This window comes from Pelecanus crispus, chromosome 13 (genome assembly GCF_030463565.1).
Source record: "Pelecanus crispus isolate bPelCri1 chromosome 13, bPelCri1.pri, whole genome shotgun sequence".
NCBI classification, from domain to species: Eukaryota; Metazoa; Chordata; class Aves; order Pelecaniformes; family Pelecanidae; genus Pelecanus; species Pelecanus crispus.
The window spans coordinates 14285469-14357179 of record NC_134655.1 but is presented as its reverse complement, the minus strand read 5'-3'; the positions used below and the strand labels follow the sequence as shown (position 1 = coordinate 14357179).

At 46.6% G+C, this 71711-nt stretch overlaps 1 protein-coding gene across 1 annotated transcript; it reads right to left on the bottom strand.

The window, feature by feature from the left end:
• Positions 1–49480: 49480 nt before the first annotated feature.
• On the bottom strand, positions 49481–66490 carry LOC104034121 (UAP56-interacting factor-like). The gene is made up of 9 exons (XM_075720761.1): positions 66409–66490; positions 62142–62285; positions 58635–58777; positions 52804–52931; positions 51893–51974; positions 51418–51461; positions 51257–51331; positions 50470–50581; positions 49481–49716 (listed from the first exon to the last, which is right to left on the bottom strand). The coding sequence occupies exons 1-9, from the start codon at positions 66488–66490 to the stop codon at positions 49621–49623; spliced, it is 906 nt and encodes a 301-aa protein (XP_075576876.1). The 3' UTR covers positions 49481–49620.
• Positions 66491–71711: the final 5221 nt, after the last annotated feature.

Genomic DNA, 71711 nt, shown 5'->3' with positions numbered 1-71711 from the left:
GCAACATCACCAAATAAACTACTGCCACCTGAAATACCACCCCCAAGACAACCTCAAAGTGCTAAATGAAGCTCACGTAAGTGATTAAGTGCACTTACTACTGATCACTACTGTCTACTTTGATAAGGAAGTGGATTAAAATATCTATATGGAAAGATGATGGGCACACCCTCCCTAAACTCATGGCCTATCATGTAGAAGGAAAAGCATTTCTCTTCTACCGATGCATTACACTATACACATTAGCAAAAACGTAACTCCTGCACTGATGCTCCAAGAAGTGGAGCACTTACAGTTTTACTACACAAAAGACAGAGACAGTACTTCCAACATGAAGTTTACCTATAAAGTTATTCACAATGCACTTGGATCACTCAGATCACTGGCAGCTGCTTAAGCAAAATTACCAAATTACTGTCCCTAACATCCTATTCAATCAATCATTGAGTAGCACTCTCATTTGCTTCCTTCAAATCAGAACTGTTGTATTTCCACTTCTCCAAAGCCAGTTAAATTGCTGCACTAGAGAGCCAAGTGAACACAGGAAAGAGTTACTGGAAGATCCCGCATGAGTGAATTCAGCAGCAAACCCATTTAACAAGGCTGCAATTCCTTCACTCACCATCTTAATCTCACAACAATTGAAACCCGGCGCAGAGAAGTCAGTTAAGGGAGCCCCAGGGGAAGGAGTTCCTCTGCATTTATCCCAAATCCGAGCATCGGTCAGCCGAATACCTAATGCAGTCTGCAGAGCCCTCCCCACTGTTAAGGTAATCTAGCCAAAACCAGTAAATAGGTTTCTGGAGTTTTGGGCATTCTTTAATCTGGGGAGATGTTTGCCTACTTTATAGGAGGGGAAACTTGGTCAGATTAGCTTTGATAAGAGAACAAAGACCCTGGTTAAGCATAATTCTTTATGTCTAGCATGGAATAACTGAGTTTAATAATCACATTATGATCTCTTAACCCAGACAAAGAATGAGTAATTCATCTTTCACAAGCAGAGCATTCCTTCAAATGAGCTTGGTTACAACCAAGCAACATCCTCAAATTGTTAAACTTTTGGCAAGATTAACGGGCTGTGATAACAGCAGTGTTTCAAAAAGATTTCTCTTAGCAAATTATTTTATAACATACTTTTTTTTTTTTTTTTTAAGAGTTATTCAGATGTAAACCAGCAGATCTGGAATTCAAGTTCTCTGCGTGCACACACCCCACAGAAGGCCATCACACACCCCCGTGGCAGAAATCAGCTGCAGAATATTGCACCCAGGGGACTCGCCTTGTGTCCACTAATCCCCCTGAAACACTTTTCTCCACTGACAAACTACCAGCAGCTCCTCTTTCCACAAGATTTCTTTTCAAAATAGATTGAATTTCTATACATCATTATGCACAGCACTAACATATGTTGATCTCTGTAACTGTTCCCTCTTTATATCCAGGTTCCAGCTGTTGCCTTTAAAGTTACTCTGAGCAAGTCTCCCAGCATTAAGGAGTTTTCCTTCTCAGGTTACCAGGCTCACTGGAGAAGTCACAATTGTTACTGGATGATCAATAGCTCCAAGTTCTCATGCAAAAGCAATTTATCTGAGATATCTATTATCTTTTATAGTCTCTTCTACAGACTGACCAAAAACAGGAAGCCCAGCTCTCACGTGCACACGCATTCCACTGGGATTGTGTAACAGCAATAACAACCTCGGAGGCTGATTCAATGGCATTTGCTCAGAGCTATACCAACAGCTCTCCTGAAAAGAAATAAATGAGTTGAAGTGGTGCCTTGCTTGAAGGTATGGATGCTATTACAGAGCAGACACATGCAGCCTGTCCCAAGGAAACATTAACTACAAGTTACAATGTTTCCACATGTCTCACCACTACTTCCACTTAGATAAAAACTTACAACTGCAGAACAGTCATGCCTGCAGAGTTTGTTACCTCTGTGAGCAGTGGGACTTGATGCAATCCATTAGAATACTTACAGCCAGTGCCAGGCTGCCCCAGCCTTTCTTATGCAAAGGAAAGTCTAAAGCTTCACCTCCAGAAAAATTCCCTGCTCTTCCCTTTCCCTTCACGGGCTCCCAACAAGAAGCCATTGTTCAGGCAGGGTGACGCTTCCTCTATCACTATCCTGCACAAAAGATAAAAGTTAAATGCAAACCAAATCCCCTTTTCGGTACTGCTCTGCGGGAACCCACAGCGGGAAGCAGCACCTCCTCTTCCCTGCAGCCGGGTTCTGCTTCTACCAACTCGCACAAAGCCCGAACTTTTGCACAAGTCGGGGCTTTCGCTGCGCGCCCCTCTCCGTCCCAGCGGCGGAGCTCACGGCCCGGCCCGGCCGCACCAAACCCGCTAACAGCGGCCACGGGGCAGCGCATCTCCCGCGCCGGGCCCGCTCCGGCTCAGCCCGGGGGCGAAGCCTTCCAGGGGAACGAACCAGACAAGCGCCTTTTCGTCGCCGCGGGCCGGCTGGAGGGGGCGGCCGGAGTGCGCCCAGCGGAGGCGAACCCCGCGTCCTGGCGGGCACCGCTCCGCGCCCGCCCCGGCTCCGCGCAGCGCTCCGCGCTCGCTCCCCCGCTCCGCGCGCGTCCCGCCGCCACGTCGTCCCGGGACCCCGCCGGGGCGGCGGCGGCGCGGGGACACGCGGGGGTCGGGAGCGGAGCCGGGCGGCGGTGGCGAGGGCCGGGCCGGGCCGGGCCGGGCCCCGTGGAGCCGCTGCGGCCGGTCGGCGCCGCCCGCCCCGCCGCCGCCGGGATGCTCCGCCCGGGCCGGCGCACCTCCAGGCGGCGAGGCGAGCGCCGGCAACTTCCCCCAAGTTGGAGCCGCGCTGGAAGAGCTCCCGGGAGCACTCACCGCCCCTGAGCTGAGCTGAGCCGAGCCGTCGTGCCGTGCCGTGCCGTGCCGTGCCGTGCCCGTGCCCCGCTGCCCGCGCTCGGCGCGCCCCAGCCCCGCCGCCCCGGCCGGATTGGGCCGTGCGCCTGCACATCACGGCGGCCGGGCGCGGCGATTAGGCGGATGCGGAGTCACTCAGGGCGGGGAGGGGCTGCGGCCCCAGCCAGGGCGCGTCCCCGTCCCCGTCCCCGTCCCCGTCCCCGTCCCCGCCGTCGCCGGGCTGCTCTGCTCTGCTCTGCCCGGCTCGCATCCCTTGTGTCCTGCCAGTACCCCACCTCCCGTACAAGACTGCATTCCTCCTGTCCTGCAAGCATCCCTCATTCTTCCCCTGAACGCAACTCTTCTCCAAGCAGGCATCCCTTCTTCCCTGCAAGCATCCCTCCTCCCGTGCAAGACCGCATCCTTTCTCCCATGCACGGGCAGCTCCGTCTCCCTCAGCCCTGCCACACAGACAGAGGACCTCTGGGCTCCCTTTGCAATCTCCCCTTGTCTCCCCAGGAGCAACCCCGCTGGGTGGTGCTGGGGACGCCCAGGGAAAGCTGGTGCTGGTGAGCACACTAGGCGAGGGGCTCCCCACACAGAGGAGCCAGGGGGTAGCCCAGAGCCTGGCTCCCACGAGGAGCATGTGGGGTGCAGGTGCCTGGGCCCTTGCACCCTGTACTCCGTGCTTCTGGGCAGGGAGCGTTGCCATGGCCTTTCCCCACCTGGCCTCAAGCTGTCTGATTTGGGATAGGTGGCCTCATAACTGTCCTAATTTCTACATTTGCCATGCAGACATTCACACCAAAAATTGCTAGAAGGGCTCAGGAAACCAACAGCCTTAGGGACGCTTTTGCATAGAAGTGGTGGAGAACAGAAGACAATTCAAAAGAGGCCTTGAACTGAGAAAGAAAAAGCAAAAACCTGCTCTGGGAAGAAGGAGGTGAATGGACAGAAGGAGCCAGGGGGCCAGAGCTGCACTGCAGAGCTGGGCCAGAAAAGGCAGAAGCCATTTCCCCAAATGCGGGACCTTACACTCCCCAGCAGCCTGACACAGCCGTCTGCACCGGGCCCAGGAGAAAACATGGGCTCAGGTATAAATACGTTCTTCTGGCTTTAGGAGAAAAGCAGATATATTTTCAGGCACACAAGACCCTTTTCAGGTCAGAAAGATGAGCCATTCCTGTGCCTGGAGGTGAGAACAGCACCAAGTAATAAATTCAGACATAAAGCAGGAATATTAATGCAAGGTGCTAGCTCTTGTATAAAGTAATAACACGTCCCATTTTTTTGTGTTTAACTATTTTCCACCACTGTCAGAAAAATTAAACTTGCAGAAAGGTGACAGTTACCTAACAAACTATTAATAGATAAGGTACATACCGGCATTAGATCATTCTCTCTCTTCTCCTTAAAAATTAAATAAATGTAGGGCATATTTGACTAGAACTGCCCAGTAAAATCCATTGTAATGAGTATTTATTTCTCTATGTTGCCGATGTTACAGGTGCACATTTCTGGATCTGAATTGCATAGTCACACATTATTAGTCTTTGTATGAATTATTTACAGAAAGACTGTCAGTCTGATCATTACAGAATAAACCAAAACATATTTCATTGTCAAAACTGTCAGGAAAAATCATTTTGCAGCTAATTTTCCAAAGCTACAAAATGACAAGGTCTCACAGAGTGGTCACACATGATGGAAGCGACATGGTTCACAGTGGGAGTTTCCTCATCACATTAGCAGGAGCAGCTTCCTGAGACGAATTAGACTTTCTTCCCTTCTTCCTTTTATTCTTTTTATACAGTTGGATTTCTCATTGGATGTCAGAAACTCTTACATATTCATCAGTTTATTAGACTAGCTCTCAGGAGATAGGAGTAGTAATTTTATACTGATTTAAAGGATTACTTCAATTTTACACTCTGTGGTGGTAGTCCTGTGTTCAGATTAGGCCAGTGCTTCGCATTGCATTACAAACACAACAAAACTGTAATGTTCCTGATTCTGATTGCAAATTTTAGCAAAAAATATACTTTAGATTATTTTTTGTTAGATTTTGCTACCATGCCAACATAAAAGAGCTAGAGACATGAAATCATCTTTGTAGATCTTGACTATTCAGAAAATGCAGATTACATGTTTCCGTGCCCTGCTTTTGTCCAAACCAGTAGTGTGAAACAGGCAACTCTTTGTTCTCCAAATGAGGGAGCAAAGTATTGAGCATATTGAACATTTACCAGTTGCCTCTTTATTAGGATTTCCCTATGTCTTCATGCACAAAGAAAGTTAAGCTATAGTAGACAAATCCATTAATTCAGCTACAACCACCACTTAGTACCGTGATATAGTCATCAAGCTCAGTTTAAGATTTTTATTGAGTACTCAATATAATTACTATATTCTGAGATGTCAAAATGCAGACATTCATTAATACACAAGTAGCAAATGCCTTCTTTGCAAAAACACACAACTGCATGTTTTTAGGTGATAATTTATGGTTAAAAACACTCAACACAGATACTAGCTTCCCTTTCTCATTAAAAATAAACACAAGGTTCAGTAATCACTGCTTTGTGAAAGAGTGAACAAACTTTTTCAAGACCACCTGACAGCCCTTAGATGAATTCTTATTTCACTCTATCCACAGGTGATGTAGCTGGGGGAAGAAAGGTGAAATTTTGGCAAAGGTCACAGGGGAAAACCAGTGCCCTTATAAAAAGTCCCATGGAGATTTTAAACAGAGACTGAAGCACAGGGTGGATCTGGAATATCAGTGTTGGCTGGTGTTTGAAATGTTGTTTGGGACATTTTTAAAGCCCTTTCAAAATGATTGCTATTAAGAAAATGACAAAAAGCACTGTTTATGCAAAGGGACTTTCCGCATAATGGCATGCATAAACAGAGAGGCCAGACAGGCAACAGGTATTTCCAACCTGATTTACTCAATGAGTAGTTTTATTTAATGTGACTTTTAAATAAAGTTGTAGTTAAATATTTTTGTAGAAAATATGCACTTATAAGATGCTGACTCACAAACTACTAGAATATAGAAACTTAGGAGGAAGGAAATAGGCCAGATTTTTTGAAGATGAGTTTAAACAGTGTTTCATTAATTCTCCTTTTCAGCAGAGTATGGTGAACTTAACAGGTAGGAGAAAATGCCCTGGCCATAGATCCTCAATGGAAGGACTGCCTGCTGGATTTTTGTGTTGAACTTTTTTAACTGTAAGGATATGAATTTCCATAAATGCAGTTTATTGTAATAATCATCACCAAACAGGTAAAAGGCTGACCTTGCCTGCAGTATGACTTTGCCACTGACTCCAGTGGAAGCTGGACCAGCCTTTAACTGACTTTGCCCCTGCCAGATTAATGCTAGTGACTCTGTGCCTACAGAAGTAAAAAGAATTTTAGTTACATCTGTTTAAATGTAAGCTTCTTATCTGGCAGCTTAGCGATACATCTCATATATTGGTCTTCCGTTGTATAAAAGTTACATCTTTGCTCTTGGCTGGGTTATTGAATAATATGTGCTTTTAGCATATAATTATGGTCACTTACATGTGAGAGTGCCTTACTGAGGCAATGCTCGGATGAAATAGAGAGGGACTATGAGGATAAATAATGCTTGTCTTCTCAGTGGCAAATCTAACTCATTTCTGATTGAGATCTCCTGCCAACATCACTAACAAAAAAAGCCCATTGTCTGTTAAAGAGGAGGCGGTGCCTTTTGGAAAGGGTACTCAGAAACAATATGGTCCTAAGAGATGCTGTGAAACATTGTATGGCATGCACCTTTGCAAGGTATGCCTGATATGCCATGTATAAGCTAGTTGCTTTAAGATTAAATCATCACAGACCATAAGTGAGGAATGGTGACAATCAGGAAGAAGGGGAGGAAGCCTGATGAGGTAATTAAAAACTTGTGTCTCTGATGTGTGGTATGCCAAAGAGACAGAGAAATTGCAAAACATACTGGGGGAGTGGTAAGTATACAGGTTCAGAAGTGGTCTTTAAAGAAATGGGCTTTAAAGGAGTTGGTGTGAAGTTCTTCCATTAGAACTGGGGCATCTGTTCTCAACTAGACTTTTGCTTTGTTTTCTGCAAATACTTACCCACAACATTAACAGAATCTAAGAAACGGGATATTGACATCAAAAACACTTGTCATCAATCAAGGAGAACAACTGAGTGGTGCTATGAATAGATTAATAAGCTGGAACTATTTTTTCCATTGCAAGAAAGCAGATGGAAATCTGCATAATATTTTGAACTACAGCAAATTGAATTTACCTCCTGCTAGAAACATTTAGTCAACTAATTCTGGGCAATTCTTGACTTAAAAACAACTTTTGTGAAGTAAATACCAGTAAGTTTATTCAGCAAGGTTGGCACATGCAAGGAATCCATATTCAAAGTCTAAAGAAGTCTGTGAGACTCCCTACATGAATGTAGATTACCCACAAAAGTTATCAGCCTGCCAGGCTGTAGGCAAGCTGCCTGCCAGCTGCCTGCCGTCTCACTGCCCTGACTGCCAGAGAACAGATCACGTTGTGGGACTCTGGACTGTGTTGTGAAACCACCAGTTGCCTCCTGTTTATTCTGTAAGGCAAGCTCATGCTTTGGCAAAGGGGTTGCCCGGGGTTTTATGCTGCCTCTAGTCCGCAGTATAGGTTTTATTTGTTTGAAATTGTGCTTTTTCCTGTCAAGGAGAGTTTTTCAGTGATTGTCCATGCAGCATAAGGAGAGCTCTGCACTTCCAACCCAGCAGTGGCAAGCCAGAATTATTCAGGTTATGTCTTTGTACAACCCCTAACTACAGTTTTTTTTATGGGCCAAGCTTCCAGAGGACTCATTGACCTTTGAAGCATGCAGGAGAGTGGGTGACTTGAGACTTTATTTGCAGTTTATATCAACTGGGTGAACTTCTCTCCTTCATCGTTGTGGACCAAAAATAAAAGCAGAATGGCAATGAGAAGGTGTTTTGTCTCTTCTCTTTACTTAATTTATTAACCCATCAAGACCAGACTCTCCAAAGCTACAGAATCCACAATCCCTTTCTCCTAGCTGAGGTACAAACAACTGTCTCCAAAGCAAATCAGAGAGTATGAGATGCGGAAGGTCAGACGTAGGTAGTTTCAGGCAGAAGAACCAAGCAGAGTTAGCTGCAAACTGTGGAAAATACAGTCACTGCCCATGCAGCTGAAGGTCAGTCATTTTGGTCATTTATCTAGGTTGACAATTTGGCGTGCAGTAACCTGGTTATTACTGCAGCTTGAAGTTTTGTGTGCAGCTTCTTATTATTAAATCCTGGCAATCCACTCAGAGCTGGACAACGTCTCCCTGGAATGAGTTTTTAGGAAGGGCTTGAAGGGGGAAAAGCCTGGTGGTTTGGCAGGCTAGGACTGGGTCGATATTTCATGCAGTTGGTTCTGCACTGGGATAAGACTGCAGCCAGAGAACAAAAAAGCTGCTGATGCAGGCAATTCTATATGGTATAGAGAGCTTGGGATGGGATGAACTGGAAAGTGTAAAGGACCTCCAAGGAGGACTCTTATCTGCACAGTGCTGGCCTTCATGCTGGTCAGGCTTGCAAGTGATGGCCTTGCTTTCCTCTCTCTCTCCATTCTGCCTTTCTTTGGCCCAACTCAAGTTGAAATGAGGTACACAGAGACTGTATGGCAGCTAATGAATAATATTCATCTGCTACAGGATGACAATGGGAGGCTGTGCTTGATAACTGAGGTGGTGTTCTTGCTGCTCAAGGACACTGTTTCTAGTGTTCCTCATAGTTCCCCATTGCTAGTAACTAATTTGGACTTTTTTGTCTTTCTAGTCCATAATACATTTGTGAATATTTTGTTCTCATTTTCTCTGAACTTTCTTCTTACTTTTCTTATTTTTTTGCCCCTCTACCTTTTGCCTCCTCCTCCATTTTACTCATGCTGGCACAAAGTTCCCCCAGCTCCTACAAAACTCAGCCATCCCACAGCTTCCAAAATCCACGGTGAGCGGAAGCAGAGCAGGGCTGTCTACATTCCTGCAAGCCCAGGGCTTGGGAGATGGCATGGATATGTGCCAGTGCTAATAAATAGGGAACTATTAGTGACTGTGTAAAGCAGGAAAATTGCAGAACAAGATAAGACTCACTGAATTCCCGTAAGCTGATTTTGGATAAGGATATTTACCAAGGGGAAAACACAGGTTATCCTTAAACGCATATCTCTCTATCCAGCCATATGCGTGTTTGCGCAAGTGCTACGCCATGTATAAAAGGCAGCAGGATCATGTGTTGAAGTGTATCTGTGACACACGCTCAGCTCCTTTGCACCCTGCCCAGTACTGAAGTTGCTTTGCAGTTTTACAGCCAGGCTATGGTTGTGGGTGACTGTTCACAGCTCTGAGGCCAGGCTACACCACACCTGCCAAACTAAACACTGCGTGTAGCTCCAGTTGGGCCCAGCATGCATGAAATCCAGTGCAGTGGCTGGGACAAACTGAGCGAAGCAGTTTCTCGTATCAGTCTAGTAACCGCAAGGCTTTGTTGCCTCCTCCTGTGTCCTGCAGAGCAGAGATCAGGCCAGGCACCCTGATCTTACAGGTTTGCATCACACCAAGGCAGATCTGCAGGTGTGAGGAAGCTGCTTCACCCTCCAGGTCTGAATTGTGTCTCCAGGTAGCTGAGTGCTGCTGGGGCAGGGCTGATCCCGCTACATTAAAACAGGGAGGCTCTGGTGGCTGCGAACCCCCCCCAGTGCAGGTGGGGTGAATCAACTGGTGCTGGCACATCAGCCAACATTTACATATCAGTGCTTTGCATTCCCTAAACTTAATTGCTACGGTCACAGCAGGAAAGAGAGAACTGGCTGTAAATAATGTGGCTTTTGTGGTAATTGATGTGCGGGATGGGGCAGACAGCAGAGGAACTGCTTGTGATGGAGGAGGAGAACATAAAGGACTGCAGAGACAGGGCAAACAAAAATCAGTCTAGGGTGGTTCAGGTTCAGGTCATCCTGCTGTGGGGCATGGGACAGACTAGCTACCATCTCCAAGGCTGTTCCAGCCTTATCTCCTGCATTTGCAGTTCCTGTTTGTTGCAGGGAAGCACCTCTTAGTGCCAGTCACACTAGGATTTCTCTCCTTTCCCATCTGTGCAGGACCCCAAGCAGCACACAGGGTGCGGCTACAGTGCATGGAGCAGCTGCAGGATGTATGTGCAATGGGGTTAGCCTCACCCCCAGCCCCATAAGCAGTGCTCAGCTCCATACCCCCTGGCACAGGAGTGTGGATCAGTCCTCAGGGCAGCAGTGTGAGGAGTGCTGGATCCACCTGGCAGCAATGCTTTCTTCTTCCTTACCCCACCACTGTACTCCCTGTGCTTAGCTGTCACTGTTCTAGTTTTTGTTGATCTAGACATGTTAAAATTAATTTTTCTCTTGGTGCCTGACTCTAGGCAAGGATATTAGGTAGCTGGGTCACTGCAGTATGTGACTGTCAGCTGCTGAAATCATTTCCACTGGGCTGTGGATTGGTAACCTTGTTTGGAATGATGACTGATCTGCATCAAAACTCCTGCAAGCTTCATTTAAAAAAAAAAGGAATATTTTCTTCAAAGAGAACAAGAAAACTGCATTTCCGTGTTGTAAAATGATTGGCCTTCACATGGCAAGAGCCCAGCTCATTTCCCCTCCGGTCTGCATTCTGCAATCATTACCACACTTATTTCCACTAGTGCAGAAAGTCTTTTCCATATGTGTCCTCTTGAGCCAGTAGTCTGTAGCTAATGTTTAATGTTTCCTAGGCAGGAGGAGATGAGGACAAACCAACAGCTCTACTGTGATGACAACCACCTTAGAAAATGTAAAACCTTTCTCTAAAAGCAGTCACCAGGTCTGAGAGCAAGCCCAGTCCTGCAGACAGTATTTCAACACCACCTCCGAGGAGTGTGCAGCCTTGGGACAGTCTGTGCAAAGAGTTTGCAGAAAGCTTCTGTGTCCCAAAAAAACCTCTTCAGCTAGAGCAAGACTGTACATTGTCCTGGCTGAGGGGAGAGTGCTCAGCAGTGAAGAAGCTGAATAAAATTAAAAATTCATTTGGACAGGCAATTCTTTATGAATCCATAAAAAAAGTGTTTTGCATGGATATTTGCTTTCACTGACATTGAAGACCATTAGTGCCAGTTAAGATGGGTGAGCAGAAACCTCATCTTCTGCACTCACATAACTTCCATCACAGCAGCTTTTAACTGGATGCTGTCCTGGCATTTCACATTCCAGCCTGACAAGAGTCTGCAGGTTTTGACCAACGTGCTCTATAAAAAAAGTCATTTACTGGAAAAGGACAGTAAACAGCTCATAAAAAGCGTTTCTCAGCATCAGCTCCAGAAAGGAATTCCTCCCAGAAGCCCATCTAACTCTCTTTGTTAAAGCTGATAGGGACATGCGGGATAGAGGGGTATTCATAGCTGCGATGTGGCTTAAAAGCAGAAGAAAATAATACTCTTATGGAAAAAAAAGGTTCTCTAGTGGGCTGGGCACAGGCAGAATTAGAAAACAGGCTGTGTTGTCCTCAAACAAGGGCACTCCACATCCTCCTGCTTCTGCAGCAGGCACTGAAGGTCTTTTAAGTCTTTTAAGGATGGCAGATCATTCCAGTGAGAGGTCCTCAGCTCTCGCATGTGGAGGATACCTGAGATAACCAAGCCCTGGCCATACTGACCTATACAGAAATGGCAGACTGGTTCTCAGAAGGGCTCTGTGGGCCCCTGCTCCCAGCCTCACCAAGCCAAGGATATTCCCCAAAGCATCTGTCACATTTCATCACTCCGAGGTTTAAGGGCTGGGTCTCTGCACCTCTTTTGTGTCCCTGCCCCAGCAGCCACTCCAATGGAAGAGCCCAAAACTGCATTTCTTTAGACATCTAGCTTTTTTGACAAGGGGTGGATGGTCTAAGACATTTCCAAGGGCCACACTTGCAAGAGAGGTGGCCATGTGCTCACCAGTGTGCAGAGCAGCTGCCTGCCTCCAGGCACTGGAACTGGCTTGGGCGGGTGGTGTCTGCAATTACAGCTCTCCCGACTTCAGCACCTCCTGTGCTCCAGATGGAGACAAAACACAGTGTTAGTACCTACCAGCACCAAATGCCCCAGATGGAGTAAGCTCTGATGGACACAGTAACACAAATCTGGCCCACAGAGATCTCATCTCATGTTTCAACTTGGCAGTGTGAAGAGTTTTGAGCTCTTCCTACACTTTTTGTTGCTGTTTTAGCATTATCTGTCCTCACTTTTCATATTTTTGGTGTTCCTATCCAGGCTAACTTCAACTGGTGTGAAAGCCGTGAATAAAAGGCACTTCTTCTAGAAGTAGGGCAAGCAACATTTGGCCTTAGGTTTGATTTTGCCCCATATATTTTTACAATTGACTTAGTTTTGTGTTCACACATGTATCTCATAAGAAATTTGAGAAGAAGCACTGCCAAAGGCATTAACACACAAAAACATTTTTCAGCCACTAAATATTCCTTCCCGATCTGTGAAAAGAGTCTTTTTCAATCATTATATGCTTATGGTCCATCAAATTGGTACTGGAAGAAAATCTGAGGTAGCTTTCTCTGTCACATAGCTGCTAAGTAGCTAATACTTGCTTTATCTTTTGAAACATACTTTCTGCAGTGGTGATGACTGCAATATTGTCTGATGGATTTGTCAGGCCAGCTAGCCATGTAGGAAAATGGCTAGCCTTGGAAAATCTGGCCTTGTTTACAGATGATTTTAAAGGCCTGTGTTCACTGCAGGTTTCATTTCTTTATTAATGCAATTATTTAACGGTTATATTGAAAGAGCTGTTTTACAAAAAGTTGGAAATCACACAGCATGAAAGGTCCTGATGAGCTCCCTGGTGAGGCTGGCTCCCCACTTTCTGGCTAATCTAGACGTGCTGTGCCAACAGGGATGTGATACCCAACGCTGGCAGATGTATCCCCACTCTCCTTCCCTGGGCTCACAGCTGTACCTTCCTGACTTCTTTTTTCACCACTGATGCCCCACGCTGAGGGTGGCTGCTGTGAGCCCAGAGGTCCTGTTCATACTTAGTGACTTGCTGCAAAAAGGGATGCCGACCCCTCTGAGTTGCGGTGGTTTGAGGTTGGCTGGATGCCAGGTGCCCACCAAAGCCTCTGTATCACTCCCCTCCTCAGCTGGACAGGAGAGACAAAATGTAACAAAAGGCTCATGAGTTGAGATAAGGGCAGGGAGAGATCATTCACCAACTACCATCACGGGCAAACAGACTTGACTTGGGGAAATGAGTTAAATTTATTACCAATCAAATCAGAGTAGGCTAATGAGAAATAAAAACTAAATCTTAAAACACCTTCCCCCACCCCTCCCTTCTTCCCTGGCTCAACTTTACTTCCAAATTCTCTACCTCTTCCCCCGCAGTGGCACAGGGGGATGGGGAATGGGGGTTGTGGTCAGTTCATCATGAGTTGTCTCTGCCGCTCTTTCCTCCTCAGGGGGAGGACTCCTCACACTCTTCCCCTGCTCCAGCGCAGGGTCACTTCCACGGGAGACAGTCCTCCACAAAATTTTTCAACATGAACCCTTCCTACGGGCTGCGGTTCTTCATGAACTGCTCTTGCATGGGTCCCTTCCACAGGGCGCAGTGCTTCAGGAGCAGACTGCTCCAGCGTGGGTCCCCCACAGGGTCACAAGTCCTGCCAGCAAACCTGCTCCAGCGTGGGCTCCTCTCTCTCCATGGGTCCTGCCAGGAGCCTGCTCCAGTGCGGGCTCTCCACGGGGTCACAGCCTCCTTCAGGCACTTCCCCCTGCTCTGGTGTGGGGTCCTCCCTGAGCTGCAGGTGGATATCTGCTGCTCCATGGTGGACCTCCATGGGCTGCAGGGGGACAGCCTGCCTCACCATGGTCTTCACCACAGGCTGCAGGGGAATCTCTGCTCTGGTGCCTGGAGCACCTCATCCCCCTCTTTCTTACTGACCTTGGTGTCTGCAGGGTTGTTCCTCTCATGTATTCTTACTCCTCGCTCTCCACTGCTGTTGTTCCGCAGCAGGCTTTTTTCCCCTTCTTAAATAAGTTATCCCAGAGGTGCTACCACCATGGCTGATGGGCTTGGCCTTGGCCAGTGGTGGGTCTGTCTTGGAGCTGGCTGGCATTGGCTCTATCAGCCACAGGGGAAGTTTCTAGCAGCTTCTCACAGAAGCCACTCCTGTAGTCCCCTCATTGCCAAAACCTTGCCATGGAAACCCAATACAGGTGTAGAGTTGTGGTACTATTTCACAGCCCCGTGGGTCCTGGTTCACACTTCTGCACTGCCCTGCTATTACTTCTGGGCTCCTACTCAACCACAAACAACATCAGACTGGCCTTTCTCTTAAAAGCCGGGTATAAGCTGTACGGTGGATAGTAAACGTCCCCAAAAAGGTCAGCTTTGGTGAGTGACAGAAAGTGTGTGGAGTCAGGTCAAACTCAGCAAATTGCCCCCGAATCCTGGGGAATACAAATTCTAACAACAGATTTAAGTGCAACATTTGAAGTAACATCACTTGACACTTATTTTGAATGTGAGGTTAAACGTTTAAAGGAGGCTGCAAGTGTTGAAAGTGTTTAAGTCAATGCAAAATGAAGAATTTATTTTCGCTCCAGCTATAACTGATCATTTTTCTGTTCTGTTTCACCAGCCAAACCCTTATTTTCCAATCCTGTAACTGGGAAAAGGAATCTAACTTCCCCACTGGGGACCAGCCTCACAGATCTGGGAGCTGAAAGATGCGCTGTGTGTCACACATACCAAATAAACCCTCTGCCCTGCAATGCAAATAAACCTATAATGGTTTTACATCCCCAGCTGGGAGCAAGGTTTTTCTGCATATGTCCATCTTTCTGGTGCATGCACAGCTCCTCAGATTTAAATCTCAGCTTGAGACCCTAACACCTTCTCATCATGATGATAGTCTGCAAGTGAGCAAAACAGGATTCTTAAAGCTTCCCCTATCCAGTCCCACACTAGCTAATGCCACCGAGCTGCTGAATCCTTCAGGCCTGTGAGCTGGATATTCCCCTTGGCACAGCCCAATGTTTTTTGTTAAGGCTTGCAATATTTTGCATGATTTTTAAATTCAACACTCCTCCACAGTGCCGCCTCCGTGAATACACCACTCTCTGTGTCTATCTGCCTCCTTTCACTCTTTATTCAGAGTATTTAGATGCTTTGGGATAAAGATGACGATGTCCAGTGCCCATGTGCCATCTAGCACAGTGAGATGCTGGTCCACACATGGGATTTCTCAGAGCCGTGATTATGGAGGCAGTAGTGATATCACCAAGGGATACAGGAAGGTGACGGGCTGGGAAAGGCCATGGCAATGCAAACCCGTTTTCTACAGAGAAGCACTTGAGTGACATATATGCTGTAATCCAAATGACCTTTAATGACAACTTTACCTTCTGGACACAGATTCTCCGGGGTCTAACAGTCCCTCTGTCCGAAGCTGCCCTTTGCAATTTGCCCTCGGCATCATGTGCAGACCTGCCTTATCAGTGTGGCAGCTGCCTTCACCCTGGGACGGATGACTCTGTTCCCAAGCAAGCCCTCCTCCCCAGCTGGGAACAGCAGGGAAGCTATGGAGAGAAAAACTTTGATCTTTATCAGCATAAAAATAAAGATTTCTTGGAAGCCACCCTTCCTCATACTCCCAGCTGCTCCAGCCAAGCAGAGCTGCAGCCATAGCCGGTAGCACTGAGCATGCCAAGGGAGCGCTAACACGTGGTGGGAGGGATTAGGAAGACACAACTGCTAGAACAACAGCCTGTGCAGGTCAAGACCTGGGTGCAGGCAGCTGCCTGCAGTGCAGGCAGCCAGGGCGGCTTATGGAATCACCTGTTGCATGGGGGGCAGCTCCTGTTGGCACTCTTACACACCCATGTGTGTGCAAAACTGATTTTCAGCCTCATTACTATTATTAAAAGCATAATTTATCCAGTGGCACACATGCAAGAGTGTAGCATTTCCTCACTTGCTATATGAACAGCAGGATTCATTTGGGGATTGTCCACACTCCTGCTTGCACCTGCGTCTGCTTTCTCTTCCCTTTTCCTTGTAAAATGCTCACCGTGGAAGAAAACAGGTGGAGGGGGAAGTCACACGTGGTTGGTCCATGGCCTGTTTTAGCAGGGCAGTTGGGATCAGAGGGCTGCAGTTGTCTCTAAGGGACCACAAATGCAGATCTACCCAATGGGATCCCAGCTGTCAGCAGATCATCCCCAAGTTCTCCTTTACTGTTTCTGTGGCCTTGACCATGAAGTAGTTGATATGAGCTGCTCCCTGCTTCCTCCAGCAGCCTACTGTGAGTTCACAAGCTGCTGGACAAACACTCATTGTTTGAAATTGATTGTCTGCACTATCTCTCTCCTAGCAGCGCAGTTATCTGCAGCACATATAATATGCCAGCTTTCCTGTAAAGCTGCGCATGTTTATGGTTTTGTCAACGAGGAGCCTCTCCTGTGACATTTCTGTACCCTAAGCAGGCATTGGCAAGAGGATCAGGGATGGCGATATTCCATGCTGGGGGATCAAGAAGGAGAATTAGACAAGCCACCAATGCAGACACTGAAACTTCTACACATCAAACCGCTGGTCTGCATAAAGTGGCTGTCCCTGATGTGTTGGAGACAGGCTTTAAGTGTGATAAATACCCATCCTAAAGAGAACAGTGTTGGGAATCCATGTGAAATGAAGTGCACAAAGCAAAGGAACCACAAACCAAGGAATTTTATTGTGCTGCGATGCCTCTCCCAAATGCTTTGCAAAGCTCAAAATCCTCTAAATCCTCATGTCTTGCAAAGTAAGGATGATTTCAGCAGTGACAGTTGACCTGCAATGTGGCAAGGGACAGCCACCCAGGCACCATTGGTGTGGCAAGGCAGCCACCTGCTCAGCTGGGGTGACAGCTGGAGCTGCTCCCATGCTGCCCCTCCATGTGGGCAGATGGGGATGGGGCCTCTTCCTCTGGTGCCCACCCAGTCAGGTTGCCAGCGGAGGTTGCTCTGACAGAGCGGATGAATAGATGATATAAAATTAATGACGAACGAGGTCTGTGTCCCCGTCTGCCACTGGGACTACTCCCAGGAAAGGTATGAAGGGTAGTGCAGGTCTGTGGCCTTGGTTCTGCCCAAAGCCGGATGTGCAAGAGGACCTGTTGAGGTCAGGTTGGCTCTTTCACAAATAATAAAATCCACCAAGGGAAAGTGTAAGTATCCTTCCTTTCTCATAAGAGAAACCTTGATGCTGGCATTCAGGGCACAGCACGTTTCTGCAGCTCCGTGAGCCTGCTATGCTGCAGCCCTCACCCACAGGGCTCAGCATGGCTGCCTCCTTTGTCACAGTGCTGAACATGCCTTTTCTCAGCTGGCAGAGAAGAAAATGTGCTGGAAAGCGGAGATGAAGGCTTCAAATTTGAAGAGCTCAAGGCCAATGAGAATGCCGGCAGGAGAAACAAGAAATGTACTAAGAGGTGCACCTACTGCACTGGTGTTAGAGCTACCCTCGAGCAGGCACAGGAGCGGGAGTGTTTGTCAGCTCAGAGGTCAAAACAAACCAAAAAGAGAACAGGTCTGGATTAGCAAGACAGGGAGGAGAAAAATATTTAATCTTGAGCAATCAAAAGCACTTAGTTCAACCTGAACATTGCTGTGTTTCCTAACCCTATATTTAACTCCCCTTATACTTAAGGTCACTTGTAATGGAAAAAATGCATTTTAAAAATTTCCACTGGAAATTCAAACAGTTACAGAGGTCCTAAGGTGAAACGAAGGGGAAAATAGAAGATGTTGACACAGACACATTTTTCAGCTGTGTCTGTTGTTGAAATCATGAGTAATTTCAGTTCTCCCCAAATGCCTTTGTGCATTCATTTTGTGAAGGGGAGATATGTGAACTACTCATTGGCTGCAGCTCAGGGGCTATCCAGCAGAAGAGAAGATTGTTAAAGAGGTTAAGAAGAAGGAGGCAGCTCAAGCCTGTACCTGTGCCCTGGTGCGCACTTGATGAAACAGGTTCCTGACTGCACTGAACGGATTGCATATTTGTTATGAACATATAATCACCCAACTGTGAATAGCGGTGGGTGCCATAGTTCATCAGCCGTTGAGCCTGACATCTGGCTCATACCCGATAAGCCCCCTCTGGCTCAGTTTTTGGAGTACCCAGCGCTGGAGGCAGCGACAAGAAAATTGAACTTCCTTGGCATGGAGCAAGACAGGCTCAGCAGCTCAGAGGCTGTTGGTATCAGGGGGAGCCAAGGATGCTGCCAAGCAGAGAACCCTGTGTTTTTTGGCTTCTATGTTTTTTAGGGTAGGATGGTGCCAGAAACCCCTTTTGGGGCCAAATCTCCTTCTGAATGTTTACGTAGGACTTGTCCCTTAGCACTGGCAAAGTCAGGGGTGGCTCAGCTCGAGGGCAGCAGTGCATCGAGGGGGCAAGGCAGCCTCTTCCCGCCTCCCTGCCAGGATGCCTCCCAGCCTGTGGACTTTGTAGCAGTGTTTTGCAGGTTCCCTGTATGGGAGCATTTGGAACTCAGTGTAGGTACTTTGCCCCTTGTTCTGAAATGGGATATAACTTTTCCAACAGCTAAAGCGTGAAGCAAACAACTGATTTAAGGGGGATCTTTGGTTATGAAGAGTTTTGGAGAGCAGCTTTTCTATTCACAAGTTGATTACCCAGAGTATGGATGAGAAGAGCAAGCGTAGCCAAGCAGAGGGGCTGCTCTGCTGGGCTGCGGCATGGTGGATCCTGGCACAACATGCTTTCTCTGTTTCCCTTCCCAGAGGCATTGGCCCTGCCACCTGTGCATCCCAAGGACCCTGGTGCCCAGTGGGGAGCACTCAGGAAAGATCCTGTCCTACCCTGCGATGGCAGCAGTGATGGTGGCTCATTTTTTGGAGTTAGCATCTAGCCCTACAGCAAAGCTTCAGATGCATAGAAAAATGGTGTCAGCATTAGCAAAAATAGCGTCCCTCAGCTAGTGTGACAGTGTCAGGTTTGGACTTTACCTTGGACTGTATCCACTGCAAAACAAAGGAAGTCAAGCACTTTTAAAAAAACTTTTGTAATGGCTCTTTATATCAGAGGCGTTTTGATCCTGATAAGTTTTTAAGTTATCGTATGCTAAATGCCAGAAATTCTTTGAAACATTATCTTTCAGCTTCAGCAACACCATTCAGTAGGACAAACTCCTGCCCATGGTACCAAAGTGGCAGAGAGGAGAAATCACCCGCAGCAGTGCCTGCCTCTTCCCCCTGTCTGACACAGCAATCCTGGGAGCACAACCCATGGGCTGCCTCCCATGTGGTAGCGAGCTCCCGTACTCCTGCACTGCTGCTGGAGAACCAGCCGCCAAAATCCATTACACGCACAAACCTGGGACACAACCCAAGCGCTGCCACCCAGTTTCCCCTTGTGCAGTCTGAGAAGCTTTTCCTGCCGTGTCCCCTCCTTAGCTGTACAGAAGGCACTATGCAGTGACCATGGCTCCTGCCACAAATAAGGTGTCTGATCCCCAAAATAACATGCATGTATCAGCTAACTAAGGATTCATTCTGTGCTGTTTAAGGTGGATCTTCCTGATATTGTAGGTTGGCTTTTGGGCCAGAAATAGAGGTGAGCAATGCCCTGCCTAGCACCCAGCACCAAAGCAGATGAGCTCCTTGCAGTCTTTACCGTGTTACACTCCTGATGCTGCCAGACGGTAGGTGAAGACACTGTGTTCAAGGGGTTTGTAGGCTGATGCTGTGATGCTGTTTGCATATGGGCCACTGTACCAAGAACTTGCACAGCCCATACTCAGAGCAGCTCCAGCAGCCAGCATCATCCCTCTAGCACAGCAGGGGCCACCCTGGGCTGGGGGATGAGAGCTGGTGAGTACTGCCTTCTCCTCTTGAGCCCCACAAAGGTCTCCCACAGCACTACAGAGAAAGCTGGTGGTCAAGCCGCACTGCTTGGCCTGATGTTCTGCAGAAATGCCACACGACTTTCAGGCTGCTGAGGCTGAAGGTATCACAACAGTCATGATTGATGTCTTCCTTTTTTCTTTTGTTTACACTGTACTTACTGTTTCCATTTAAACACCCCTGTTACCCAGCATAGCCAGAAAAATCAAACACGTGCGTCTGAGAAGCAAAGGTCTGATTCCTCCATAGGAATTTGGATGTCAATGGCAGTAAATCAGTGGCGTTTTCCTAAAATGAGCTGCCAGAATGAGGACCAGGCAGCAGCCTGTTTCAGCTGCGTCTGTGATTCCTTTGTTATGATTCACCTTGCACAAATATCCAAATAAACAAGTTTGCTGGCAGGAATGTTCTGGTGAGAGTCAAAAAGCTTCAAAAAAAGTCACTGAACTCTCACTTTGAATGGATAAATCTCCTCCTGACAATTTGATCATTCAAGATGCCCTGGCTTGTGCCCCACAACCCTCTGTGCCGGAGGCAGGTACCCGCACCTTGTGCTTGGCACGGTGCACAGTCACACCAGGAATATCCACAACATTCTTTTGGCATGTCTCAAGGAATTGCATATTTTTCCACTGCACTGTCTTTTTCAATCCTCACATAGAGAAGTATCATTAAATGCTGTTCCAATATTCTCCTTGTTTTTGCTGATCCTGGTATCTGGAAGCAGATGATGTGGTTACCAGGACTTCACCACTGCAACAAGGATTTCTCCCTTATCAGAGCCTTCCACAGCCTCTTTTATTACTTGATAGATTCTATGTTCCTAAAAAAGATAGCTAATTTCCCAACTATATTGTCCAATGTATCAGTAGATCTAGTGATTTCAATAGATCAATGGATATCTAGTATTGCTTTTACTTATGTGGACAAAATCCTTAGAATTTTTGTGCATATTATATAAATCAAAATTATTATTTTTATGTATATTGAACATGTCTCTGCCTGCTGTCATGTTTTTAAGAATCAAATGATGATCATCTGAACTGGCAAAGAACCATTTTTGGAGGAGAGAGAAGTAAATCACAAAAAATGTTTACTAATATATATGGTTATAATATAAATTATAATTAATATATATATATTTCCCTCTCTGTTCCAAGAAAGAAAGAAAGGAACTAAACCCTTCACTTAGCTCATCTCTATAACTGGCCAGATATAGTTTTTGGCTTTGGTGTCAACAGTATCATCAAGACAAGGCACAGAGTCCCTCCCCAGGTTTGCAACGTGTGCAGCAGTGCCAGGCTTACAGTGTGACAGTAATGAAGCGTAATATGGCCTCTTTACACAGAGTGAAGCCACCACAGTGATGTCTGCAAAAATTTAGTACAGTTGCATGAGATAGCAGCTTGCAAAATATTTGAGATGCTGAAATATATCCAGAAGACAACTGCTTTGGACAGGCTAACAAATGAGCCTGTTATCCTCTGTCCTTCATCAGATCTCGTGCCATATATTAACTCCTGTCAGAAATGGCTCAGGGCTGATCCCCTGGGTGCACTGCTCTAATTTTTTTGGGTTATGCATATGGGTCATGCAGAAGTCCAAGGCCTGGAGCACACACAGCCTGAGGTGCACATCTCACCACACCACAACGGTCTGCCACCTCTGCAGCCATCTACAGCCATTGCACAGGAAGGTGGGTCCATGGAGGGGTGAAAAGACAGCACAGAGATAACTCTCTCCCAAATTCAGAGCTACAGATTGTCTTCTTTTTCTCCCTCTTAAGAAAGAATTCACTGAGCATTTCTGGGCTTGGGCTGTTTGTATGTTTGCATTAATACATGGTTAAGTTGCTACTTAATAAGGTATTCCAGAAAAAGAAAAGAAACCACAGGCCAAGGTATTTTTAAGTGTACTTAGCTGTCTAAACCCTTTCCCTAAAGGTAAGCTCAAAACTAAAACTATTCCTTCCTATTTTCTCTAGAAAGTGCACACTTTCAGGATACAGAAATAGCCCAGAATCCCTTTTAAATTGTTTATGAGTTGTCAATTGATGCTCACTGTGTTCTGTGTTTAGAAATCATCCAGAGCAGCAGGATGTATGTACCAGGCCCAAGAAGTCTGTTTATATTTCATACACATCGTTATTTAGACCAGCTGTGCTTCTGAGATTTCTTCGTATTACTGCTATTGTGCAAAGAAACACTGAAATACTGTATTTCAGAAGGCTGCTAAATGGCAATGTTTGAAGTCTTGACTGCGGAGCAAAGCCTCTCTAATTCAGATTTCTGGAGCTTTTCCTGGAGCCATGTGGATATTTCGGGAAACCATTCAAAGGAGCAGTTTTTGGGAAGGGAGATGGTTCACAGGAGGATCTTTTCCTCCCAAACCAGTTCAGGTTTGAATAGTTCTGGAGAAAGATTAGTGTGTTATTTGAGTAGTGTGCTGACTTTTTTTGTACTATTTCATAAGGTATGTGCCCCGAGGACTGCCATGAGAAGCTGAGGCACTCAGGGAAGCGGTTTGCAGGAGCACATGCGCATACCTGGTCCCACCGAGCAGGGAAACCCAGCATCCTTCCCTGCTGACAAATGGCCGGAGGAGATAACGTGCAGAAATAATGACCACAAAAGAAGCTGGGGAAGGAGCAGGAGCAGATAAACATGCAGAGACATTGGCCAACATTATCCTTTCTCTAACAGAAGAGAAGTTTGCATGGAAAAAACAGCTATTCCCTGCTGTTCACCTCCCTCTAATTTATACGATGTCAGCTTTGCTGCCTGCCGAAGGGCAGAAATGTACAATGAAAATATTACAGTAGCCATCATAGACTAATACAGAAATAATTATTAATTGGTTGAGGATCTGTTGAGGCATGCAGCTCCATGCAAGCCAGGGCTGTGGAGCTTAGCCATGCTGCTGGCTGCCCTGAAGGACAAATCCTGCTCCGACTGCAGCTCCCCAGCCATGAGATGTGCCTGCTGCTGTGAAGAGCAAAGGAATTTGTCTCTTTTAAAGCTCTTGAAACTAGAAACTCATCTTTCACAGTGATTCAAAATATTCCAGGAACCTTATTTTTTTGTATGTAATTACTTTTTCTTTTTTTTTTTTTTTTAAAAAATTATTAAAGTGGTTGGCTTTTTTCAAAAATCAGAAATGTAATTGCAAAGGATGCTGAAAATGTCAGTCTGTTTTCTCTAAATCTTCAGATTTCCTCCAATATGACCATTCATTTGCTCCAACACGTTCTTTGGCCAGATGTCAAAAGATTTTGATAAAAATCCAGAATTTCCTTAATCCTGCAAATCTAGTGAATTTTGTCTGTTTAAACAGCAAATAATTTTTTTTCTTGTTCTTTGTTGGGCAAGTGAGGGATGAGCTGAGAGGCTTATTGTGCCCCTGTATCCTGTCTGCTACAGGCAGCAAGCTGCAGATGACCTGCTAAAGTGGGAGCAGAGGGATGGAGGCATATGTGCAAGTCAGAACTGCCTCGCGAATGCTGTTGCTATATGAGCTATTGCCTAAGAGCAGCTCTGCCTGCTGCATTCCTAAAACACCTAAACAGAGGAGGAATGGGGCATTTCTGTGCAGGTATGGCCATGCATCTCCCTAGGTTGCTCCCTCGGCGTGTAGGAGACATGGCAATGTCTGGGTGTAGCCTGGTGCAGAAAGCAGCTGTCTGGACCAGAGGAAAGATGCTCCCCAGGGCATTGCCTTTCACATCCAGCGCTCTGCATCAGCCAGTGCTGTTGCAAATAATAACCTCCAGGCAGGCAGGAACTTTCCAAGTGAGGCAGAGTTTGCCTGGAAATGCCCATTGGGTGTGATAGGAAGCATGTGGTGATGCCCCTGGCCCAAGATACAGGCTTAGGCTCCAGGTGTGGAGCCATGCTTGGGGATGGACCATCCAGTCCGAGGTGGGAGTGCAAGCCAAGCTGTTCATGAAGCGATGACCTGTGTCATTTATGATGTGTTATGATTATGAGTTACTAAACTAAGTTCAGCTGAGTAACTAAACTAAGACTGACTGAGTAATGGTTACCCACATGCCTTTCCCTCCCCCATTCCCTGAACAGTCATTTCCCCTTTCCACTGCAGATCTACCCTCCACAGCCCAGAGGTGTTTGAGGTGAGAAGAAGAGACCATCCCTGTCCCAGTCCTGCTGCGTATCTCTGCACACGCCATCACTGCTGCTCCCCCCTTCCCTTAAGGGCAGATATGTTGACATAAGAGCTGCCTGCAGGCAACGCAGGCAGCACAGGCAGCGCAGGCAGCGTGCAGCTGCCGGGGACGCACCAGCAGCACAGCACTGCTTCTGCTGCTCCTCAGCTGCCTTCGCAGGCTGACCTACCCCGTGCTGTGTGCCATCTCATGGCTTTTTTCCCCCCTTCTTTCTCCGCTTGCATTACAGTTCAGAAAAATCTGCAAATTACTGTTCCCCCAGCAGAGTTGTTTTCCTTTCTGAACTCTTTTTGGACAGGAGTAGATGTGTGAGAAAGAGACAGTGAGACAGGCTGATGTTATGGAAAGGCAGTGCTCTAACCCAGGAGGGGCAAAGGAAAACGTCTTTTGTTGTTTTTGGATTAGTTCACCCAGAGTTTCTCTTTGTTTTTCTGCCAGGGCTGCTCTTAAATGTCTGACTATACACTTTTCAGTGGTTATTGAAAGACCGTTGCTTCCCACAGCTCAACATTTTTTCCACCCAGCTCATAAGCGCTCAAGTGCCATGCAGCTGCGACAAACTGTGCTCTGCCTCTCTGCAGCCCGTGTGCCCAGCCCCCAGGGTGGCTCGTGGATGTAGGGAGGGGGCCAGCGAGAAGGAGGGCATCTCTGCAAAAAGCATCTTTTTCAGATTTGATCAGCTACAAAACTGGGAAATTTCAGAGGAGAAACCAGCAACAGCATTAGATGCTAACGGTGCTAACAGTTGGCTGGCCTGGGTGTGAGGGAGCTGCTTCCAGCTGGGAAATTGCCGTGGGGTTAATTGAAGGAAATAGCAGAGCAGAGGTGGTGTTGGGAGCAGGGGAACACCGTGTACTTGTCCTGCAGGCAGTCCTGGCACGCGGCTGTGATGGGCTTACCTGTGGGACATCAGCTCCACAGCCCACGTCACTGTAGTGACCCGGTGCCATCCTGCTCCCCATGCTGACACGCAGATGGGGGAAATGCTGGATGTCGGGATGCTGCGCTGTCTCTGCTGATTCCTGGTGCAAATCAGCCTCTTTGCAGCAGCCTTGTCCTCAGGCTTAGGTTAGGCAAGTGGCTCAGGCCAGCAGCTTCTCCTGAACTGTAAGTTTGGGGCAGTAAGTTTTGGTGCTCTGGGAAGAGTCCGCTTCACTGGGCTGTCTCAAAGGCAAAGAGGGACATGATATTTTGCAGACCTGGAGGGAATATACTGTCCTGACATAGCTTTCTTCCTTAGCCAGTATAATAGATGCTGAATGCTCTCTTGTTTGCTGTCACCCTCACAGGTCCCTTAATTTTAATGGTGACAGAGAAAGCAGAGGCCAAGAAATGAGCATGCCAGGTACATAAATCCAGACTGAGAACAAGTGCACCATAACAAGGCTTGAAATCTTACTCCAGCAGACCACCTTGACCCCCATCTGTCTGCAAGGAGCACCAGCAGTGTGGAAAGGCAGCTGAGGAAATGGGATGCTATGGGTGGAAGGAGCTGAGCAACCCAGTCCTCCAGGCTGGGTACCATGCCCTGGGTGGCAAGGTCAGGGATGGTCCCAAATGGGGCTGATGAGACACTGACTCTTGCGAGGCATAAGCCAGAATCTGCTGCCCATCTCCTCGAGGCAGTCAAATTGACAGCCTCGTGTAGCATGCAAGGCTGATGTCCCTTTCCTTTCCTCTGTCTGTGATTCTGTTTCAAAAGTGGTTTGTTAGTGGTTGCTATTGTGAATAGCAACCTGTGTTCAGTCACCAGATGAACTGGCCTCTTTTTGTTGCTCTTAAGTGCTTTCAATCCCTGTGCCCTGCAAGGAAAAAAGACTGGCTCCTGTAAGAAAATAAATATATACGGTAAATTCAGAAGCATTTTAGGCATCCTGGCAGTGCACTAAGACATTTAAGACCCCTGCAGCCCAGCTGCCACCACCCTCAGCACCATGAGCCATGACAGTGGAAGCACGTTGTCACAAGGAAGGTGACAATGCAGCACATTGAATACATGAAGATTAGTCTTTGCATCTTTTGAGACCGAGATGTAACACACACAGAGAAATGTCCCTTCTGACTTATCTGAAATGTCCCCTGAATTATCTGATTATCCTAAATATTACAGTTCAAGTGAAAGTTGAAAAGAAAGAAAAGAAAAGCCTGGAAGCTTTTCTGTAAAACTCAGCTTTCCACATCGCTTTCTTCGCAGGCCAGGCATGCTGTCCTGCAGATGCCCAGCCAGTTTTGCTAATATTCATTTCCAAGTGGAGGCAGCACCTTGACCAGCACTGGGTCAAAAAAGCGCAGCATCCCTGATGCTAACGACAGCCTTGGCTGATTCAGCTGGTAGGCAGCATGCTGTGTCTGGCTGATAATGTCACACAGGGTGGTAAGAAACCTGTTGTGATAATTCCACCCTCTTAATCACCAGCTGCTCCTAAATTTCTCTGGAGCATGTTTGAAATCAGTTACTGTTTGCATAATCCTGCTGCTGGGCTGAAACTTAACAGCTGCAGAGAGGGCAGGTCTCACCAGTTGCTGGTGCGCACAGCCGTCACGTTCACCAGTCACCCTTAGCCTCAGCAGCTTTGCGGGGAGTTGCTGCTCAGCCCCTCATGCAGCGTGAGCCAGCCCCACTGGAACCTTTGGGCACCAACTCAATGGAAATGTGCAATAACAGAAATTATGTATTTGTGCATGCTCCAGAATCCCAAGGAAAGAACGGTATGACACAGTGCCCTCTCTTTTATTTCTGGATTTTCCTGCTGGAGTGCAAAACTCTTAGGCTTTCAAAGGGCCTAAACTTTCTTGGGTATTAATGCAGGGGAGAGAGGGAAGGCAGAAAAGTGCCCTATTTCTTGTTTTCATTTTCATCTTGGCTTGACAACACATTGCTGCTGCTAGCGCATCTCCTTTCTCATTCTCTTTTATTAGCAAATGCACTTTGACTGGTTGAATTATTCATTGCAAACAATTTGCCAGGCCACATAAGGTCAGTTTTTCTCTGCCTGTGAGTTATCCACAAATGAACATGTACTTTTTTATTGATGTATTTGTTGTCGGTAACTGTTCAGTAAAAAGCCTGTGCATCCTTGAGAGGGTGAATTGTTTGTGAGCTGCAGTTTGCTTGGACTGGTCTGTCTCTGGGTAAGAGGTTTCTGGGAAAGAAGGGAACAGCCAGGCATGGAGCAAACGTGGAGCAGTCTGACCCCATTTATACTGGAAGACGTCTAATAACCATCACCCCTTCTGTCTCACAAGTGCCCTGATTTGTCAGAGCAGCAGCCACTGTGAACATTAATCCTAACAAAGCTCTGCATGCATAAATGTTTGCACAAATGGGACAAGCCAAGGTGATGCACTTATCTGAACTGATGCACTGAACGTATCACCTCAAGTGAACATTTTGCAGCATTAGGTCAGGCCAAATGCTCATACACCATCAATTTATGCTGTAGGAGAGATTTGAGTCGAATGAATATCCCAAACCTCCTAGACTCCTTCTGCAATATTCATAGTAGTTCTGTGTAGCCAGAACTAAGACCTACCACAAGTTTAGACAGTCTTAATCTGTTACCAAATTAACTGGATTTTCTCCAAGTGTCACACTTTTCTAACAGCTCATCCATTTACTATGACAATTTTATTTTTAAGATGAGATTCAGTGCTGGTTGTGCAAAATTTAGCCATGTCATCAGCTCTTCATAGTGTAAAAGCACAAGTATTTATCTGCTGTAAAAGGGAAAAACTTTGCTTGAGGCAATGAAGCAGCACCAGTTTACACCAGGCAAACATTTCCAGTATATATCACAACATCATCCAGCTATTTCTTTTATGGAGTGTCATAAGTCTTGTTTGCTGAAATACAGAGTACTATAAAGAGCATTTCTCACCAAGGAAGGTGCCATGCTCCAGGACATAAAAGACAATACAGCCTGCAGTGGCTGCTAGATCCACTTGTATCACTGGAAACAACTAGAAACCATCTAGAATGGTTCTATGAGTGATAGTCTGAGAACAAACTGTGTTATGCTGCTGGAAAAAAAAGATACATTAGAAGAAGCGCTCTTTGCAATACAAACTTTCTGTCTTGTGTAGCTTAATGTAATGAAAGTGTTCCAGTTTTTCCTATTCTTAGCACATTTTTGTAACCACACTGTTTTTTACTTTGCAAAAGGACTTTAATATCTTTGTAAACTTTCCTCCTTCCATAGGAAAAAAGTTTAGAGCAGAGAGAGAGGAGGAGCTACAAGGGATTGCTCACCATTGCACGCAGTACAGGCAGGCTTGCTACCTTCCTAATTCTGCTATGCTGCTGTAAATCCTACTGGACATTATGATTTATTCACAAATTCAGGGTCAGGCTTGAACATTAAGCTTTCATGGGCACATCTCATCTTGACATCTGCAAGCGGGGAAAAAAATCATTGCTGTGTGACTCCGTTCTGCAGCAAGATAAATGTGAGCTTTGAATTTACAGTCACTCACAGCACTGCCCAGAGCTGCATGCTCCCAGTTTTCTGCCTCCACGCTGACTTTGTCTGAAGAAAAATCTCCTCTTCTTATTTTTTCCATGAACAAGCCTGATGAGGGTTGAAATTGGACTGCTGAATGCCTGAAGTTCCATCTCCATGACCTCAAGAGTGCAAAGGAAGAAATGTTATCATACTGGAATTTATCCTAAAAACAAGCTGAAGTATCCTCAAAAATGGAGAATTACTGCAGAAAAACTATTGGGAAGGTATGATACTACCACTGCAAGTAATTTCTTTGGATCTTTTGCTAAAACGTAAAATAAGATGAGCTTTATAAGTGATGGAAGATCAGTATTAACTAATCCTGCAGATGCCAGTATAGTCATCTTCTCACTAATGAGCTGAAAAGCTTTAAAATATGCTGTCAAGTAGCTAAGATTTTTTTTTTTTTTTGTCTCAGTGGAGCCCTTTTCCTGAAAACTTATCAACCTCTTGACTAGTTTCACTTTCCCTCAAGAACATGGACTGTTGGAAATGACCAGAACTGTCCTCTCCAGTTTACCCTCTCCATCTGCCCATACTAGGCAGCAATGCAAAAAAGCAATACAAGGATACTAAGAAAGTACTCCACCAACATTTCTAATTCCTGAAATCCAGGAATGAAATAACACAGGACATTGAGTCATCAGCCCATTCAGCTTGGGGCAGTCACTCCAGGCCGATTGCCATCAGTCCCAGTGGGCTGAGACTGGAGCAGCTGAGCTTACCTCATCACTGATGTTTTGTGGCTGCCTGACCAGCTCCATCACATGTGAAATTGAGAACAGGTTATTAGTAAAGCAGGCAAATGACAGAGTTGCTGACAAATGGCACTGAAGGCAGGTGATTTGTTAGACCTGGGTAAATTTCATTGTTCAGAAATATTTCCTTGTGTAATGGGACAAAAAAAAAAGTCAAATTGTTGACCGCTGGTGGCCTTCTCTGGTTTGAGGGCATGGTGCTTTCCAGCCACCCTTGCAAGATGTGGCGGCTGCTGTCTAGACTGCTGCAAACCCAGACCTTGTTGTGCTGGCACAGTTTGAAACCTCATTGTCAGCCTCAGGTCCTGCTTTAAAATGCTTTTCCCCTTTTTCAGTGGAAACTCCTTAGAAAACAAAATGGCTCCCTGCTAGGCAGACAAGTGACTCAGATCATGCTCAGACAGCTTTTCTCACACAAATTCATTCATGGTAACTTGAACTTGAGATCCATGCAGGATCGTCACTTGTGCATATGAAGCAGAAGTTTGGTCTACAAAGCTGAGGGAGGGGAAGGGGGAGAAACAGGCAAACAAAATCCAGCACCTCCCAATTCTGACGTAAATATATTCCAGGATGCTCAATGCTTGGACAAAGTTCAAGGGAGAGCCACAAAAATTACTTGCAATCTAGAAACATACCTTCAGCATGACAGCCTCGAGCTGAGCAGTCTGTTTATGCAGGAGAAGAAAGGCAGACTCGATCACAGTCTGCCTGCATGAGGATGCATTTTCAAGAACAAGCACTTTTAAAATTGACCTAAAATGGGAAAACTGAAATTAAGATTCAAACAGCTAGTGATGAAGCTAGGTAATCATTAAGACAATTCAGAAAGAAGGTAATTTTTTCCATCAGATCAATAGCAACAGAAAGAGTGGCTGTTGGCATTTTACAAAATACTCTGCAGCACAATCAGCAGTGACAGGCTGGATGCAGGAGCTGCTCAGTGGGGATGTGCAGCCCACATTAATGTCTTCCAAGGGATGTCATCCTGTATCCTTTCCTTTCGCTTGGAATATATCCATGTGTAGCATTCCCAGGTGTGAGTGATGCCATCTATTTGGCTCAGGAAATTCTTGTCCATTCAGCATTCTCCTTTTAATAGCAATAAGACTTGAATAATTTATTATTATTAACATTAATGAGACTTTTCTGCACATTTCTCAAAGAGCAAGGGAGAGCTCCTGGGCTGATCTGATTCTGCAGCACTGATGACAGATTTTTCTCTAAATACTGTGAACAAGGACTTCTCAGGAGCCAGACCATCACAGACAGGTTGATGGTATGAGCCTGTGCAGGTAGTAACTACACCTAGGTAAAATGTGCCAAGTCTGAAAGTAGGAACAACTCATTGTGTTCACCAGAACATCCCAGAACTTTTGGAGTGACTCTGGACTCCATTTGGGGTTGGACCAAGTCATACAAGACTTGAGAGAGTCTTTATTCCAGCAACCTTTCCAAGATGGTTGTGTCAGCTGAATTTTTCTTCAAATTCACAGCACCTGGGACCTGGAGCCCAAAACTGTGTGATAGTGACACAGCAATTCTGGGATGAAATGATACAAGCAGGAGAAAAATTGTTCACATTCTATTGCAAAATGATGCAGCATCTCTAGTTGATCTATGCTTTTGCTATACAGCTCTGAGCTTCTTTTCCAGCCCACATTCTCTGGAAAATCTCTCTGCTAAAACATACTAGTTTGTGTTAACATTCTTTGCTGGATCTGCTCTGTCTTGACAAAGATAGAGCACAGGCCAGGAATTAATCAGCCGAGATGAACACTTGGTGGCTATCTTAGATCTTGCTAATACAATTCTTCTTTGTTGAATCCAGCTCTTTAAAACTGGGTTTTATATTGACTTCATGCAGTAGCTATGAGACCTGAAGAAGGATGTGGGATGATGGTGTTACAGAGAAAGCAAGACAGCAATCTGCTGTCTGGCTGGTCTTGGAGCCAGCTCAGGTCTATCTGTGGCATTCATGGGACCAGGAGGAGGTGGCCAGGGTATAGAGTCTCACTTTAGCCCAGCAGCCACAGAAGGGCACAGGAGTCCATGGAGCATCTAGGCTGGGATGTGGCACAGGGAGCTCTTGGTGGCTTATCCCTCCTCCCTACTTGGGGATATCCACAAGCAGAGCTGTTGGGTCAGTGCCAGCCAGTGTTAGCCATGATCCCATGTGCTCCTCAACCTGAAGGTGGCTGATCTCACTGGTCTGAATGTGTGTCACAGCCATGGGCATCCCTGAGACCCATCGTCCTGAGCCTCAGGCTCAGCAAGACCCTCCTGTCACTGCTCTTCCTCCACAGCATCAGCTTTTCCTCTAGGACTTACCACTGCAAGCAGTGCTGATGTGGCAGTTCAGGCTCCAAGTGCCAGGCATGGCGCTGGCCTCTCTGCAAGCCAGCTTGTTTCCACTCGGACTGATCCCTGAGGTACCTTCCCAGAGCATTGAGGAAAATGCAGAAGTGTTTTAACACTTACAGTCTTGGTATGTGCGATGGCAAAGGCACAAAGATTATTACTTTTATGCATTACACAGACTTACACTTACCAAATTGTAACAGTTAAACACAGAACTAGCTGAACACTGGACTAAAGTGTCTCTACTGTGAAATAGAAGGTTCAGATATAAAAACTTAAATTTTGGTTTTAAAATATGAAATAAAGTCCTTAGTTTGCAGATTGTCGCTACATGATTTGGTTCTTTTTTGTTCTTTTTTAAAAGGAAGAAAGAGTCTAAGATCCAAATAACATTTCCTGATATGGAAAGCAGAAAATACTCCTAACACATTTTCCAAGGTCAGCTCAGAAGACGAAGCTGCTTCCAGACTATACCTACAAAGAATAACAAGCCAAAAGTTAGAATCCTCTTCTATAGTTAGTCTGTTTATAAAAAAAGACTGAGCACCTTGGTCCTCTCTTCACCCCAGAAACATCCTGTCTGACGTCAGTAGGAGATTTTGGGTATTTGGTACTCTTAAAACTTGAGCAAGTGTCTAAATATGGACTCAGGAGCCAATGTCTGAATCTGTTATGTAAAAAATCCTCGAAGTCTGTCATTTCAAGCAATGAGACAGCAGAACAGTAATCTATAGTTTCCATGTCTTCACGTAAATTAAGTCTGGATCTATTATCTCTCCTCTTTGTTTACTGTCCAAACTACTTCCCCACAAAAAGAATTAGCTTCTCAATCCAGCACACTGCAGTGCTCACTGACCTCCCAACAGGTCCTAAACAAACAGAAACCAGAATGCTGATCATGGCAATGCAACCATGAAATGATTCAGTAGCAAGCTATGTACGTTCAAGGATCAGCAGCCAGGCAAAGCACTGTAAGGAGTTTTAACTTGCACTTGCTGAGGGCTAAGAGCACACACAGTTACTTGCTGTAACTCAGCAGATCTGCAGTATCTCAAGAAGCTGCAGGATGTGTCCAAGTATTCACATTTACAATGGACATGTGCCTTTAAACACTTGCAGCTCCCCAAATGGGAGTCCACCTTATTCAGGATGGGTCAAACGCACCAGTTATCTTCCCATCATTGCTTAGAGCAGCCCCAAGGACAGTCTCCAAACCAGATCAGCTGCTTCTCCATAGTCTGTGTCTGCAGAGATGCCCATGAGGGCACCCAGCAGCTGCTCTGGAGGAAGAAGGGGCAGGTATCTGCTCTGTGGCTGGGCCTGGCATGTTGCGCACCTGCACATCAAGGCATTATCCCATCTGTTGTCTGGGTGACAGTGTCAGGCAGAATGAACAGTGCTCAGAGGGTCTGTGTGGATCTTTCACTTACAACAATATAGAGACATTAAGAGGCAGGACAACAGATCAGGCAAGGATGCATTAAAAATAACCAAAAAATACAAAAGCAGAAGTGTGATTTCTTCATGTATTTTTGTTGTCCTGTGATCATCCTGAAATAGCATGTGTGATCCAGAAGCAAGCCCAAAGCCACAGTCACTGTCCTGATGCCTCCCTACCAATGTGCTCACAGCAGCCACAGGACCCCCGCTGCCCAAAGGCTGTTGTTCAACTGTCCTAGCTCTGAGTTTAAACAGCCCTGGTCTGTTCTTGCCGTAATGAGTATGATCAAGACTAAGCACATGGGACATAAATAATCTAAAGGCAAGTTATACTCCCAGCCTAATCCAGTTACAGCTTTAATTTGTACATTTCCTCTTTGAAAGCAGCTCTTTTATCTTCTGTATAGAGCTGAACCTCTCCCAGAGGCCATTTGCAAGCCAGGAGAGGTGCTTTGCATCAGAGCCAAGGCAACAAAGAGACCTGCAGAAACATTTCTGACCTACCCACCATGCTCTCCATGTGAAGCGCAAGACATACTCCTTCCATCAACTCTGTTCATTAGCAGTTCCTCAGCCTCCCCCAGATTTCCAGTTAGCTTTAGGACCACATGGGAGAAAAACTCCAGAGCTTAACAACAGTCCTTAGCTGAGCTTCCCACTCAGTTACTTATTGCAAGCAGCTATAGCACAAAGCAGGAGTAGTGACAAAGAATTGGTTGTTACTAAAGCAGTACTTGTGGCGCTCAGTTTATAAAACCTGCTCCTCATTTGCATCTCCAGCACCTCACTATAAAGCAGAACAGGCTACCATCTATTCTCCTTTTCTAGTTCACCCCCTCAATTCTCTGCTCCTTTCCAGGTCAGTGGTGTGGCTGTAGGTGTGCTTGTGTAGCTCTGTCGGGGCAGAACAGCAGCATGCCATGGAGCAGAGTTGCAGTTTTCTATCTCTATGCAGCAGGAAATAGGTATGTGCATAGAGGTGGCTTGTGATCTATTCTGAATCTGGCCTAAAAAAATCCCAACTTGTTGAAAAGCATCAGAAAAAGTACTCTAGCACAGCTATCTGTTGTCTGGTGATCCCAGGAAAAAAAATGTGGGTGTTTCCAGTTTCTGTGGATAGCTCTGTTATCATGTTATTGCCTTCTTTGATGTTATTTTTTATGCTCCTGTAGAAACTGGTGTCCTCCTAGCAATCACAGGCACCCAGTGCCTGTGAGAACGTGCTGTTGGGGCTGTGATAGCCTGGGCACATACTCTTAGGCTTTTGCCTCTGTTTACAGATCTTTGGCTGTCCTTGTCAAACAGCAAAGTATCGCAGAAGCATACTGCATAAGAGACCTTGTAGATGAGGTCTGCCAGCTGCAGACAATGATAGAAGGAGAGCACAACATATAGCCCACTTTTATGAAAATGTTTATTATTTACCATTCTAGCATTTCCTGCAGTTTTTGGGAAGTTATGGCTGAAAGGTTTCATTAACAACTCTTTCATGAGACTGTTCTGTTCTCGAAGAAATCTCATATGTATAAAAACAAACAAAACATGAGGAATATCTGCTGGAGACCTGGCTTGGCTTTTGAAACAGCTAAAACTAATTCCAGAGCAAAGTTGTGTTTGTATAATCCTAACTGGTTATACTGCTCTGAGAGCCCAGGTGCCAGCTGAGCTGGCTCTGTCTTTGCAGCTCTGCCCTTACTCCACTCCTGCCCAAGCGACCAGGTCTACCTGCCACCACCTTCCCACCCATAGGAGGAAGCCTCACCTTATGTACTACTAAGCAAGGCTTTTCCAATGGCAATCAGGGTTTTAATCCCCAAATGAAGCTATTTTCATGTATTTGGTGGGGTGACACAAGCTTACAGCAATGTGTAGAGGTGTTATCCAGGACAACAGGGTCACGTTTGTCAGCAGCAAAGCAAGGAGAAACGCAAGTGCTGGTTGGTAACTCCTTTAGAGCTGCAGACAGAGGGCTTGGAATTGCTACAACAGGCAGTTCAGACATCATGGATCCTGCTGCTCCATCTGCGTGGCCTCTGAAGCACAGCTTACTGGAGAGGCAAGTGTGGTCTCACGTCAGAGCTCCTCTGTTCAGCAAAACCTTGGATCGAGCAGTGCTTTACAGTTAATGATGATCTTTCCTGGTGACACAATTAAAAATTACCATTACCCATGGAAAGAGATTTTTACCAACTAAGGAAAAGCTTGTATTTTCCTGTGCAGATGAATGGAAGGATTTCATATTCACAGGTGGAAAAAAAAGCAAAACAAAAACCTGGAAGTGGCAGTTTCGTCAAAGAACCATAAGCCTGGCTTGGCAATAAAGTTCAGCAACAAAATTTGGATCTCAAACTCCTATACTAAGATGATGTTTAGCAAGTCTATTGTTTAGAATAATTACTTTAGCTTCCTTTTTGAGAGCAAATGTCAGCCAAGACTGGGGAAAAGGGGTTTGTAAGAAATGTAACAGGATAATTCAGTCATGGCCTCCTAGCAAAACATGTTTGTGTTTACGCAATAGAAGCAAGTCATTTTCTGGATCAATATTTGGACTAGATCCAATTATTCACTGCTTAGCCAAGAAATGGGACAAATCCACTAAGACTTGTTATTTATTTGGAAATTGCTAGTGGTTATTATAAATCAGTTTCAAATGGCCCTGATTCAGCTTAACATTTAGCCTCTGGGCTTTTTTATTTATTCTCCTGAATTCCTTAAACCTATTCAGTTCCAGCTCTTTGCTTCCAAGGCCTGACCTGGTGTACCTTTCTCCACCAGGTAACTGTGAGTGTTGCTGGATGGTAGATGCAGGTCTTGGAGGAGCAGGAGGTCAGCCAGCTCAGGACACTAGTGGTGGTAGGCATTGCTGTAAGACACACTGATTTCTCTGAGGAAAATATTCTGGGTGACTCAGTTCTGATCATGAAAGTCCCTCAAACTATTATATCAGAGAATTCATGAAGATGTTGACATAATTCTCTGGTTAGGAGTATTTGCCACAGAAGACTAACCCTTTCCCACTCAGTTTCTGTAGAATATGTCAGCTAAAAATTGTTCTGTAGTTTGCAGCAGCAGAAAAATGGTAAGTGTAGTTAATACAGCATCTAAACGCATACATTTAATAGAGATGCACATGGCATGGCCAAAATCTTCAAGCGGCTGTACATACATGGAGCTGCCTCCCTGCAGGAGCTGCTGGTCTGGAATCAAAGCAGTGGTATTTATTTGGTCTTGCCCAGAAGTGAGTGGCATGGGGGAAGGGAGCACACTGTCTAAGCCCAAGTGATTAGTTGCCTGGGTTTGATGTGAAGTCATCATCCTTAATAAGCCTGTTCAGGACATGGACTTCAGAAAGAACATGCTGTCTGGAGAACTACACTGAGCCTGCTTTATTTTGTGTTGATCACAAGGCAGAGCAGCAAGCCCAAATGGGTCTGCCTCCTGAAAACTCAAACATGATGATCCACGTGGGTTAGGAAACCAGAGCTTCACATGGTGGTAAGACACTGCGCTGCAGTTGGTACAGAGATAACGGTCAGAGTTAGGAAAGTTAGAGTTTCTCCCCCACAGGAATTTGACATTTCAACCTTTCCAGTCTTTCTGTTTAGGGGAAGACTTACTGGCTTTAAACAAAGCTTCCACTCTAATGATGCATTTAATATTGTGCACCTCTGCTCATGCAGTTTCCTTGTCATTTATGTCACATAATCCTCTTTCAAGCCTAACTATTCATGTAACTGCAGACTGTTACTCTGAGCACTGCCTGATCGATTAGATGTCATCTTCCTTGTGGCAAAGGACCGAGTTCTGCCTAGCAGCTCCCACGCCATAAGCTGTAGCTCCATGGGTCCCAGATGCCATTTGCAAGCCAGGAGAGGTGCTTTGCATCAGAGTCAAGGCAACACAGAGCCCTGCAGCTTGTGCATTATTTTCTGCCCCAGGTGCTACAGGGACTGAAACCACTCCTGGCAGACCCGCCTGCTACCCAACTTCCTTCCATTGATTAGATGAAACAAATAAACTCATGCAACTGCTGTAACAAGGTATCTGAAAGCAAACAGGGCTGCCAAGCAATTAGTGTCCAAACTATGCCTTATTAGTCCCTTGGGTACATCTTATTACAGAACAAAGCAGAAGATGTCTTTGCCTAGGTATTATATTGGGAGTGTGCAATTCTGATCTGATTTGGGCTGGTGCAAGACAGGAGGAGTAGGGCTGTTAGATGATCATTTCCAGGACACGTCTGGGGAGAGACCGTCTCTTGCTCTCTCTGCAGTGATGACAGTTCTGGCTCATGTAGGCAGTTTGTGCTGGCAGGGGAGGGCAGGAGAAGGGCTCTCAGTTTGTAAGTGGTGCAATATAGAGAGCTGCAGTTTTTATTCTGGATGAGCTGTTAAAGATAAAATACAGATATAAAGGCAGTTTTGTGTAGATTGTAAGACACACACTGTAGATCTTAAAGACTTTGATACACAGTAAATTTTGCAATATAAGTACTTCAAAACACTTACATGTTGGTTTGGGGGGTAGTCATCAGAAATAAATGGTCTGCTTCTAATAGATAATAAAAGACATTTCTAAGCTAAAATCAGCCAGACATTCAAAGTTGACCAAATGTTAACATTAAATTCTAGATCCAAAAATAGACAGAATATGAATGGGGACTGAAATCCTGCTCTGTAACTGTTGGTAAATCTCAGCAAACCACACTTCTGTGTTGAAAGGAAAACACAGGCATGCATCGGTTGGCTTTGGCAGAGCAGAAACAAATTCGCTTTCTCAGATCTGCTGACATGTTTATCAGGATAACACGAATGAATGCACTGCACTTGCCAATACAGCACACAGTGGCAGCAGAAGATAGAAAATGAACTGAAAAGAGATGAGAAACTATTTGGCTGCAGACACAGGGCTGTTACTTGTCCTTCCTGCACAATGAATTGCACTTCTGAGGAAGATGCGACCTAGCAGCAAAGCTGGCTGCTGACTGTAGCTCTGGGAAAAGAGTGGTAGGGGAAGTTTGGGGGAGAGACTGGTCACCCAAGCCCTGCAGCACCCAGTGCACCCCTCCTGCTGTCCCCATGGCTCTGGACCTCTGCACAAGCAGAGAGGGTCTTTGGTCTTCATGGGTATTTATTTTTTAAAAGCTTGAAAAATCTTTTCATCCCATTTGCTTTAATTCTTATGTAGAGTTTGGGCTCTGCATTGCCTGGGTGGAACAGAGAATATGCAACAAAAGGGACAGGTCCTAATGATGAAAAATACCCTTTGCTTTCAGCTTTCTGTCTCTGTGTTTGCTGGAAAATAACAGATTTTCTTGGCAAATATCAAGAGAATATTTGTGACTGAGCTTGCTCTAATGGACATGAACTGTGCTGTGCCTCTTAGGCCTGTTGCATTTTCAGATGATTTCACCACTTTACAATTCAGCTCTTATGATAACATTTAACACACACTTGTTAAACCATTCAGTGCAAAGGCAGCATGAAGTCCGGTGAAGGGTAACATTGTGCACAATCTGTTTCTAGATGGTCTCCCTCTCACAAAAAATGCAAGCAAACAACGGCAAAGGGCTGAGATGTTGTAACTTTTTAGGGTAGTGAGTAGAAATTTGTTGACAGTGCTAATGTGATTTAGCAAATTGAGCAGAATAACGTGTGGAACTATCTTTTCGTTCTCTTGCATTGTGTGGGTTTTACTTTGTTAGTTGTTTTAAAAAGCAACCAGCAATTTCTGGGAATGCTGAGTTTAAAAAAAAAAAGGGGGGGGGGGGGGGGGAGGAGAAAAAACTTACCAAGCATTTCTGTAGCTTAGTCAATATGATTAATCTGACTCAGCAAGACTGAACCAAAGAGAATTCATTGACCAGTTGATATTCAGAAACATTTTCATTTAAATATGGCTTAAAATGCCACAAAAATTGGATCTAGTCCTGAAACCCTGAGACATGCAATGTTCTTATTGTCTGTACATCTGGGCTTATGGTCAGATCTGTTTTAATGTCTTTAAAAAATACAAGTACTAGTAGAAAAGCAGAGAGTCATCACAGCTTTTGTAGGGCTTAAAGGAATGTAGAGCAAAAACCAGTTTAAAATTAAAATGCCTGGCCCAAAACATGTTCTTCACATCCTCTTTTACCTGTTTCTTTGTATAGTTGCATAGTCCTTTGTAGATTCACAGGGTGAAGGATGGGCCTCCCCTTGCTCTGCCTTTAGACAAAGGAGTTGATGTGCTGCTCATCCATTAGTATAAGGTACCAAGCAGCCCTGAGGAGCAGCAGGCACAGGGACAGGTGGCTGCAGTGCTGTAAATGTGATGTGGCACCCAGATCTGTAGAAGTAGGGGATGGCAGATAAGCTACATTCCTTGGCCCCACAGCCTGCCCTCAGTGGTGACCCCCATCCTTCCCCTGCTCCAGAGGAGCCCCTTACTGCTGTGTGGCAATGCAGTAGCTTGGCCAAGGACCAGCCAGTACTTAGCAGCACATGTTCGGGTCTGATTTATGGAACATGCAAGGCTTATGTAGCTGTGGGCAGATTCATTGGTCATTTTTGTGCTACCCAAGATGTTCATCCAAGTTTGGGCAGGATGAAATTCATTGCTGCTGCAAAATGATGCAGCGCCTCTGAGCAGGGCCTCTCTCAGCCTGTCTGACCCTAACATACAGGCCACATTAATTCCTATAATTTGCTGAATATTCTTTGAAAACCTTTTAAAGGTATTCTTTCACTGCATCCAGAGTTACAGCTTATGGTTCCCAGCGGCTATCGGGAAGGAGAGGACAGATAGGCACAGACAATAGCAGCTGTTGGAAGGGAGACATGTTATAATGGCACCTGCAGAGACTGATACACTGTGGAAAGGAGCCCATAAATTGTTGAATGGTTCTGGGGCTTGATTTAATATATACAAAAGAACCTGAAAAAAAAGACTGAATATCCCCTATCTTGTCAGCACACTGATACGTAATAAATAACCCCTATAAAAATGTTTACCTCCTTTATTCCCAGCAGTGAGATCTTCCTGATGAAACACAGCATTTTCATGAAAACATTTCTGGTTCTCCTCAAGAGCTAGGGGGAGGTTCACCTGAACAGCTGAAAGTGTAATTTGTCCATCTTTGCCACCAAAATGATCAGTTTTAATATTTGAATGAAATCCAGAATTCCCTTTCCTGGTTCTGTCATCTGCCAGGATTTTGTATGTAGATGATGTCTGCTTTCTAGCTGCTCCTAGAGACCCACATGAGGGCATTCAAGGAAAAACACTGTTTTGTTGGCAGTTTATTGCAAGTTATAAGTGGCATAGGTCTGGGATGTAATAACCTCCCACAGCCCTTCCATCACCCAGCCAGCTGTCTCTGATGGAAAAACATCTTTAGGAATCATGAATGACTGTGAGCTGGGTTTTAGCAGCTCCAGGCTTTTTCTCAGCTCTACCTCCCTCCAGCTTTCTGTGGTGGTTGGGAGTTGCCAATGTGAATTGAGGTCTAACTGGTATACTGGTGGGGTAGGCAGGATTTCTCCAGGCAGCCACACAGAGCCTAGGCATGGTCAGGGCTGAGCAGAGCAGGACGCCAGCAGTTGAGATAACAGAGTATCTGCCCCTGGCCCCAAGGTAGCCAAAGTCCTCAGCAGCCCAGATGAGCAGGAAATTACCCAGCTATAAATCAGCAACCGGGCAAATATACCAAAGTCTTCTGGTTAGATGGAGTGAGTGCTAGACTGGAGACTTCTTCAAGGGCTTTCTGCACATGGATCCAGGATGGAGTTGGGCTCTGATGGCTCCAGCACAGTAAAACCCTCCGTGGCAGCAGTCGAGCTGGTAGAGCATGGGCCTAACAAGTCCAGGGTGGGCAGCAGCCGCAGATGTTTTTATGCTATGATTCTGCCTTTGCCAGGATGCTGCAAGCACTGTGCTGGAGCAGGGACTACACTCTGCCTGGGACTAAGAAGCTGCTGCATAGCAGCTAAAGAGGTCAAGGTCCTCACAGCATACATGCAGATGGATCAAGAGCAAAGGAGAAGGTGGGGAGCTAGTTAAAGGAGGTGAAGCGTGGCCAGCAGCTGTGTGCACTATGGTCTGTGTGCACACCACGGTCTGTGCAGAGCTTGTTTCTAACACAGACTGTGGCAGGATAGCTCAGAGAGAGGAAGAACTCTGCCCTGACCATGCCTAGGCTCTGTGTGGCTGCCTGGAGAAATCCTGCCTACCCCACCAGTATACCAGTTAGACCTCAATTCATGACATTTTGAGTATCTTTTGCCTGGATGGCCTTAGTAAAAGAGCATCTCAGCAGAACACCAGCTTATAATTTGAAACGGGTATAAAAATGCACTTCTCTAAATACATATGATCTGTACCGCTTAGCCTATTTTCAAGCAAAGGCAACCACACATAGAAAGATGTGATTGGGGGATCTAATTAGAAGATAAAACCTTGCATTAAAGCTAGGTGCTGGGTGGAAATTGCTACATTTTCACATTCTGTTTGTGGCTACATTCTGTTATCGCCCTGCTTTAAAAGTGCTGCAATTACTGTCTATTTTAATGAACACTGCTGGAGCTGATATAAATACATCACCAGAACATCTTGTATGCAGTACACAAAAGTCCCTTTTCCTTCCAGAAGTTCTGTGGTGTCCATTTGCATCATAGATTCATGACCAGGCACATTTAACAGCATGAATCAAAGTGCTTCTAAATGCAGTGTTAGATCCATTGCACGCAATGAGGCTCTGCATGCCCATCAGTAAATCCAGGGCTACTCCAGAATCAGACCAGGTGTAGCCATACCTGGGGCTGTTGGTGTGTTTCTGGATTACTGTAGAAATATAACAACTCAAAACACTCCTTTTTTCCCCACTGGAGTTGCTTAGCAGGGATTGCAGCCACGAGCTGCAGCAAGCAGGGTGCTGGTCATCCAAATGCCTGGGCAGTGCTGGGGACTCCCTATCCAAGGAGACCCTGGGAACAAGGGTGTCTTTGGCACTTGCTAATGTTCAGACACACCCTCCAGCATTTCATGGCTGTGGTGGGGTGCAAAATGCCTCTGTCTCACCAGCTTCCTTCCTGCTGCCAGGGTTTCCTAGCCTTGGAGGAGGTGATCAGGGAGCACAGATACACAACAGAGGCGAGCTTTGTGCCAGCAACTGGAGGGTCCCCCCGAGCAAAAGAGATCTCTGCAGTTTCCACAGGGCTTTGTCTCCTTTTCACTTCTTCTTGCAGTCTCTCAATCTTCCCCAACCCTTCTCAGCTGTTTGATGCCAAAGTCCAAGCAGGGCACTTTCCTGATTGTCCTTTCCCTTTTCATCACTGTCAGCAAGGGGAGCAAATGTATGTTTTTTCCCCTCATGTAGAGCTGGTGAACTCTTAAAAGATTGGGGTTTTTTTCTCCAGGAACTGAGATCCCTGAGGAATCTGCCTCCCCTGCATCATTCTTGTGTTGAGGTGGAATTAGTCAAATTTTTTGCAGATGATAGCAGTTTCTCAGAAAAAGGAGCAAGTTCTGGACAACTTATAGGCTTATGCAAAAAAACCCAAATCAATCTTGTTCTAGTCTCTAGTTGTTTGGACTGTGCTCTCCTTTCATTGCACACAAGCAACTTCCATCACCACTAATATGCAAATAAAGATATTTGACCTCAGTCTTTCCTACAGGGAGAAAACCCTCAGCCGTGCCACGTATCCTACAGCCAAGGCTTGTTGCATGTCAGACCATATTTTCTTCCCTAGCCTGAATCCATGCAGGCTAAGAAACCCACAGGCTCCTGCATACCCACAGTTACTAGAGAAGACCCAGACCTCTAAGGATGTCTTAGCTCAGTCCTTCCTCAGGTGAGGTTTTTCACAAGTTTTTTTCCGTATTGCAGAAGTGTTATAACTACAAAACTGTAGTGACGGAAACTGGGACTCAACCGGCGAGAGCTGTTTAGTCTGTTGTTAATACATAGCAGGCAGCTTGCAGATACTGAAACTGCAGCTAGATTCCTGTCTTTACCCAGGCATTTTCTGCATACCAAAATTAACTGTGGTCAACAAAGAAACCTTGGATTGGTTGACAGTGAAATCCTTTAAGCCAATGCACAGATGAATCATTGTGCCAGGTCCAGGGCAGGGGGCGGAAACTGAATTTAGGACGTGTGCTCCCTGCAGGCCCAGAGGAAGTGTGAAGCCCAGGACCTCCTGCAGATACCTCCTTGGCAAGGCCAACCCAGTGTGGTGCAAAGGTGGCTGGTATTAGATATTGCTGTCTCAACTGGTAGTATTATGTGGTTGTGCTCCTCAGCAGAGTTGTGCCCCATAGTATGACGTAGAAGAGACGCAAGGTCCCCCCATGGCAGCAGGAGAGCCGTTTGGCGAGTGAAGCTCTCAGTGCTCTGCCAGTGCATTCATCGGGTGGGTTTTTGCATGAAGCTATGAAAAATTCAAAAATTGAAGGGCTGTCCATCTACACCAGTAGCCTTCCTCATGCCTCATAGGTAAGACAACTTGTTCAGTTATGGTGCATTTGAGAATGGGATGTTAGGACTGGGAATTTTCCCTTTGTGGGCTTTGAGAGGGGCTTTTAATAGGGCTGGGAGAACTGTGCTGAAAGAGGCAACTGCAAGTGCTCAGCAAAATGCAGGCTGAGAAGGGACTTCTGCCTATATACACTCCTCGGGGGACACAGGACAGCAGGGAGGGGAAAGCCATTTCAGCAGAGGACAAGGCTGATTCAAGAACAGAGAGAGATGGCCACAAACTCATTTAGGCTGGAAAACTGAAGCTAGGAAGGGTCTTCAGAGCAGGGGGTGCTGGATGCCCCCCAGTAGAAGCAGAGGGAGAGCCTGCCTGCCCCAGGTCCTGTGGGTGCCTGTGGGTTGCCAAACCCCTTGGCTCTGGCAGCCCCTTATTTCTCCAATGACAGTCAATGGGAGGGCAAAATATGTGCAGAGCTTCACCTGTTCCTGGCATTGCTAGTAACACAGTAGGCTCCATAAAGCTTATGAACGCTCCTGGCATGAATGACAAAAAGCTCTGTTCCTGGAGCAGCTGGGGGAGACATTACCAGCTGCCAATAAACTCATAGACAACCTAAAGCAGTCTCCCTCCCCCCTTGGCACTTGGCTTTGCTTCCCACCCCAGCCTGGGTTCCCCTTGGGGGAACTTCCAGTTACCACACTCCTTCTTCACCCCATGGTACACCTCCGACATCCACAGCCAGGGTCACAGACACCCTCAGCCTCCAGGAATGGGTGGCTGGAAAGTGACAGTGCTATTGCTCATCTGAGGGCACAGCGTGGGAAGCCTGCACCCTGTCACCTTCCTCCTGGAGTCCAGCAAGAGGAAGGTTAATAGTTGCAGCCTGTCATTTAGAGATGAACATCCTCTTCCCCAGTCTTGACCTATGGAAAGAGCTAATGCCATGTTTCTCAGGCATATGTGCTTCTGCAACAAGCTGGGGCTATTACTGCTGTGCAACAAAGTGCTGCTACAATGGGGGATGTGGGGGCAAAGGTCTCCAAATGCTGGTGGTGGCCCAGAGATTCCCATTCACAATGAGATGTGACTGTGGATTAATTCTGGCCCAGCAGTGTGCTCTGAGCGTTTCAGAGTCATGAGAGTCATGAGTCAAGCTCTAAACATAAGGTTGACTTAGAAACATGACATTCAAACAAACAAAAAAAAAAATTAAGAATTTTTTTTTGCATCTGACACCCAAGCTTTTAAGTTACTCTTGGGTCACAGTCTTCCCCACATAGCCACAGCATTGCAAATTGACTTTTTAATACAGGCAAGCCGAGATTTTCACCTCTTGGCCTGCCTCCAGGAACTGGGTTTTAACTGCAGCATTAAACATCGCAGAACATTCAGTAAAATCATGAGAGCTGGCAGCAGTCCTGACATAGACAGGAAGGATCTGCTTTAGGATGTGGCTTAATACTAAATCCTAAACCTCTGATCTTAAGCAGATAAAGCCCAGATCTGATTTTTTTCTGTTCCTCTTGCCTCCACATTTTAGCACTTTATGTTATGTTGCCTATAAAAGCAATCAGAGTTGATCCCAATCAACAGTGGGAATAAGACTTGAGTGAAAGAACCCTGCAATGGGGAAAAATAACTCTGTCTTGCAAATGGAAGTTAAAGGCCCTTTAGTCAAACTCTGCAAGAGGCTATCCCTTTTCCAGGGTACAAAGCGGAGCCAAGTTTCTGCACCTAGTGCAGGGCCCGGGTTCCTGACAAAGCTAACGCTGGCTTGGAGCAGGGATAATTGTGAAAGCAGGGCATCCTGCCCATTGCAACACCTCAACTGGAGGGGCTGGGATTGCCCAGTGCTGTCTGGGGGATGCTGTTAGTTTTTCTGGTCCTTTAGGAAATTGTGGTAAATCCTTCAGGTTTGTAGCACTTTCCTACATCCCTTTCATCCCTTTCTCACCTAGCGCTGTACTGGGGTAGCATGCTGGTTTGTTCAGAAATGATATGAGATTTCTGGAAATAAGTTAGTTCATAAAGTACTGTTCAACCTTCCACAGACTGTTTCCCCCCTCCACATTGTTTTGCTCTCTGGGCTCCAGTGTGGGGCACGCCTCGCATTTCAGTCTAGGGGTTTGAGTGTCTTTTCTCAGCTTGTTGTGACTCTCTTTTCTACTGGGTTGCTGACTGGCAAATGCTCTGCTCAGTTTATCCCAGCCCCTGAGGGAACGCAGTGCCTGAGATGCTGTTTGGATCTCAGGTTTCTGTTTAAATATTTTGCCTGTGGTTTCTGTCTATCTGAATCCCTCCAAGGACCCCTAAAAACTAACAACTCCTGCTGCAGACAGCGGTCTCCATCTCCACCGATGCTTCCCCCTGCACCTTCGAGTCCAGGCAGTGAGTTCATGTCCTGCCTGACTCTGTTTTGTAGCCAGTCTGACAAATGCCAGCACAAGGACCTCGGTGCAATGCGGGAGAGGCTGCCGGCCCCCCTCTGTGATGCCTTGGCTGCTACTTTGTTACCAGGATGGATTTGACCAAAGGGTCTGCCCCAAACCACTCATTTTTATTCTTGAGGCCCCTACTGCTATGTTGCTCCTGGGGCACCACTTTGGGACCCTGCCCTGTGCCTGCTTGGCAATACACGTGCCCCAAAATACCGGGGGGGTAACCTGATCCACATCTCCTCCTGGTGCTATGACACTAAAATCAGCAAGAGCTGACAAACAGGGAAATTCGCAGGGAAAGCTGGCCTTCTACCCCCTATCTGTTAAGCTAATTAAAGGTAGCTTTTAGCATCAAACCAGACATCCTGTGAACAGCTAAGAAAATACCGAATGTCACCACTAGTGCTTAGATGGGAAAGTCGGACCCTTCGGCACGTCCTCTTGCAACCAGCTTTCTGGGAGCCCTCTCTACCACCAATATGTGGGCTGTGAGACTGGCTTCTGCAGAAAATGTTCCCTGGGAAGTTGTTTCGTTAAACCAATGTAAGTGTGCCTTACCATTTCCTACTCCAAGTGGCTATTCTGGGTTAAAAAGCAACTGGAATGTTAGGAATTATTAGGAGAGGAACAGAAAACAAAGCAGAACCTCCCTATAAATCCATCTCAAATATCATGTCTGCTTCAGCCCTGCTGTCTCAGGCAGATGTAGCAGAGCTAGAAAAGGTGCAAAGGTGACCAGAGGGATGGATCAGCTTCCAGGCAGCGGACAAGTAGATACACCCAAGGCCCTTCTCCTAGAAAGGAGGCAAGCAAGGGAGAACACAGCACAGGTCTATAAATTGCAAAGGGCGTAAAGGAATGAATATTCACTTGTAATACTGGTCTTTGGAGACATAGACAAATAGAAAGCAAATAGCAAAAAGCAACAGTGGAAGAAAACCCCACCAAATGCTGTTAAACACAATGATACAAGTGGCTAAAGAAAGAAATCACCAGTACTGTGGGTTCAGTGCAGTGACCGACTGGGGCCACACGCATGTGCTGGTGTCCCCCCTCCCCTGGGATGCACTATGGGGACACTTCTGACCCTGTACACTTGCTCCTACATTTTTAAACCTCTCAAACATCATCAGAGGTGTTATTCTGGAGGCGGCTTTGACTGGCCTGAAATAGAGTAAAAATGTTTTCCAGGTTGCACAGCTGCTCCTTCCCAGTGACCCCAGCCTCAGAGAAGCCATCCTGGCAGGGGGTTCAGCCAACAGCCGGCTGCTGCCACCTTCTGGGTAGGGGACCCCTGAGCCGCCTGTGCGGCACCGGACACCGCCGCAGAAACCATCAGAAATGGCCGGACTGGCCAAACAAATCTCCCAGGCGATGGTTAAAGAAGCATGCTGAACTGCATCACACAAACACCCTCCCCAAAGAGCAGCTGGGCTCTGCGCAGCAGCTCACCTTATGCACGACAGCAGGGATAATTTTAGAGATAATTATTCTGTGGTTTTAGTACTGTGGCAGAAAGGGGTATTTTATACCAGTTGGAGTGAACTGACTGTGTGCCCTCTCCCAATACATTTTTAGCATGACGGTTATGCTTTTTTGCTACTTATAAATGCAGTGCCCTCCTGTGCAAAGCCTGTTTTGTCTCTCGCTGCATGCAAAGTCACCCAGCCCTGTGGGGGAATCAAGCTAGGAAAAAAAAGTGTAGTTTTTATCATTAAGCCCTCACTTTTAATTTAAGTAGTACTTAAAAAAATATAAGGTACAGACTGCTGAAAAACATCTATTTGAAGAATAGTATCAGGCCATGCTTTGAACACCAAGGGATGCTGCACACTCAGCTGTTCTTTCAGGACTGAACGGCTCCGTCCCTTTGCAACCTCATTTAAGAAGTGATCATGTTTTCTTAGCGAGTCTACCATCTTTTGTCAATATTTATAGTGAAGGTGCAACTGAAATCAGGGATATTGCCATTTGTGACAGCATTTCTTGTTCATATTCCATGACATCTGGATTATTTGCATGAAGGGGTAATGTCTTCTGAGTTCATTAACCTGGAAGTCAGTTTGCATTCCTTTTGCTTTGGACACACTTGGAGCCAGGTCTGCTCTGATAATTTTGCGGATAATGTTAAAAGCAAAAGAGGTCACAGCAAAGATTCTACAAAATACCAATTGAAAACTTCCCACTGCTTTGGCTGCGCTGTGGAGCCAGCTTTGTGAGCAGCAAACTGCCTGCATGGCCAGGCCAGTGCCCCACTGCCCGCAGGTGGGCACCGATGTGGACCACAGCCTCCCCCAAAGCACCGAGGCAGCAGCCCATGTGGCCGCACATACTGTGCCCCACAGTGCCACACTGAGAGGCTGAACTTGTGCCAAAAGCCTGTTGAAGGAAGGGAAATAACCAGAGGTGACATTTGACAAGTTAGTTTTTTATTCAGTGCATTGGACTCATACATCACCGCTTTGTCAACTAACATTTCACACATTCCTATAAAACCAACGCTAAGTCCAGTCTCTTGTTAAAGACGCTCAGTGTAAAATGTAAAGCAGTCTATCAAATATTTACTTTAATAAGTATAGCTCAGAGCCCAGTAACAGGCTGTGTCCAGCACGTTCAGTGCTGTGTTGCAGCAGTGGGTGGAGAATGGATCAGTGACTCACGGTTGGTGCAGGGTTTCATTAACAAATATCTAGACCCAGCTCATTAACATCTCAGCCAATGTTTATTGGACGGCTGTAGAGCCTGGCCTCCCTCCTGCAACTGCTAGTTCGATTATGCCGGTGCTTTGAGCATGGGTGGAGCTGCACCTACGAAATCCCTAAAGCAGAGCTGCTCCAGCACTGGAAAACCTGATTTGGGCTGGGACAACCTGTCTGTGCTCCGCGCCGAGGATAGTCACTCCAGTGGCATGGCATGGCACGTCTCACCCTGTCCCCACAACCGGGCCAGCAGCAGCAGTCAGAACAGCACAGCAAACCAAAGAGAAATGCAAGGTGCTCAGGCCTGACTATCAGGGCAGAGTGAAATGTTTTCAGGATGGAGGGGTCTTACACTGCAAACCTCTGGGCAGGGATGCCTGCACGCACAACAAATCAGGCAATTAGATGGATGCTGAGGAATGCGGGCAGCTGGAGCCATCCCCACTGGTGCCACTGCTGGGGAACATCCCTCAGCCCCGCACATGCTCCACTCCCCACTCTGTCTCCCACGCAGGCAGGCACAGTGTCCTCAACCCTGTCCCACCCACGGGTCAATGCAGGGAAGGCTCCATGGGTATGGCTTGGAGCTGGGCCCCCTCCCTCTTGCAGGAGTCACCCTGGGCAGTACAGGGTGCCCTGGCAGTGGGACAAGGCTGGTGCCAGTCCCGCAGCTCCCTGGCAGAGCACTCCCAGCAAATCCATCTCTGCTCATCCCTCTCCACCATCCCGCTCATGTCCCACCTGCCCTGTGCTCTGGCCCCAACTCTCACACTGCCTCATCCCTGCCCTCAATCACTCATTCATTCTGCGTGTAAGGAAGGAGACGGCACATTGCCAAATTAGCTATCTCAGAGGAAATCTAACAAGTTTTATTGAGCTGCCCGTTACGGGCCCTGGACTGTTATGGGCAGTCTGGGTGACGAGCATGCGGTGCTAAGGCATGGTGACCGTCCGTCCGGCGCTCCTGGCTGCTGTAAAGCGCCTCTTATTCCTCAGACCAGAGAACCTCTCATCCAGCGTCAGGCTGGTCTGCAGGGGAAGGGGAGAGCGAGTCAGTCCCGCGTCTTGTGGCAAAGGCACGGCCAAACTTGTAGCAGGGTATTGATTAGAGCCCATCAGTCAGGACGGCGCTTCACAGCCAGTTAGTCAATTAAACCACTCAGCACACGGAGACAAGGAGCTTGACAGACTGTGTGCGTCTGGAAAGCCTCCAAGCAGTGCCCAGCCCCAAGACACTGGGCATCCTCGGCAAGAACAGGAGCAAGCAGATGGCATTTGAGCACAAGGCATCAAGTAAAACCAAACTGTCCAGACAAGAAACACCAGCAATGAAGAAGGTGGAGCAGGATTTCTGACCTGCCCCAGGGCTCTTGGACCATACTTCAACATAAAACGTGGCACTGAGAAGGTCACCAAAGCAAAGAGAGAGCAAAGCTCAGAAGTGTTGTGTGTCTCTGAGGAGTGGGGAGCACCGACAGTGAAATGGTCCCCCCCCCCAGGACCCCTCACAAGGAACATCTCCCCACTCCAAGCAAGCACATGGGCAGGCCGAGAGGGGCCAACAGAGCGGGGAAAATTGGGCTGAGTCTGTAGTTGCTGAACAGTCTTCTCAGGTGCCTTCAGTGTAGGCAACCTAGCCAACACAGCTACAGGACTTTCCTCCTGGGTTATGCTAGATAAACCCAACTGGCAGCCCCAAAAACCTGAGCATGATGTTAACAGCTTAGTGGTAGGGCTGCTGCAGGGTGCAAGGCGCTGCCTGTCCTGTTGACAATCCTCTACCTGGTTGGCCATCGCGCGGAAGTTGAATCTCAGCAGCACCCCCTTGGGCTGGGGTTTGGCTGCCCGTGGCGGGGGCCTCTGGCTTCGCAGGAACGGGCGCTTGGATCCGGGCCTGGGGAAAGCACAGATCTGTAGTCACTCAGGATGCTAAGGCAGCTCACTTCCTATCACCAGCAAACCAGCAAGGAGGAAAGGAGACACCTGCATGCCCCATACGTCTCATGGCATGTCTCATGGCAGCCTGCGTGAGTCTAAAGGGTGCCAGGAGAGCTGCCGCGCAGGCAGAGTTTCAGCACTGGGGGCCATGTCATGTCAAGGCTATCATGGGGTGCTCTCTGTGCCCAGGACGTGCCAAGTGCCCTCACCCACCCTTCTTTCTGCCCCTAGCTGGGTGCCAGATCCTGCAGCCGCACTGGCTCAGCCCAGGGGTGAAGCTGCCCCCTTCTAGCCTCTGCGCTCCTCTTACACAGCGAGCATGCGGTGTCCCTCTGGGGCGTGTGGAGTTTCCCCCGTGACACCCCACAGCAAGCACAACCAGCCTGCCACCTCTCACGCGCTGCCAGCACTTCCATTTCTCCTTACTCTGGATAACAAATGAGCCACGCAGTAATTACCGTCTCCTTTCAGATACTCCGGGAAGGGAATGAGACATCATTTGCTAACCATTTTGGGTCTGAACCATTCATTGCGTGCTTGTTACAGAATAAGCGAAGCTGCAATAATGCTAAAGGGATTTGCAATGGCTTTTGTAGGGCTCCCATCCTAACAAATCACCTCATTTACTTACGTGCCAGTCTGGCCCGCCTGGGGATTAGCCACAGAAACCGTCAAAACTGCTCCAGGGCTTGGTTTCACTTGCCACCTGCCAAGACAGGGAGATGTATCCAGCTTCGATTTGAGCATGAAAGAGCGTGTCGCATTTGCAGCATGCCTTTGTTCACCAATTACCTTCTCATCCTTGGTGGTTTCCCTTCTCCATTAGCATCCATCTGCTGTGAAATATATTTAAAAAAAAATGACATAAAGAATTAGCTCTCAGAAACAATGATTCCTTTTCCAGTATTTCAGTTGGTGTATCTGAACAGCTCTTTCCTTGCACGTTGTCAAGAAATTTGCTAATTTTGGGTTTCCTACTGGCACAGTGATCTGTATGGGGTGGCTTTACTTTTCCCTGCTTGTGCTGCTGTATAAGCTGCAAGGTGTACTTTCATCACCTGCCCAAGTTTTATTTTCCAGCTGCCAGAATATTAAGCTGCATTAAAAATTGCCTGTCCTGCAAATACTTTCCTCGGAATATATTAATTGTTAAAGTCATCCATCTCTCCCAGTTACTTTTAGAAGCAAAGATACAACTGGGCAAAGGCTGGTAAAACTGAAGGCTTGTCACCATCAGCAGGTTGCAGAAAAAAGTCTCGATACTGACCGCTCTCTGAAAGCTGTCTTTAGAGAACCGCTGTGGCATCTGCTTCTGCTGGAAGGCTGGTCCCCTGTTTAGCAGGAAAGGCCTGCCGGTAAAGGAGGAGAGAGAAAAAAGGACATAGGTGAATATGATGCCAGGTCTCTCCTAAAGTTTAATGCTTAAATACCTAACCCAGTGTGGTATTAAAAAGCAGTATGAGAAGCAAATGAGGCTGTGCGCTACCAAGTTCAGCCAACGGGTTTTTCTGCCAGCAAAGGATTTCAGAGGAATTTGTTTTTCTGCTCAAATGAAACAACAGCTTGTGTTTGTTCTGAACATTGCTCATTAAAAAAAAAAAAAGAAAATCATGGAAGAAAATCATAGAAAAAAATCTGGTCAGAAGAGACCTCTGGAGGTCATTCAGTCCCTGCTCAAAGCAGAGAAAGAGGGGATTGCAACGGAGCTTGCTTTTGAGCTCAGAGAACACAAGCACCACAACTGGACAGGCACCAAGACTGTGCCCAGCGCCCGGCAGCCTGCCTTCGTCACAGCTCCTGGCGTGTAGCGTCTGCTCCTGCAGCCCCTCACTGGGACAGACTCCCTCTCTCTGCCTATCCCTTATGGCTGGAATCTGTATTTCCTGCCTTGATGAAAATAAATGCTATTTCACCCCTCAAAAGTTTTCCCCAAAGAGACAGAGGAAAAGTTTAATAGGAATACAAAGGTCATATTTTCCATGCTTTCTAAAATAAAATGAGAGATCTAATACCTGAATTACTAACTACCAGCACGAGGTTTTATTTCCAGGTGCTTTTCTAACATACCCAGGGGTATTTTTCTCACGTTGCAGCTGGCACAGACTGAGAGCAGAGCCCCAGGAGCTGCACAGGGAATCACTGAAAACCAAAAAAGCCCAGAGTTACCAAAGATTTTACCTTCTCCCCGGGGCCTGGGTGCTGGCAGCAGCTGCTCTGAATCTCTTGGGGCCAGGGGGTGGCCGTCGCCGTCCCTCCGGCTGCCCGCTGCTGCTGCTTTTGGCGAAAGCATCATTGTTCTTGTTGCCCTGAAAAAGCAGTGAGAGTTCAGCAGTTGCCACCCGCGCTGCAATCTCGGTGCACGAAGAGGGAGCGAGCGCAAGTGGCAGCATGTGACAGTCCTTCCCTCTGCTGACTGCCACTGTCTGAAAAGCCAGTGCATTTATTTGGCATTTTTTTTGGCTCTGCCTAGAGCGAAATCCAGCCTGCTCCCAAGTGCAGGTGACGATTGCTGACACTGCAGCGGATCCCTCACTGCTCTCAGACACGTTCAGCACCACTTGCAATTGCTTCAAAGGGGGCTCAGCCCCACACTGTATGCTCTGCATTCCCTGTATTCTCATTCCCAACTGTTTTGCCTTTGCAACTTCTGTAGTCTTGCAACAGAACAACCCTGCTCTGCAAGTGCTTTTTTTTTCCTCCTTTGATATTTTCTTGATGGGAAACTGATTACTCCCTAAATCTATTAAAACATGGTCTCTTCCATAGTCTTTTGTATCTATGGCAGCAATATTTCTACCAAGCAGTGTTGCTGTAGTCTCAACATTTGGACTTAGTATACACTGTTGTCAACGATCAGTATGTGTGCCTTGGCTCCTGGGCATGAAACTACAAGTACCAGGAAGAATGTTTCATTCTAGTGGTGCAGAAATACCAAAAAAAATTACTCAATGGAGCGCAAATCTCCCACAAGCCAAGCATTACAGCTTTGCTTAGGTTTCTTTTCGGTCATTGACTCTTATCATAGAATCACAGAATCATAGAATACTTTGGGTTGGAAGGGACCTTTAGAGGTCATCTAGCCCAACCCCCCTGCAGTGAGCAGGGACAGCTTTAACTAGATCAGGTTGCTCAGAGCCCCATCCAACCTGACCTTGAATGTTGCCAGGGATGGGGCCTCTACCACCTCTCTGGGCAACCTGTTCCAGTGTTTGACCACCCTCATTGTAAAAAACTTCTTTCTAATGTCTACTCTAAATCTATTCTTCTTTAGTTTAAACCCATTATTCCTTGTCCTGTCACAACAGGCCTTATTAAAAAGATTCTCCCCATCTTTCCTGTAGGCTCCCTTTAAGTATTGGAAGGTCGCAATAAGGTCTCCTCACAGCCTTCTCTTCTCCAGGCTGAACAACCCCAACTCTCTCAGCCTGTCCTCATAGGAGAGGTGTTCCAGCCCTCGGATCATTTTGGTGGCCCTCTTCTGGACCTGCTCCAGCAGGTCCATGTCCTTCTTGTGCTGAGGGCCCCAGAGCTGGACGCAGTACTCCAGATGAGGTCTTACCAGAGCAGAGTAGAGGGGCAGAATCACCTCCCTCGACCTGCTGGCCACGCTTCTTTTGATGCAGCCCAGAATACGGTTGGCTTTCTGGGCTGCAAGTGTGCATTGCCGGCTCATGTCCAGCTTTTCATCTACCAGTACCCCCAAGTCCTTCTCCGCAGGGCTGCTCTCAATCTCTTCATCCCCCAACCTGTACTGATACCGGGGGTTGCCCCATCCCAGGTGCAGGACCTTGCACTTGGCCTTGTTGAACCTCATGAGGTTCACACAGGTCCACCTCTCCCGCTTGTCCAGGTCCCTTTGGATGACATCTCGTCCTTCTGGCATGTCGAACACACCACTCAGCTTGGTGTCGTCTGCAAACTTGCTGAGGGTGCACTCGATCCCACTGTCTATGTCATTGATGAAGACGTTAAATAGCACCGGTCCCAGTACGGACCCCTGAGGGACCCCACTTGTCACCGGTCTCCATGTGGACATCGAGCCATTGACCAGGACCCTCTGGATGCGACCATCCAGCCAATTCCTTATCCATCGAACAGTCCAGCCATCAAACCCATATCTCCCCAATTTAGAGAGAAGGATGTTGTGGGGGACTGTGTCGAACGCTTTACAGAAGTCCAAGTAGATGACATCCATTGCTTTTCCCTTGTCCACTGATGCAGTCACTCCTTCATAGAAAGCCACTAGGTTGGTCAGGCACGACTTGCCCTTGGTGAATCCATGCTGGCTGTCTCGAATCACCTCCCTGTCTTCCATGGGCTTGAGCATATCTTCTAGGAGGATCTGCTCCATGATCTTCCCAGGCACAGAGGTGAGGCTGACAGGTCGGTAGTTCCCAGGGTCCTCCTTTCTTCCCTTTTTAAAAATGGGCACAACATTCCCCTTTTTCGAGTCAGCAGGGACTTCACCTGACTGCCATGACTTTTCAAATATCATGGAGAGTGCCTTGGCAACTACATCAGCCAATTCCCTCAGGACTCTGGGATGCATCTCATCAGGTCCCATAGACTTATGTATGTTCAGGTTCCTCAGGTGGTCTCGAACCTGATCTTCCCTTACAGTGGGAGGGGCTCCACCCCCCTGGTCCCCATCTTTTGGTCCATCGATTTGGGAGGGGTGAGGAGAGAAGCTGCCAGTGAAGACCGAGGCAAAGAAGTTGTTGAGTACTTCCGCTTTCTCCTCATCCGTTGATACAAGTTCGCCTTTCTTGTTCATCAAGGGGGGTACGCTTTCTTTAACCTTCCTTTTCTGGTTGATATACCTGTAGAAGCCCTTCTTGTTATTCTTTACATCCCTTGCCAAATTCAGCTCCAGCTGTGCCTTGGCCTTCCTGACCTCCTCCCTACACAACCAGGCCATTTCCCTGTATTCCCCCCAGGACGCCTGTCCCTGCTTCCACTGCCTGTGCAGTTCCCTCTTACTCTTTAGTTTGACCAGCATGTCTTGACTCAGCCATGCTGGTCTCTTCCCTTCCTTGCCTGATTATTTACACTTGGGGACTAAGCGCTCTTGTGCTCTATGGAAGGTGTCCCTAAAGATCTGCCAGCTCTGTTCCATTCCCCTGTCCCTGAGGACCGTCTCCCAGGGGGTCCTTCTGACTAACTCCTTGAAGAGCTGGAAGTTTGCTTTCCTAAAATTTAGGGTCCTGACTGTACTCCTCGCTTTTCCCATGTCCCTCAGGAGCGTGAACTCCACCAATGCGTGATCACTGCAGCCCAAGCTGCCTCCAGTCTTGACATCACAGATGAGCTCAGTTGCATTGGTGACCATCAGATCCAGTATCGCGTCCCCTCGGGTAGGGGTGTCTATTACCTGGCTTAGGAAGTTGTCGTCTATGCATTCCAGGAATCTCCTGGATTGCCTACAGCTCGCCGTGTTGCTTTTCCAGCAAATGTCGGGGTGGTTGAAGTCCCCCAGCAGGACAAGAGTCTGCAAGCGCGAAGCCTCCCAGAGCTGGAGGAAGAAGGCTTTGTCAGCAGGCTCCCCTTGATCAGGCAGCCTGTAGTAGACACCAACCACAAGGTTCCCTTTGTCACCTCTGTCTCTGACTCTTACCCATAAGCTTTTGACCTGCTCGTGGCTATTCTTCAGGGACAGCTCTTCACACTGTATTGATTTCTTTACGTAGAGGGCAACGCCTCCGCCCCTCCTTCCTCACCTGTCCCTTCTGAAGAGCCTGTAGCCATCAATAGCCACATTCCAGTCGTGGGATTCGTCCCACCAGGTTTTGGTTATGGCAATCAGGTCGTAGCTGTCTAGTAGCACAGCAGCTTCCAGCTCCTCCTGTTTGTTCTCCATGCTGTGTGCGTTCATGTAGAGGCATTTCATCTGGGCTGTTGGCCATGTCACCTTCTCAGTGGAACATCGCTTATTTCCCTCGGGGTGTTTCACGAAGGTTTCCTTGTGAGCTCTATCTGTCTCAGGAGCCCCCAGCTCATCTCTGCCAGACTTCAACTGTGCTGCAGTGTCCCCATCATGCCTCTGCGCAACAGGTTGAGGGCTCACAGTAGCACCCCGTCCCTCTAACCATTGCGTACCATCCCACAGCTTGTCACAGGCAAGCCTGGTACGTTCCCCCTCCCCCTTCACATCTAGTTTAAAGCCCTGTCAATGAGCCCCGAAAGCTCCTGTGCAAAGACCCTCTTTCCTCTTTGAGAAAGGAGGCTCCCATTTGTCGCCAGCAAACCTGGTGCCATGTAGGCCATCCCATTGTCGAAGAACCCAAAGTTGTGACGGTGGCACCAGCCTCGGAGCCATGTGTTAAGAGATTGGATCCGCCTGTTCCTACCAATGTCACCTCCCACAACTGGAAGGAGGGAGGAAAAGATGACCTGTGGCCCCGATTCCCTCACTAAGCGTCCCAAGGCCCTGAAGTCTCTTTTAATCACCCTTGGGCTATGCACTGCAGCTTCGTCACCACCCACATGGAAGAGCAGTAAGGGGTAGTAGTCTGAGGGCCATGCCAGGCTGGGAAGTCTCCTGGTGACATCTCTGACCTGGGCTCCTGGCAGGGAGCAGACTTCCCTATGAGGAGGGTCCACCCGGCATATTGGACCCTCCGTTCCCCTCAGGAGGGAGTATCCTATGACTATGACCTGTCTGGGCACTTAACGTTGCCCAGTCCAAGCCCTGAAGCATGAAGCACATCAGAAGACCCCTCAGCAGTGAGGTCCTCCTGCAGTTACTTATACAAACTGCCACAGACTCTATCCCATTTATTTCTGTGGGACAACCACCATCCCCATTACTACCCACTAACTGAGATGTGTTACCACATTTTCCCACTTGGTTTATTTCTGCAAAATGGAAGCTACTGTAGAATTATGCCTCCTAGCAACAGCTTATTACTTACTGTTAATACCCAGCCACACTCAATATCTGAGTCATCACAGCCTTTATTTTCAGGAATAACCACACTCATGCATATGCATGCTCAGTTTAGGGCTCTCTTATTTATACCCCCAGGATGCAGCCATTAAACGTGCCATCACGTTCGCTACTTTGGTGTTTGTTTAAAAGCTTACTGAGCATGTGACCTCCTAATCGAGCAGATCTCCATCAGTGTGGAAAAAAATGACTCCCTCTCACACAGAACTATCTACCCGCTTGATTTCCACCTTCTGCACCAAGCCAGTTTAATATTAGTGATACTCAGAAGAAACCTGTAAGAATTAGTTTAATGGTGAACACGTACCTTCCTTCCCATCTCTTTAGTCTTAAAAATATCTCAAAATCAAATGAAAATATTTCAATTTTTTTAAAGTGTTTTTGAGCAGAGACAAGACCTAAAGTTTAAATAAACTTGAAAAAGGGAAAGCCATGAATGAAAAACAATGCATTTGAAGCATATCTGAAGCATCTGAAGCATCTGAAGCATATGAGCAATCTGACCCATGGCTGTCACAGTACTGGGAATCAGGGTCTCTGGGGGGGATACCCACTTGCTAGTGAAAAGTAAGTCTCTGAACCAAAGCCACCTGAAGTCAACAAAAGTCTTCAAAAAGTCAACAAAAACATCAACAAAAAGTCAACAAAACTCTTTGACTTCACTGGACCTTGGAAAATGCTCTGGGTGGAGGACAAATAATGGTGAATCTTAACATGCCTCCTCTAAATGATAATAGTAAGATGAGTAAGATGGAATTTGTTTTTATGGAAATATTTTAAAATTTTTTAAGAACACATTTTAAAAAAATTTTAAAAACCCATGAGAACTGATTCAGTAAAATTATGCCGAGTCATAAGCTTATAAAACCAACTGGAAAATTGCTATTCTATATGCACATGTGTCTCTACTCACCTATGTATACCAATGCCGTGCACAGGCACATAAAAGATGGTGCCTGTAAATTTTTTATGTAGATTGCTCTTTGGGGTGATTCAGGATCATAAAATCCAGCAGATTTGTACATGACATTTGGGAACAGCTGTAGCTTCCTTACCCCCCTACCTCTTGAGCTGACGCCTGGCGATTTAAAGGGCTCACTCCATTTAATGCGGCAGCTGCTCTCCTCCTGGGACCGGGCACCGTATTCCTGAATTGTCTCCGATTGTATTGTTGTTGTCCAAACCCTCTTCTAAAACGGTTAGGTCCTGCGAAAATAAACTCTTATTTTAGCATCCTTCAAAACTCAATTTATGATTACAGTTTTGCAAATGGATTACAAGGTTAACTTAAGACAGTATGTATACAAGTATATATATAAATAGTGATGCAAAATCACATTAATTTATTTCAGGAAAGTAAATTAATTTTGCAGAATATTAAATAATTTATCTTTCCAATGTCTCACTAACATTCTTACTATATGTAGGACTGACAAACACATTATTTGATTTCAAAGAATATAGAAGAGAAAAGCCTTCCACAATTCTGATTCCTAATAAAGGCAGGAACACTCGCATCAGGAAACCTGTCAATCTGTTGTTAGAGCTCACACTGCTATGAATTAACTGTGAAATGGAAAAAGCTTTTTGACACAGATACGCAAGTGACTCGAGCATCCGGAAGCCAACCCCACAGCAGCCTGGAATAGCTCTGAATGCCCATATTATAGCACTTGATAAGTGAAGACTGGACCATAACTTTTTTTTTTTTTTTTTTTAGCTTGACATATCCTTACTTACTGCATATATTGAAGGGGGCACCTTCTGCTGCTGTTTTATGTAACTGCACAGTACATACACACCAACAGCCCATCTTGCATTTAACGTTTTCTCCTAAGCCTGTTTATGATTCTGAAGTGTGCTGAAGTGTCGAGTGAGAGGAAAGCACTCCGTCAGATGGAGACACAGTGCATTAAAGCCTAATTATGCCACATGATAAACTTCTGTAGTCATAATGAAGTAGACATTTTCTGAGTCGCTATATCAGTGAAATGTGTACACGTACTCAGAGGGGTGTATAAATCAGGCATAAATCAGTGCATGGCAGAGGACAGCAAGAGTGCGGTTAAACCCCTGCACCATATAGCAGAACCTCACTGATACAGACCACAGAGCAGTCAGACACATGTATTAATCCTATGCCATCTATTCCTACATCACAGCAATTTATAATGACTTGGAGCAATTAAAATATGTTCTGAGGCAGCAGTGACATTGCCGTCAGGGGGCATCACCCAGTGATTAATGAAGGCTCCAGCCCCAGGGTATAACACCGGTCAGCGCCAGCATGGGCTGGTTACACTGGAATACAAGAGAAGATGATTCGAGCCGCTCTGGCTCTAGAACAAAAGGGCATCAGGGTATGCCTGTGGGAAGCACCTCCCGAACACCGCATCGGGGTGCTTTGCTCCCTACAGCCGGAGGTGCTGGTTGGGAACGCTCACAAAAAATGCAATGCTGCTCTGTGGGGCCAGTAGTTATTTTCTTTGCAAATGATGTCCTCTCACCACAGAAATGCTGGTGTGTAAATGGTCCTCTCCCAACAAACAATTGAATTTTGGCAATCTGTGTCTTTTTGACCAGATGGGGTCTCGCTGTGTTTAATGGCCCTTTTTTCCCCTCCTGATTCTGTCCTCACAGTTTGTTTTTCCCTTTCTTGTTCCCTCCAACAACCATCCTGGGCTTGCCCCTCTCTCTTGCCTGTTTGCCAGACTGCTCTCCTGTGGGCCACCAAGCCTTGCAACACAGCTCTCCTGCACCCTGGAGAGGGCATCTCCCCTGCAGCAAGACAGACTGCGCTCAGCTGCCTTTCCTGGGTATTTCATCGGTGCAATGGGAGGGACTGATGCAAAAGGCAGCCCTGACTAGAAAATCATGCCCCTGTCAGTCAGTTCGTATTAGAGAGCCTCTGCTCAGCAGTGCACTCAGGCATGCCTCAGCCAGTGTAAATAACTAACGACGGAGCCATCGGCCTCCAAGGGGTACCCCGTGTATACCAGCTGGGGACCAAGGCCTGGGTCTGTCATGTGTATCCTGAAGTGTGACACATGAGAAGCTCCATCTCTGCAAAAAGTCTGGCAGATATTTATTAATGAAAGAACATTTGAATACAACCCCACAGCATCAGCAGCTGGGGAAGACCCCCCTGCCTTGTTTGGGTGCCAGCTCAGAGCCTGGTGCTGAGCACACCTGGGTTGGCCAAGAGGCACCTCTGGCTCAGCAAGTCCAGTTTGGGGAGAAGCTCCAATGTCTGACAGACTCTTGCTCCGAGGAGATTTGAAATTCAAATTTCTTGTCATTAAAAATCATCTTTCCCCCACTGGGGAAATGGTTTAAGCCATATTGCAGGAGGGATAACAGCAGCTTCCTTGCATGAATTCTCTTGCTGGTTTAATCAGCGTAATACCCTTCTCCATGCTCTGTCATTACAGGGCTGGGCTGTTCTGATCGTCATTTTGATAATGGTTATCACATCTCAGCCCAGAAAGGACTGCATTTCAGCAGGGACTGAAGTGAAATGAGCCCACAAAGAATTATAGGCTAAATTCCCAGTCATGCTGAGCTTCCCAAAATTGCTACTGACATCAGCTCCACACAGCATGGTGAGTCCCTGCACTTGGCAGGGCTGAATTCAGACTCAGTTAAAACCCATGAAATACTAGGACTAGCAGAAATAGTTCTATAAATGAACAGAAAAGTTCTCCTTTCTAAGGAATAGCTAAAAAAAAAATATTTTGTTTGATTTATTTGACTCCGCATGCAGTAGTCACTTGAGTGTGGAGGAATATCAAAGCCTGTGTTTTTGACAGAAAAATCAATTTGCAAAGGGCAATTATCATCATTCTGTTTTGAACCGGAACGATTCTTGGTAAGGCAATATGTGGTGGAGACCAAGAACATGAGAGTGGGAGGCAGATCAGAGACAAGCAGGATTGCTCCCAGCAACCCCACTGTCCTGATGTGCCATTGGCACTCCAAGGGAAGACTGCAAAGACATTGCTGCAAAATGTCACTAGTAGCTTCAATGAAGTGATTTAGCAGTAATTTAAGATAAAAAGTAAAATGTTGATAAAGATGGCATTTCATGCAGCAGATCACTTTGGTTTTGTAGATAAAAGCCAGTGGAACCAAACATAGATTAGTATGTGATCAGACAGTATTATAAAAAAACTCATCATAAAAATAGCATGGTTGGCAAAAGTGACAAATTAGCTCCAATAACTGAGCTATCAAAGACAGTTACTGAAGCGGTAATTTAAGTGTGTTCTGGGAAAAAGAGGATTAGGAAGAGGCATAATTAAAATATGCAAAGCCAAAAGGGAATAGAGAACAGATATTAAGTCACTTTGAATTAGTAATTCATGAGAGAGTGGAAGGGAGACAAATGGATGAATTTATGCTCTGAAAGGGCCCTAATATTTCATTGTTGCAGAGAGAAAAGCTATTCAGAGCCCGAGTACATCTTATACACACACAGGAATTAGATAGGAGAAGGATTTAAGAGCTGTATTTTGTTACACAAATGTTTTCCAGCTTGGCAGATCTCCGCCATCCCATGGCACTCACCTACCTTGCAAATTCCTCTGCATCCAGGTGCGGAAACGGGGCCGCCCATACCCGTACGCTGAATTCCTGTTCTTGACCTGCTGCCTTTGCCTGTCCCCCGTGGTGCTGGCATCTGTTTGCTCTTTCCTGTGGCGTTTTATGATGTCATCTAGATTGAAATGGCAAAGGGGAAACCCATAAAACCTGCACTTTCTACCAACAGTGATTCCCACTTTTGATGCTTGCAATTGTCCACAGTAAAAATGGAGCTTGCAGTTATGTGAGCTATGCTGGCCCAAAGCTTAGCTCAGAAAGTATAGGATCAATTTACTTGGCTCCTGTGGCCTGGAGATTAGACTGCAGCAAATTATTTAAAAATGTGCTGCCATCCAGCACGTATCCACCACATGCAGGACAGATTTCAGAGCCACATCCCACCAAGGGATCTGATCCTGCAGATTTCCCACAAGCATAAGGAAGAATGTTTCTGCAAGGGCACCAGGAGCTCGGTGCTGGGCAGAGAACATGTTTTGAGAAGGTCTGACTTGGGAGGCTGCAGGAGATGTGGTCAAAGAGGGGAGAATGGGCAGAAGCACCCATGGGTGCACCCACACTGTGACGGCCGCTCCAAGGGCTCCCCCTGCCATGCATGGGACACACGCACTACCCCTTGCAGAGAACGTGTCCCTGATGTATGAACAACACAAACGCTGTTCAAGTGTCATGCAAACACAAGCAGGATGAATGTCCCCCTAGCCCCTAAATTTGTAAAGGGGAGAGCTGAAGCTTGGTGCAGCGAAGGCTGCGATGTGAGGGCTGCAGGCAAGGAATCTCAGTTGTACAGGGCGACTGTCAAGAAAGGGGACATCATGATCCTGCGAACACTCATGGTTCACCAGACGGTTGTAGGAGTTTCCTTTCAATTCCCATCTCCTGAAGTCAGCTACCTGCATGTCTTTCCTCAGTGCTTTAAAAAAACAAAGCAAGTTTCTAGCCCTCAGTGGTATGAGATGAAGCTTGAAGCCATAAACCTCTGTGGCACAAAAAACAATGAGCAAATAGAAGTAACATACACAATGAATATCAGCAGTGCTTTGTATTTTAAGTTCCACAATCTTCAGGACCCGACTCCTGATTTTCTGACTATCTGGGGTAGATGCTCCTGCTTAATTACTCAATATAGCTAACCTAGAAACAGTTGGATAAGGATGTGTCAACCACAGAGCAAGAACTTTTTAGCTTCTGCTGTTGTGTGGTGAAGCAGAGAGGAAGAACATCCCAAATACAACAGGACTGCGCAGGGGATGCCTGCTCTCCCCTGCAAAGCTTGGGCTCTCCCATATAGACCTGTCTGCACCACACCAAGGGAATGAGATGTCACACTTCACGTTGAACACGTCAGTTTGATTTCCACACTTGCCCCACTGCCAGCAGCAGTAAAATATTTTGGGAACCCTGCACAGCTCTCTTCACAGAGGAGGGAGGGCAACCAGCCAGCTCCTGCGCTGCTGCAGTACCAGCGCTGGCACCAGGCACAGCTGCCTCTCACCTCTAAGTCCCCATCACCACCCCACCACAAAAGGGGTATAAAACAGCCTGAATGCATTCATGCTGCAGCAAAATGGATTTGGGATGTCCTGCCAATGACCCAGGACTCCCCTCACCCAAACTTCTCATTAAGCAGCTCTGAAAATGTAGTCTACTGAGCTCTTCCATGAACTATGAGATGTTTCTCGTTTTCTTTGCAAGACACCATCCAAATGCAGTTCCCAAGGCACATAGCCTGCATGAAACAGCAGATTATTTCCCCTGTGATTTAGACACTTTTGGTTTAAAACTATATTAGTAGCACTGAGAAGACGACACAAAATTTCTCCCAAGGACATTTTGCCACTGTGTTTCACCAGTTTGGACCCAGCCAAGCATCCCGAGTGCTTTCCCTAGGCATTGTTGCTGTAACCAGCTGCACATCCCCTGAGCTGCACTGAAGTGCTGTGTTTTATGACAGAGAGAGCACAAGGGACACAAAGGAAGGTGATGATCTACCTGCAGTATCCAGAGTATACCTGACAGGGTTTTGAAAGCTCATGCCCATCCTTAACAAGTGTTTCTAACTCTTTAAAAGACTGGAAGTTGAGGTATCTGGACCATGCACAAAACTACTTTTAGATGCAGAGCTCTATCAAGAAACAGCTCAAAGCCCCTCAGTTCTCAACGAGTTGGTTTGAAATCAAAGGGATCTTCTTAATTCAAGCTGTTCTGATGAAGAGGTAAGGTAAAGGGACATCTCCTCATTAATTCATATCCTCCAACAATTTCTTCTTTTACCTCAAACCTTCCAGAAAATATTTAGCAAGTAATAAAGCCATATCTGTTAAGCTCGAAGCAGAATGTTTTAACTTTACTTTTAACAAATTAGCGAGGAAAGAAGTGTCCAAGTCAGGCCTTTTCCGAGGCAGTGGCTACTCCAGCTCCTTAATGAATCACTGGAGTGGAAGCATAGGAGTGCCATTAGCTTTCAATGAGTGATTATCACAAACAGCACATCATACCTCCAGCGTTTGTCACTTGTCATTTTCTACCAAGAAACTCCTGTGTCCATACTAATACAAAGCCCAGGGACAACAAACAAGAGCAGATGTAAGAATAGGCTGTGTGACCGCTTTTGTGATTTCTCTATCAAGTCTGCCAGGAAGAGAGCACGCCAGGAGAGGCTGGGCAATGTTCTTGTATGAATGCATTAATGTTCCCAGCTAAGTGTGCCTTTGGGACATGTGCTATTTGGGGCACAGACTGCTTTGAAGCATATTGACAGCATCTCTGCTTGCTCTGCAGGGAGGTGGACACAGGCCTCCAAGGGTGGGCTATCTACAGTGCGAGGAAGAGCTCGCTGGGAACGGAGAGGAGATGAACACTCAGGTGCCTGGTCTGTCACCTTTCAGTGTCTTTTTTTGTTTGGGTATGAGTTGTTACCCTGTCTTTTGCGCCCATAGATACGATGGGATTAACAGAGCAATGTAATGGAGTACTACATAAGGCTGGAAGCGATCCTGAGAGGTCATTTAAGGTACGCCTACGCCCTCAAGACAGAATTAGATCTATCAGGGTGGCTTTAGAGTAACTCCTGCAGTTTCCTGTAACTGCTAACTCAAGTAAGGCCCAATCTATCTGAAAGCACAGAAACAAGCACCTGATGGTAAAAGTATCAGTTCTTCACCAGGGCTCTTGTTTTCCAATTCTCTCTTCTGCCCTGAGTAAGGTGTATTCCAGATTGAACATGGAGGTAGACCACAGGAGGTCTGACCAAGGGAAGCACTAAGGGAGAGCAAAAGCAAAGGGAGTATCGCATGTCAGCAAACAGAAAAAGGGCGTGCAACACCATGGGAAAAAACTAGATGAAAAGTTAGGGACCCACTATTGCTGTAAATCCTCACAGCACCATTAAAATAAGGAAGGGTGCATCAGCCAAGGGATCGGTTTGAGTTTGCAGTGGAAAATGCTCTGCTATTCCTGACTAAGTTGCTCACTGCTGGGAAGAAATGACACAAGGTTTCAGCTAGGAAGCTGACCCAATAATTAAAGGTGCTGGTGGACTTTCCTTCCACAGCAGAGATGTCAACACGATAATCCACCAAGATCTATCGTCCAACCACCGGAGACCAGGCCTTCGGAGTTTATAAAAGGGCAGTTGTTTATGCACAGTTCACATATCCAGTGCCAGAGGAATGACAAGCATCACAAGCAAGCTGCTATAAATAGCCTGCACACCCGAGGATATGTCTCATATTTTTATTTCAATAGAGGGCTCATTTATGTCAGCCTCTCCCAACCCGCGGCGCTTGAAGGTCTCCCCTCTGAAGTTACAGGGTGCTGCCAGCAAAGCACAGAGATGGGTTTGAAGCCGCGATTCTTCCCGCCCCCCCCCCGATATTTCTTCGCCTTTTCCTGCCCGGTCCCCTTCCACCGCAGCCGGGGGCGGGCCCCCGGCGGGCACCAGCACCGCGGGGCCACGCCACGCTCCGCTGCCCGACTCTGCCTACCCCGCCACGACGCACACAAGCCCAAACCAAACCCCCGGGCCCCGCCGGGCGCACGGAGCCCCGCGCCGGGACCGGGACCGGGACCGGGACCGGGACCGGGACCGGGACCGGGACCAGCCCCGCGGATGCACGGAGCCCCGGGCCGCGCCGGGCCGGGCCGGGCCAGGCTCCCCCCGAGCGTCCTCGGCCCGGCCCGGCCCCGCCGCCCGCCGCCCCCCGCCCGGGCAGGGGCCCTCGCCCCGCCGGACCTACCCAGGGACATATCAATCTCCTCGGCTCCCGGCTGCGGCCCCGCCGCGGGGCCCGGCCCCGGCTGCGGCCCCGCCGCCTCCATGGGCTCCGAGCGCGCAGTGCCGCCGCGCCGCCCACTGCGCCTGCCCGGAATGTGCCGGCACCCGCCGGCGGCACCCCGCGGCGGCACCGCCACCGGCACCCCGCCCCGGCACCCACCCTGGCCAGCCCTGCCCCGGCACTCACCCACCAGCACCCTGCCCTCTGTGCCCGGACACCCGCTCTCTCCGCAAGCTGACCGTCCGGCCTCCCATGCATCCCCCAAGCTTGCCCCGCAGGCCTCCCCTCCAGCCCCCGACTCTCCAGCCAGCTCTGCCCTCCGCGCCCCGGGGCCCTCTCTCTTTGCCCAGCTCTGCCCGGGCTCTCTGCCCCTCCGCACCCTGCAGAGGTGCCTGCCCTCGCAGCCTCCCCGCTTATTCGGGGGTCCTTTTCACCAGCGCTTCCCCTCGAGCTCTCTCTCCTGAGCACCGTTCCCCAGCCTCTGTGCTAACACCCTTCCTCTTCTCCCTCCCGAATCCTTCTCCTCCGGGGTTTGTGCCAAGAGCAGATGTATCTTAAAAACCCATCAGTCATTTCTCAGCTATGTAAAAGAAGGAATGACTTTGCCTCATTTTTAAGACTAGAAAAACAAGGTAAGTCTACAAACGGGGGCACTCTTGGCTTGTATTCAGGCATGAAGTCTGTTGTTTGTGAGCTTCTTGGGGAGCAAGTGTCCGTTCGGGATTGGTCTTTCAGCATCATCCCGATCACGCACAGAAGTCAGATTCTTCAGAAGATCTTTCAGTCTCTGTGTCACATTGGTTGTGGCACTGGTGCTATTCTGCAGTTTGAATACAAAATGTGAGCTAAAACATCTTCCTCTACTTTTAAAGCCAGATTAAAAAAACAAAAACAAACGGAAGAGAAGAACTGGGAGAACAACCAGTCCTCTTCCAAAAGGGTACTGTGCATTAGATGAATAGCATGGGTTTTTTCTAAAGTTTCTATATAATTAATGCTCTGAAATAATCTTCCACACCACATACATAATAAAGGCCATATAAATCTCAGAACAAAGTCTGCATGTTCTGTGTTTTCAAGACAGTTCCTTGTTTTTTTCAAGACAGTTTCTTTCTCCCAGCTTGCACTTCAAATGGGAGAGAAATTTCTACATGCAAATAAAGCAGGGCAAAGATTGTGTCCCGGTATGTGTATAGCTCTTAGCAAGATCAAGTGCTTCTGAAAGTGTTGGTTTAGGGAACTATTCTTTCCTGAAAGAAAAGAACAGAACAGTGTTGAGAGAGCAACAAATAACCTTAGCTGTCTTGCAATGACACTGCAGGGTGATCATTAAAGCATTTTAATGTGAAATGTTACGAACTAAGGTCATTGTACCCCATTTGCAATTTTCTGTGACACACAAGGTGTCCCAGGAGTGCTGCTGCTCTTTGGGGAGCCCTGGCTCTAATGCCCCCCTAGTCCAAGAGCTTTCCTTCAAAGGGAATCATTAAAATTTCCCAGCAATTTGGCCAGAGCAGCCAGGGAAGCTGTGGCTGCTGCAAAAGGGCTGGAAGTATCCACATAAGCCAGGCCTTTAGCAATGGATGGGGAAAGGAGGTCTGTAGCAGTGTCATTTTCTAGCACCTAATGAGGGGGGTGGAGAAGGAGGTCTTCTGGAGCCAGCTGTGAAGCAGCAGCTGCTGGAAACCACGAGGGAAGGACTGCAGGAGGGGTCTGGAGTCTCCCTTGGGTACAGGCCAGCTGTGTGTTGAATGACCCAGGTGTCCGCACTGGGAAGAAGCTGGAGTTGGTCCTGCTGTGAGGACAGTGTAATGAAAGGTTTCGTGGCTTTCTGCAAAATTATACGTACTTGTATCTTCAGAAAATCTGAAAGCAACAGCTGAGAGATTTCCAAGAGTGTTTCCAGTTGATCACATTTAGTGAAACAAACATTTGAGACAATACAAGACAAAGGCAGAGTTTAGAAATACCAGCTTCTATAATAGTTATTTTCAAATGACAGGTCTTTTTATTGAACTACAACACAGCTTTTGCAGCAAATTCTACTTTAGCAGGTGAGAGGTTTAATTAGCTGTTTTTCTCTAAGCACATAGCTTTGAAGGCAGTGATAAAACCTTTACAAGCTGTATTTCTGCATCCGGGAAGTACAAGCTGGTATGTACTCTGTTATCTCTCACCTGCCAGCCTCTGACCCCTTAACGTCTTGGCACGTGTGTCTAAGCACTGCCATTAAGTCAGTTCTGAGTAATTTCTCACATTAACAGTGTAGATGACACATGCTGGAGTTGATGAAAAGGCCTTAAGAGCCAGAACCTCCTCTAAAGCACAATCCCACTGCACTGGAGAGGCCTGCAGGTGTCTGGCAGACAGAGTGACCCTGCATCCTAAGAAAGGAATGTCAGTAATGTGACTTTCTAAAGGTTAAAGTAGGATTATTTAAAAAAAAAAAAAAAAAAAAAAGAAAGGAACAAAGGAAAAAAAAAAACACGACAGAATTTTTGTCCTGCTTTCCTCTAGAACTGGTTTGTGTTGACTAAATGATACTGTGGCAACAAGCCGTCAAGCTAAAGCCCTCAAAGAAAACTGGGGCACCTCTGCCAAAGGTGCCAGGTATTCCTTCTCTGGAGGGCACATGCATAATGAACTTTTTCACAAAGAGCAAGTGTTATTTTAGGGCAGTGAGCCTTTCAGTTTATCAGGTGCTCTTCTTGTCACATAATCAAACCCCAAGGAACCCTGGAAGGCTTTTAGCAAAAAACAAATAAAATTAGAAGTCAGTGGGAGAAGAGAACACATGCCAGCATTCAAACACTTGTATTACCTAAACTGTTTTCTCAGTCTCTTGGTAGATTTAGTGAATCTTCTGCATGTTAAATAACTTGTGATGATTTGTTGTTGTAATAAATCTTATGCTGTGATACAAAAATATGCATCTTAAAATTAATGCTGACCACTTTGTCTATTGTTCCCAGGGGTACCTCATATCACAGTCATTTAATACAAAATTACAAAAAATATGGGTGTTCACTTTCAGTGAAATGGACCCAAAACTACATGATGCAATTGCAAACAAATGTTTTTTCTTCTGAATTAAGCCTGAGTGGCTGTTGGAATACGTGTCAAGGAAATGTTTAGCATCTGCATGCATACATCTGTGGGCATGGAAGCACGCCACCCTATATCAGAATTGCTCAAAGCATGAACAATTGCTTATCTCAATGGGCCAAAAAACCGATCACTTTTGTGATGTTTTGTATTTTGCCCACAAGGGGGGGTGGTTAGGGTTTTTACTTCATGAGAACTACAGGAGCATAATTCTCAGCTCGTAATGAGGAACACTGGTAGTGGTACAGCTTTGTTAGCTTGTTCCGAAATTGGTGCGCCACCACCGAAGAGCTTATGTTTTATTGTTAGATGCTGAACATGGCCTTTTAATCATATGTTGCTACTTGAAAATCATCTTCTTGAGAAGATGGAAGAGAATAAAACTGTTCTTCAGGCTTTTTGAGAAAACTCCAGATTACGCCAATATTTCCCTATGTTATACATTCCCAGAATGTGAGCTACATTGATGATAATACTTCAGTTTTTATGTAGAACTTCTGACTGGATGCAATAAAGTGGCTGAGGTGCACATATCACTGAGTTCTGCTCAGTGAAAACAACTGTTCACTGACGGGTCAACCACGTCTTGTTAACAGTTAACGACAAATTCTATAATTTGCTTCTCACACATTTAGCAGATGCAGCCTGAATACTGTAAGACTACAAGGTATTTAGAGAAGGGTTGTTGGGGTTTTTTTCTTCTCTCTCTCTGTACGCATATTAAAATTGACAGCTCAGCCTGGTACATACAAAACTACTCTTAAAATACCATTGGCTAATACCCATTAGCTATACCTCTGGACTATGCAGAACATCCTTAAAGTCATACCATAAAAATGCATGTCTAGATCTGGAGGTCTGCAGGATTTGTATTAAAGCACAATACACTTGATCATCCCGTCCGCAGTTATCTAGGACAAGGTGACAACAGTAACTCCTTATCTTAAACTGTCTTTTGTGTATCAGAGACGTGGCTTGTGAAATGCATGGCATACTTGATAAAAGATAATTGCAATGGCACGGGCTTGGACTCAACACACACATGTGCAGGATGACAGGGGAGTTGGTAGCTTCAGTGCAATCTGTAACCAGCCTAGCTATGTCCCAGTAAACAGAGATACACAGATACACCACGCTGCTGTGCTTCTGATTACAGTGTAGGAATAGTTTTAGTTCATGTTGCTTCTCAGGGTCTCTCATTATGAAAGTAAGCCTTCACTGAAAGGGCTACATTTCTAAATTTATCAAGAAACAAGCAAGGCAAGTATGCTACTGCATGGCAAACAAGTTATTCAAACTAGAACAAAAGGAAAAATCCTGTTAGAATTTACACTAGAATGATCAGTTAAGGATAAAGGCCTCTGCAGCACCACAAGGAGGTATTTTCAGTGCATGTAATTGGAATAAGTGGTACTTGAAATTACTTTGAGGGTAGAGGCTGCCCTCCCCCCTGCCTTCAGAAATGTATTTTCTGGTGTTCGATGAAGCATTGCTAGCTGTACAATTAATCAGATGCTCCCAATGGAAAAGGTACCAGGAATCTTCCCATTAATGGATCTGCTGTCTTGTGGTCTGTACAAGAAGACTTTTAAGAACAGATCTAGCTGCTCACCAAAGCAGCTAGACAGAATCCTGCTTGCTTCTTTTCTATTCAAGCATCAGATACTGGAGTATTTTGAGCTATTTCTAGGTCTTTCAAAATGGTGTTTCAGACAAATCCTTTAGCACAGACAGTGTGGCATTTGCCTTTTGATCTAACTAGGAATATATGGTTTGCTTGCTTTGCTTTCAAAATGGACCAGATGATGCCATTTTAGCATGACTCTTGAATCCAGTTTTCTGGAGATTATGTTATTTCAACTCCCTGTGTGAGGCTGTGGACACTTGCAGGTCTGAAGAAGAAATGCAGTATCAATTAGGAATAGAGCATGCACTGATATGCAAAGTAAGTGAGAAGGAATTGAAGAGTTATCACGGAGATGGCACAAGGATCATGTGAGTGCTGAAATAACAGTGAATGTGTTATCTCAGTACCTCACACATGCAGGAGGACTGAGGCTACTCATAAAGAAGCATAGTAAGAACATTATGAAAGCTCTGGTGTTTAATTGCTTAAAGCAAGAAAGTCTCTAACGGATGCAAAAAAAGGTCAGTGCTGA

Excerpts from the sequence above, each read along its gene's own strand:
- LOC104034121 (XM_075720761.1), bottom strand. The coding sequence starts at position 66,490 with ATGGAGGCGGCGGGGCCGCAGCCGGGGCCGGGCCCCGCGGCGGGGCCG. Across the intron at positions 62,286-66,408 it reads GGAGATTGATATGTCCCTGG|ATGACATCATAAAACGCCAC; the intron begins GTAGGTCCGGCG and ends ATTTCAATCTAG. Across the intron at positions 52,932-58,634 it reads GCCAGGCGTCAGCTCAAGAG|GGCAACAAGAACAATGATGC; the intron begins GTAGGGGGGTAA and ends CTGCTTTTTCAG.